Source organism: Vicugna pacos, chromosome 21 (assembly GCF_048564905.1).
Source record: "Vicugna pacos chromosome 21, VicPac4, whole genome shotgun sequence".
In the NCBI taxonomy this organism is placed as follows: domain Eukaryota; kingdom Metazoa; phylum Chordata; class Mammalia; order Artiodactyla; family Camelidae; genus Vicugna; species Vicugna pacos.
Genome location: NC_133007.1, coordinates 14,473,429 through 14,545,517, shown reverse-complemented (window position 1 = coordinate 14,545,517; position 72,089 = coordinate 14,473,429). Strand labels below are relative to the sequence as shown.

Sequence of the window (72,089 nt, the reverse complement as noted above, 5' to 3'; positions counted from 1 at the left end):
CCAACAACTGTAATCTACACAGAATCTGATCATTCTCCCATTTGGTCAGCTAAGAGAAGATAATGATGAAAGCCCCGTATTCTCATTTTGCTGCAGGTTGCATTTTTTTTTTTTTAATGAAAGAAGAAAGAATGACCCCTGCAGTAGACTATTTTCATTTCAGTTTTCCCTTTAGTTCTTTTTCTGCTACTTTTCATTTGATGGTTTCCCTTACACAGAAACCCAATAGCTAACTTTAGGGTGACTGCTTGAGAAGGAATTTGAAAAACATTAATCATATTTTATATTGTATTTATAATATTTATTTATAGCTTAAAATGTTTGGCCCTCAATGGAGTGATAGGTTTTTATCATTTTATTGTTGTTATTATTTATTTATTTATTTTTTTTACTAAACTAGTGTAGGATAGGAAAGGAGGGCTGGAAACTTGGTTTAATCCTCTGAGCATTAAGTCATTTAAACTTAAAAAGACAAAAAGTGTAAGATATGGATTGTCAGTGTGTTTCACTGGGGGAATTGTCCCCATTTCTGGACGTAAGTCTGGGATTAATCTGAACGTGGGCAACAGTCCACTTTCTTTTTCGCTTCCCTTACACGTTAAATCCCTTAAGTGATCAGTGAACATGATTTACTTTGGGGCTCCTCAGGCAAGGATCATACCTTAGTTATCACTGAATCCCCCAGTGCCTGGTTCAATGTGCGCATTCAAAACTGAAATTGACCTGAAGTTACCAAAATAAATTGGGGTCTCCTAACTGCTTCTTACTTGGGGTTCCGGAGATTTAAGTTGTCACCAGCCAAAGGAAGAGCCTGGTTGTCACTGAAAAGTATTTCCTTAAGCTATAGGGCAATTGAATTCTGGAAATCACTAAAAAACAAAATATAAATTAGGAAAGCATTGTCTTAACCTTGAAAGGAAACACCTCCATGCCATTGTACCTCCTATTCTGGGTGAACTTTCTTCAGCAAAAACAAAGTGGCAGGAGGCACTGGTAAAGAGGAGGGGCTACCTGGGAAAGGTGTGGCTGGCGAGGGTTTCATATGATCACAGGCTTTTCAGAAATGACAAGGATTCTCTTTAAAAAGAGGCAGACAAAACGGTAAATGGCTTAAGTTTACAAAAAATAAATAACTAAAGGCATATAGGATTCCCTCCTAGCTTGAGAAAATTAGCTTGTATTTCAGTATTTTGAAGGTTTTTTTCTTTTAATAAAAGATCAAAAAGACAAAATTCTTATTTAGGTATACATCCCTGGTTAAAAGAAAAAAGGTGTTTTAGGAGCCTTTAGATAAATTTAGAGATGATAGATTGAATAATTTATTTTAAAAAGTCTGGAAAATATGGAATATGTGTCACCTTAAATTGTCCTTGATCTGAGACAAATGCAATTAAAGTTGCGTTCTCTGTTAAGTGGTTAATTTTTGCCTGGTGTACCTTTATCTCTTTTATTTTCAGACTTATTTGGTGTTACTTTGTAAAGAGAAATGTGAAGACAAAGGCCATATGCATTTATAATTTTGACAGCAATCACCCTATTGGCCTCCAGAGAGGTTTCACAGGGTACACACTTACTAATTATGCATGAGTGCCCGTTTCACTCATCCTCACCAAACCTCTATTATGCAATTAAACTTGATGATTTTTGCTGATCTGGTAGGTGAAAAGGCACATCTTCATACTGTGATTTGTAAGTTTCTCTTCTATGGGTCAGGCTAGCATCTTTTTATCTTTTAAAAGAGATCTGAAGGTTTTTAAATAAACTATTCATTTCAACTCTTCCAAGACACCTATTTTAGGCACAGCTCTTATGTAAAACACAGAGTTGACTTTTTTGTTATGATCAAACATGATTTTTTTTAATAGTTGAGTTACCCACTTATATTTATGGAGACCAGTCTTGTTTGGTCTTAATTCTGTCATTCCTGCCATGCTTTCTGTTTTTATTGCTTCTGTTAAAAAACACTATACTACATGATCTATTTTCTCCTTTCTGTTCTCTGTTTATGTGTTCTTGATTTTTAAAACTCTTAATAAAATGGAAATGATAGTCATATTTTATAAAGCAAAGAAGTATACATCTCAATCATAATGTGACTTAATGGGATACTTCTACTAAATGTTTAAAAAATTGATCATTCCAATGATATTTAATTGTTCTGAGAAAAAAATTACACTAAAGTCATGGATGAGACATAAATGTTTATCACTACTTTAATTTAACATTGCCCTGGAAGTATTAGCCAACACAATTCAAAAAGAGTAGTAAACTAGGGTATAAAAAGGAAAGAAGATACATTTATCATCATTTGCAGGCGATATGATTGTACACCTGAGGAAAACAGGTGATCAATTTTTTAAAATATTATATCAATAAGAAAACTTGATAAGGTGGTTGAATTAAAGATTAATGTACAATTACAGTTCTTACACTACAAATAATACCCAGTTAGATGATGTGCAGGAGAAAAAGATTTATAAATGCAGTAACAGCAGCAAAACCTAGGAATATACTTAGCTAGAAATAACTAAGATCAACATGGAGAAAATTTTAAAATTTGAGAATCACAAAATATAAACACTTACACATTCACATACATATACACAGACACACACCTGCACACATAGACACTTGAGCATAAAGAAAGGTATAGAATGTGCTTGGAAAAGACTAACCAAAAAATATTTAAGTCAATGTCATCTAAGTTAATTTATAGATCTGATATATTTGTTTTAGAGGGTAGGTGTGGGATGTCAAAGTGACTCTAAAAATCAACCAGAAAAATAAGTAAAAATAGTCAGAAAATTTCCAAAAAGCTAAAGAGTAGAAACTATTTTTACCAGGTTTTATTACATGTTATAAATCTAAAAAAAATTAAAAATTTGCTACTTACACATGACTAGAGAGGCCTATGAAAGAAACAAGAAAATCCAGAAATAGATCCAAATATGTACAGTGATATAATAAAGATAAAGGAAACATTTCAAAATGGCATAGCTGGGTAGCCACCTGAAAAAAATAAATTTGGATTCATACCCCTCTCCAGAATAAATATGAAATTGATCAAAGACTTAAGTTTAAGAAATGAAATCATAAAAGTAACAGAAGAAACCATGAAAAAAAATTACTCTCTCAAGTGAGAAAAAATTTTCAAAGTATGAACAAAATCCAGAAGCCATAAAAATAGATAAACTTTACCATGTAAAAATTTTAAAAATAATATTTATGGTAAGACTCATAATAATCAAAGTCAAAATCAAAAAATTGAGAGAAAATGTTTGCATAAGAAACAAAAAGATAATTTCTTTAAAACATAAAGAATTTCTACTAATCGATAAGGAAAACCCCAATAATCCAGTAGCCTAGTGAGCAGGGACTGTGAACAGATCACAGAAACGGAGATAAAGACAATTCTTAAATACAGAAAAAGATATTCAGGGAAGGCTAATCTGAAGTACATTAAAATACCATTTTTTAAATCTGAAGATTGGCCAAACTCAGAGTATGATAACTCTGTATTGATTAGAGTTCAGGGAAATAGTCTTATACATAGAATATGAGCGTTGAGATCAACAAATCTGTCTGCAGGGCATTTGACCACACGTAGCAAAATTACAACTATACATACCCTTTAACCAGCAACTCCATATTTGGGACTATATCCTACAGATTTACTTACCCATGTGGTAAAGTGATATATATATACAAAATTATTCAGTGCAACCTTGTTTATAGAAGCAAAATATGGTAATCACCTAAATACCTATCACTAGAGTGCTGTTTGTATAAATTGTAGGGTTCACACATAATGGTATATTATAAATAGTAAATAAAGAAAAAGAAGTTTTATGTACAGATGGGATGATTCCAAGATAACGTTTTTAAAAGAAAAAAGAAAGGGATGGAGAATATTGTGTGCAATACGGAAACATCTGAGTAAAAATTAATTTACAGATCGAGAGATAGAAACATAAAATATGCATCTCAACCCTGGCCACTACAATCTACATTTCAGTAGCATCAGATGGCTTTTCATTCTCCACGTGCACCTTCTTGTTAGAGCCACCATAATTTTGATTACATTCTTCCCTGGGTAGAATATATTTCATCCTATTTTAACTTGTCAAAATTCAACCCATCATAAGATTCTCCTGTAAATTAGTCTTTCTCTTCTTTTCTTTCAACATTACCATCTAAATATGGGGTTTTTTTTCCTAATAAAAGATAGTAAAATCAATGAAGTCTACATAACCCTGGAAGAAGCAAAGGCAGGGAAAAGAAACAGCTAAACTCAAGTCTACTAACACTTCAATGCCTCATGTCACTTAATTGTAGAACAGCCATATAACTCAGGCATTATTTCAGTTACAAATACTGAAACTAGCTTGAGGTGATTAGAAAATGTTTCCAGTGTCACACATCTAATCATTGGATGCGCAAAGGTTTGGACTCATGTATCCAGGATCCCAAAGATTTCCTTTTTCCACCATATCGCCTTATACTTAAGGATTTCTGCCACTTCTTTTTCTTCTCTTTAGAACCCAAGCTTTTGAGATCATCTAGTTCAACATTCTTGATTTTTTTTCACAAATGACGACCAAAAAAAGCCAGAGAGGTTAAGTGCTTTGTAAACTACTTTGTTAGTGTTGTCGGGGTTGGATGGAAGGTCTGTTAAAACACATGTATGTAATTAGGACTAGGGATGTAAGGTCAGCCTGGTACTTTACACTTTTATAGTAGAATTTAGAATTAGCAGGATAATTGATAGCTTTCAAAATTAAAATGTTGTCACAAACCACAGTCTAGGGAGATTCACAGGAATGAAAAGCATAAACATCTGAGAATGAATATCCATCTGTGAAAATTAACGTCCAGCCATGACATTTATCAGAATGCTCTAGTGTAATTAATTCTTTGCCAAGCATCTTTCTGTGCGAGAGACAAAATGAGTTCTTGACATTCTGATACAAAGTCCATGTGCCCGACGATAAAGTCCTGAGCTCTCCGGTGCTCACATGCCTCCTCCCTCCCATATCTGGCTCCCATCCCGCAGACTCTACCACTCTGGCTCAGGAAGTAGGCAATTTCCTGCCCTGACTGAGCCGGATATTAAGACCTCTTTGTTCCTTATCTCTGAGAAATAACACCTCTCTGTAAGACTCCAAATGGCTGACCGACTCATGGTCATACCCACCTAAAGGACTGTCTGCTGTTCTTTAACAGTAGTGTTGACCGAGCCGGAGCGATTTGCCCACATTCTGAACATAAAACGTTGTGGGGTGGTATGGATATGGGATTATTAGTTTGTAGAGTGTCTGTTATTAGGATAAAGAAGACTTTTTTTTTAAGAACTACAAAGATAAAAGATCTTCCTTTCTGTGCCTCTCCTGCCCCCACAACATGTCCACAAACAAACTCACCCTTTTATATCAGTCTGCATTTATGCAAGTGTCCTCTCTCCTATGAGACATCTTAAATGGATTCTTTCATTCTGGTGCAGACAAAACTAAAACTTCTAGGCTGCGTTACATGGGCAATTTGACTGTTCTCCTTGGAGGGAGTACGCACAGATAACAACTGCTGACAACTTCTTGGTACATCCCAATTTATGAAGACACATGACATATCGATCTGTACACATAGGCTATGTTCTCTACTTGACTGATGGTTAGTAATAACCATCTGCACATCCACAGCTTGTCCAGCTTCCAGGCTTCTTCCATTTGGTGGAATGTTCTTAATACAAGATTCCTATTCAACACTTCAAAGCCCTTTCAAAACATTTCACTTTTCATGTAATGCATGCCCTTCATTCCAGCTTCTTCTGTCTGGAGCTCTGATACCAGGAAAAGCTAAAAATAGTCCACCATGATAACCAAGAACAGAAAATACAATTCAGAGTTAAAAATGAAGGGGGCACATTCTGCCCACCTCCTTCATTAGCAGGATTAAAGGAATCAAAGTATTCTAGAGCTCAGAAATCTTAAAGATCATTTAGTCTCACCAGCTTATCTTATAGTTGCAGAAACCAGGCAGGATGATTAATAGCATTTAAAGCAGCAGGGTGGAAAATGTTCCAAGTAGCGGGAGCTGCATCTCTGTAGACACAGGGATGTTGACTGGGTTATCAGGAAAAAACCCTGACGAGATGAGCCACTTGGGAAGAAATAGAACACAAGACTAAATAAACAGGGTTGAACACATTTACAAAGGGCCTTTAAATTTCCATCTGTAATTTGTAGATCAATTTTTGACTTTACTGGAAATTTAAACACTGAATCATGTAGTTTACATTTGGAAAGAAACTCAGGATCTCAGCTTTTATGTTTTGCCTTTACTGCACACACTCTACTTAGTTGTAATTTTTTATTTCTTTAATTTTAAAATCTTTGCCATCCACTGGAGTATAACCTTTAAAGTATGTGGCATAGTTGGCAAGCATAGAGTAAGTACTGAAAAACTATCTGTTGAATGAATAAGGTCATCTGAATTAACCTTCTACATAGAGAGACATCTTTTGCATAGCTTTCTGAACAGTTGACTCCCTAACCACGGTCTATGAACATCCTCGGTGATGAAGCCTGGCCACAGCCAAGGTGTCCCATGCCCTTGTCAGGCAGCCATGACTGAGAAGGAACCAACTTCTTCTGGAAGAAGAGGGATGAACTTTGGGTAAACAGGATATTCTAGGTCAAAGGACATGAGAATATTGAATGCACCTTGTGTTTTTGATAGGCAGTAGGCTTTAGGTAAGATCTAAGGAAATAAAATATATGAGGGCCTTTTTGCACTTCTCAAAAAGCCTTATGGAATTAGACATCACTCAGCCCATTTTCCATATAAAGTAACTGAGGCTAAGCTTTGAGTATTTTGCTCATGACGATATTGTAGTAAAATTGATTTGAAACCAGGACTAGCTTGGAAGCTCAGATTCTTCCTAACTTGTTACACTGCTTGTATTAAAAAATGTAACACAAAATTGCTACCCTCAAACAAGTCACAATATATCTAGAGAGACAGATTTGTAAACACTCGCTATGACGTTAATCACAAATGTGTAAAATGCACTAAGCATAAAGAAGATAGCTGTTAGTTTGGCCTGGAGTTTGGAAATGTCAGGAAAGGTTTCACCCAAGCAATGGCTTCTGACCTGGATCATGAAGTCAACCATCAGATGGAGTTAACCTGACTTATCAGAAAGAGTCTCCCAGAAGAAGGAACCCAAGAACTCAGCGCAGCCAGGAGACTTTCTCATTAGGGCATAATACGTTCCAGCCAGGCTGGGAACACACCCAAGTCAATATGTGATAACTTCAATGGGATTCTTATAAGGTTTAGTTGCATCAGGCAAACATGTATCATGTATCAAACATAAGCAGCCCCTTAAATTCTTCCGCCTGTATGTGTACGCATGCACACACGCACACACGCGCACATACACACCACCCACCACCATCACCATCATATACATCCCATTGTTATGCCCAGACAGATTGTCTCAGTGCCCTTTCTACTACACTTACTGCCTCTGAGCGTTAATAAACAAGGCATTCAGTTTATGTGATTATAGGAGTACAACCGAAGGAATTTTAAATGCCAGACATGGCCAATTTAACCGACTTGAATGTTACAAACAATGGTCTAACACCAAAATTTAGCAGAGGGAATAAATACAGACTAGGCAGTGGTAGAGAAATTTCCTGAACTTCTCAAGTTCACAATAGAAACTGGTGAATGCCCTCTGCAATTTGCTTTTAATGTGGATGGAACCAGTCTCTCATGGAAACAGATACCTTCCTGTGTGTTTTCTGCATGTTAAAAGAAAAAGAATGTGTCTGGCTTTAAGGCAGCCACACAGACCACCTCACTCTCTTGCTTAGAAGAAGGTCAACAGGGAATTTACAGTTAAAACTCCAGCTTGCTCATCACACAGTAAACTATCCAATGCAAATGGGCTAACAGCAAATCAGACTTGCTGATAATATGATATTCAAACAGAACATCGGAGGTTATTTGAGATACTCAGTAAGTGGTTGATTTGTGATTATTGCTTAGCTGTGAATAGGTATTGTGAGAATAATGACCTTTCAAAGAAAGCATTGCTGCTCTAGAATACTGTCCCTACTCACTCAATAAACTTTGAGTCTTTGGCAACAAACATTAAATCTTAAGTTTCCTTCACCCCACACAAATCCATACAGCATCCAATGAAGCAAGGAGTAATTGTGTATCCAAGTTGGACTGGATGTAACACCCATTTTAAAACTCATCAGTGATACCGAGGCTGAGGGTGGCATGTGTCAGGGATTTCTGACACGATTCTGCTAGCGGGTTAAGAAAAATATTGAAAAGTGATGGTGGGAAGTGATATGAACAGCGTGTGGAAAGGAGTCTAATTTGAGAGTGGACCTGGTTTCCTTAGTCTTGAACTTGATATGCCTCAAATTCCCAACACTGCATGGTTTGTACAACTGGCTAGTCTTAATGAGGTCATGGAAGACGATGTGGAAGTGACATTAACTCCTTACAATGAGTCCTCAGAGAGCAAGTGCGGCTGCTGTGGACGAGGATTCAGAGAGTCTTCCAGTGCAAAAAGCTTTAACATGTTCAAAGGAGCCAAATATACTTCTGAAAAAGAGGCCCTGGAAATGGAAACCACAGGAGGGAGGTGTTAAAGAAGATGCCAAAAGCACTGGCCTATAATGAAGTGAATTGGGAAGAAAGGAGAAGGAGACATCTTTATCAAAACTCAGGTCTGTCTGGATTCACAGAAAGAAGCAGAGAAATATTAACCCAGGAAGAGAAAGATGAGGAAACTATGCCTCTAAATAGCATGGTCTTTCTTCCACGTTGTCACATTACCTAATTCTGGGAAAATAATCTTGGAACTTTTGAACTAAAGGCACTATTGGGGATCACCTACTTCAACTCCATTATTACACAACTGGGAAAACTGAGGGCCCAGAAGCCATAACTAACCCAAAACTGCACAGTAAGTTGGTCAACAGGACGAGAGGTTATTGTTCAGGCTTATGATGTTCTCTGGTTTAGCGCTCAGAAGACTGGCTCCAGTGCTTGTTCCTGTATCAACAACAACTGTATATTTAAACAATTCTGCAAGCTCTCTGTGCCCAGTTTTCTCCTCTGCCCTGTTTTACACAAGTATTAGAATAAAATGAAGATCTGGCATGTGGCCATTCATGGTAAAAGGCAAATACTATTCAAAAATAAAGGATTCCTACTACACGCTACCTTGTTGGAAGTAGGGGATGAGAATTAACTTTGTATCTTTCATGTGTTATAGTACAGACGTTATGTGAATAACAATGAAATGAACTGAAATACTTTCATTTTAATAAATTCAAAATAACCTGAAATTTTGTACAAGAGGGAAGCCATCTAGCAGGTCTACTTCCAAGAAAGCTATATTATGTTTTCAAAATAATAGAGCTGGTTGCAAAACAAAAAAACAAACCAACGAACAACAACAACAACAAAAACCCCAAAACAATTTATGACACCTCCAAACTTCAGAACTCAACAAATAATTTCTAGTTTCTAGGCAACTTATTTTTCTTATTTCCCTATTTCAGTAGGGAAGACCCTACAGAAAATAACCTTTCTTATATTAGCAAACTAAATAAATTTAACTTTAAAAATATATACAAGACCACTCAGATAGTTGATTAATTAATTCAGTGCAATTGATGCCTACTTAAAAATACTATCGGCATTTATGGACCAACTCATTCATTAAATGTTTCACTCCAGTGATAATTCAGCTTAAGCTTAGCATTTTCTAGAAAGAGAATCACTCTGTTGATACAACCTGACAATATTTCATCTGTTACCCAGTTTTAAGTGGAAGAACATATACCAGATATTTGAATTCGTAATTCAACAAGACACTTACACCCCAATGTTCATAGCAGCACTATTTACAATAGCCAAGACATGGGAACAGCCTCAATGTCCATCGACAGATGACTGGATAAAGAAGAAGTGGTATATTTATACAATGGAATACTATTCAGCCATAAAAACCGACAACATAATGCCATTTGCAGCAACATGGATGTCCCTGGAGAATGTCATTCTAAGTGAAGTAAGCCAGAAAGAGAAGGAAAAATACCATATGAGATTGCTCATATGTGGAATCTAAAAAAAAAAAGAACATAAATACAAAACAGAAATAGACTCATAGACATAGAATACAAACTTGTGGTTGCCAAGGGGGTGAGGGGTGGGATGGGACAGACTGGGAGTTCAAAATTTGTAGATACTGACAGGCATAGATAGAATAGGAAAACAAGATTATACTGTGTAGCACAGGGAAATGTATACAAGACCTTGTGGTAGCTCATGGTGAAAAGGAATGCAACAATGAATATGTGTATGTTCATGTGTGACTGAAAAATTGTGCTCTGCACTGGAAATTGACACAACATTGTAAAATGACTAACTCAAAAAATGTTTAAAACAAATTTATTGTTACTATTGATCCCTGGTATTTTCTTAAATATCTTTGCTGTCAACTCAGATATCAAAAGCTTCACGCCAGTATTTATTCTTTTGCATCTTCTCCAGAGCACATTCATCATTTAGCAATTAAAAATGGCACCCTTTCTCATTTCAGAAGTGGCTGAATTTCAGTAGGTTTATTTTATGAAATTAAACTAGCTTTTCGCCAGTCCTGTGATGGAGGGAAAAATGGTCCAAATTGCCACGCTTGGTTTTACCTCTCAGCTCTAGAGAACAGCAATGTTAGTTCTCTTCCTCATCAGAAAGTTCTAGGACCAAATTGTACCAGGTGAAATAGTATTGTTGCTAAGGAAATAAGATACCAAAGAGAAATGAAGTTGATCCTCCAGGTTTGTTTCTTTCACTGAAGAAATTCTAGACAGTGGATTTTAACATACAGAGCCTTTGTTGCCATCAAGATCCTCTTGGATTCTTGAATTTTTGTCAGCTAATATCTTTCAATTTGCAGAGATGGTCCCAGAGACATGGTCACCATCCTCACATCTTGTAACAGCAATGCTATGGAAAGTTCCCACACATTTTTGGTGCATCAAAATGTAGTCTTGGGTGGACGTTGCTAACTCACAACAGACAGCGTAATATTTCAATGACCATTTTCAGCTTTCTGAATTTTTAAGTTTAGGGAAAACTTACTCCTATTTCACTTGCAGGAGAAGTTCCATAAGGGAAAAAAAAGACTCTATAGCACAAAAGAAGCCATCCCTATAGCTTGGCCTGAGCAAATTATAACAATAGTGACTGACTTAGCAATAGTCTCTGGAACAGGGTGATAGGAGGAAACGAGAAGATTGAGAGCATCACCATGTGACCTGTACATTGCCCGAGGTGGTATGAGATATTTCCTTACCAAAAGTCCAGACAAAACAAATCAAGTAAATTGACTGGCTCCAGAAGTAGTTCAGTGAGGACCCACAGAATCCTGTAAGAAGGGCCAAGCATTACTTCTGAAAGCCATATGGGGGTCCCACTGCAGACCACAAGCTTTGGAATCACACAGATCTGGGTTTGAATTCCACCACTCACTAGCTGACTGACCTTGCAAAACCTGCTAATCTTTTTGTACCTGAGTCTCTTCCTCTGGAAAGCAGAGGTAACACTATGACCGCCTCTCTGGGCTGCTATGGGATTAGTTAGGCACCTGAGTGTGAATGCTTAACACAATGCCTGGCACACAACAAAAGATTTAAAAAAAAAAAAAGGCTACTCCAGGGGATCAGAGATGCAACCAAGAGTTTATGTGGACTAAACAGACGTAGCGTCCTATCACTGAAGTAATAGGGCATGACAAACTCAAAAGCCCCATTTAAATCTTCTGATTGTCGAAGTGAAATGGTTGATTATCAGTAACCATATAAAACAAATTCAGGACTAGAATGAAAAGATGTCATTAATAATAGAAATAATCTGAAGAACTACAGAGGGTACAGGATATCCAGATGTATCATCAGACAGTAGAAAAGTTTACCAACTAAAGAAGATGAAACGGGCTGGATGCCCAGTGGTCTTCAGAGTCTTACTTGCTGGTGATCATTAATAGTTTCAAGACACCCCCCCAAGAATTCTTCAATTTGGCTGCATAAGTGGAAAATGACACAATAGTGTTTTCATTGTCCTCCGAAGTCAGTTGTTGCCCATCTTGACCCACAACAATTTGTTCCATAGTTTAAAAACCAGATTGTAATTTTGAGATATACATAAGTCAAAGCCATATTTTTATCCCTAAAGAGGCTAAAAATATATATGCTGTACTCCAAAAATTCAGTTTATTTTTAACAGTTGAGAAACAAGGTTATTTTCATTTGTCAGAGCAAGCAGCCGTCATTTCCATGTCCAGAATGGGAGATACACAGTTTGAATAAAACATGTCCAATATTATATTTTTAATATCTAAAAACACGTAAACAATAAAAGATTTTTTTTTAAAGTTACAGGGGGGAAAAAGCTTGATATAATCTTCTTGGCTGGTGAAGAAACTCAGAAAACAGAAAACAAACGGAGCACACATTCCCTCCCCCTCGCCTCGCCCGTCTTGGTCTTTCCTTTTTGCAGGCGGGGCATAACGTAATTTGCAGAGAAACACGAGATTTTTCTTTATCAAAGAGGGGCAGAGGTTATAAAAAGGTTGAGAAACACCTTTGGAACCCCACCAGCTGGAGGACTATTTAAACATCGCTAGAGACAACATATTCTCCCCATGAGGCATGCTACAGCAAGGAGCTGAACTGAAGCCTTTAATCTCTTCTGTGGTGAGTGGAGCCCCCCAAAATCAGATTATAAACATTGGAATACTAGCTCAGGCGGTTCCACCAAAGATTTTATTGCAGTGGCTGTGTCAGACCTTTGCTGTTATCAGTTCTCTTAGGAATAGTCAGATGAACAAGATCCCTGAATAAGAATTCGTTTCTTTATACACTGCTAATCCTACAATCATTTAAAAAGGAAAATGGAAAAATAAATATTACTCTCATAAATGTCAATTTTATATGCATTTTATGTAAGTTACTCTTTTTAAAATGACCTTTCATTTAAATGAGACTTGCGCTGATATACACAAATTTTCTAGAGGAGCTAAGTATTTTTTCTTTTTGCTTACACTGACAGTCTGCTCGCCTTCAATTTTTATTTCTTTGCATCGTTGAGATTTCTGCTCAGTGTGTTTTCAACCTCGTATTTTTAAGTGTGGTTTCTTATTAAGATTAGATTTTTTTAGTTAAAACAGTATTTTACACAAAAGAAAAAAAAATCACCCCTCTTTGGGCAATAATGACCCATTCAAGACGATTCGCATAGAACTAAAGGACTATAGACATGGCAACCTCTTGATATCTCATGTGTTGCTCTATTTCTGAATGTTTCAGGAAAGGCTATGTTATTTGTGTTACTTTGTCAAAATTATCAGCCGACTCTTGAGTTGACATTGATGGAAACTCTGCAGCATTTACATTATGAAGGAAATAAACATTCCAGAGACAACTGAATTGCGTCAAGGCTGTGGGTGATTGTTGAGCTGTGACACTTTGAGTCTTGCTCAGCGCTTGGCTGATAATACAGTGAGAATAAGAGTGGGCTCAAGACCAAACTGCTGGTAAGCAAAGAGCTGAGAATCTCAGATAACAGCAGAGGTTGTTTCTAGAGTTGTGCAGGAGAAATGCCTATGCAGTTCAGTAAACATGTTGCATCTCCCTGCATGAGGATACTTAAAGACACCGTTTACTGCCATTGATAAAGCCTCATGTACATGTGCCAAGACTGGGACCAGTTGAAGCTACAGCACAGGGCTGCTACGCAAAGTGCTGGACAAGACAATTGAGCTCATTGAGAGATGGGCTGAAATAAGGTGATAAAATCAGTCATGGAAAACAGAGCTTTGGGATCATATGTAGCAGCTGAGTCAATCTTCCCTTCATTCCCAGGTGGACAACTCCAAATTCTTTTGCTGTAAGCAGATGGTTTATCCTAATGGATAGCTTTGGGACTAGGCAACAATTGCATAAGGTGAATTTAGCTCCTGCGATGCTTCATTGGCAGTGCGTCCTTGACACCAAACTCAGAAGACCTCTTTGAAAATTGTCTACCTGTAGGTAATTTGAATAAGCCATTGTGTTTGCAAGACTGACCACTGGATATTTTTGTCATTTCATTGGCTTGCAAGCCAAGACAGGTTCACATGAGTCAATTTTCCAGTTGATGAAGAAAGGAAACAGACATCAAATGTAAGATGCCACTGGTGATTGGATACATATTAAGGAAGAAGTTGTGACATGGACCTATACCAGTAGGACTGCTCTTAAATGGAGAAGTAACTTCATAGGTCTCACTATAGTTAGCTTGGTGGAGAAAACAAAATAGGAGCAGAATCTCCCAAGGCTTTAGTCCAGACTCAATTATCTGCTTCAGGATAGTAAATTCAGAGAATCAGTCTTGAGCTTAACAATAATTTCTAGATTTTCTTTGGAACCTAATGAATCATTTCGGGCATTTGAGTATCCACATAATAAAAAAGGAACCCAACAATTTGGAGATGAGAAAATAAACATTCTACGTATTGGTTAGCTCTCAGTCAATATGGGCTGGATAAATTTTGAGAGTATTTTCAGGATTTTGACGTCAACTTCTAGATCACTGATATAATGAAGACCAGTATTCCATTTCCTCAATCCTTATGGTGCTTTAATTTCAAGAATGTAAATTTCACTTAATATTTGAGTATCTACTATACCCAAAACACTGATACTCAGATAAATAAGAAATGTTCTTTGTCCAAGAGGCAGTAATTGCATAAAAGGTTAATTTCAAAAGGAAGTGGAGCTGGTCACCTGTGGTACAGTTTCTTACTGACAGACACATAGTTGTGAAAGGATGGAGGCAAAATTTCGTGTTGATACACTTTTTTTTTTCTGGAAATGGGAAACAAAGCTTTCATCTAAACATTGATCAAGATCATTGTCTTGTAGTTTGAGTTGTAGATTCTGTTTCCACGTAGCACCAGATGACTATTATTTCTGAGATGAGGGAGCTGGTAGTTTATTATAATTATACTTTAGAAAGAGAGAGTACCTGATAGGATCTGAAGTAAGCTCTAGTGATTTTAATTTGAAAAACCATTTTTCTTGGTGTAACTGGCCGTAAATCTGCCATTCAGATGGATCTGGTTTATTGCTTTGGAAAGGGGGGAGAAGGAAAGGTGGAAGTCTAGAAACAATTAAAAGTAAAAAAAAAAGTCTTAAAATATTTTTAAAAAGCAATTAGAAATGTGAAAACACAAGCAGCAAAATATAATTCTTAACTAACAATTGGCGGGGGAGGGTATAGCTCAGTGGTAGAGTACGTGCTTAGCATGCATGAGGTCCTGTGTTCAATCCCCAGTACCTCCATCAAAAAAATAAATAAATAAGCCTAATTACCTCCCCACAAAACAAAAACAAACAAATAAAAACAAAAATATATATTAAAAAAAAGCAAACAGTGGAAGTAAACTCAAATTTTAAACAAACTTAGGACTAGCAGTAGGTTTAAAATAATTTTTTTGCCAAAGCCAAATCTCTTATGAAACTAATTGGCCTATTTTAGGCTAAAGAGAGATATACACAGATAAATGGATAATTTGGAGAGGCAGATATTGATCATGCATACCATATCACCTAAAATTAAAAGCCGTGGAGTAGCCTTATTTTACTAGCATTTTTTGAACAGCGGAGCAGACAATCTTAGAAATACTAATTTTGAAATATTGTGAACAGTCTGAGATAGGAAGGGCCAATATAGAATAACAGTCACAGGAACAATAAAGGGAATGAAATAAAGTAAAGGTTGCCCAGCTATTTGCAAGCAAGCCAGAATCCACTATTTGAAATATTAGGTGTAGAGTTTGGGGCTCCCAGATTTGGAAGGAAGGGGCTACCTTGATGCGTATCACAGGCCAGGAGTCCGTTACACAGGAGACACTTGATAAATATGTGTTAAATGAATGGAGTCTGAAGATGCCAGAAACTCCCCTACCATCACAAAACCCGTAGCACTTCTAAGTGTTAATATCTGGGTTCTGAGATGAATCCACTGGGAAGAGAGTGCTTAGTAATATTAAAAATGTCAGACTGGTTTTTCAGAGCTGAGTCAGAAGGTGGCAATGACCCGGGGAACAAAGAAGAGCGGGGAGGGAGGACTCTGTAAATGAAGTATATACATCACATTTGTTGGCACACCTAGACCAGCTTATACTATGGCCAGTATCTGATTGCCAAAGGGGGTAGTAGTTTATTCATTCTTACAAAGACCTATAGTGGTTCCTATCATATATCAGCAAGTCAAGCCTTCTGTGATTTAATAAATGCCTAAACACGGATTTTTCTTACATATATATGCATGCTGGGTAAGGTGCAGCCTGCATAAATCAGAATTCAATACAAAATTCTTCTCATAAGTGACAGATTTTCCACAGTCTGACCTTAACCTTCACTTAATAAAAGCACTTTTGTGTTTGAAATATACCCATTCATGATACGCAACTCATTTTTATCTTATTTCCATATGGATGGGACTGGCAATGGGGGAAACAATGACAAATCTGTCTCGACTGGAAGTGTTCTACCAACCCTCCCTCATCTCCAATCCATCTCTTGTTCCCTGGCCCCCCCAGCTAAGTGGCTCCAAGAAAAGGAGTGAATGCCACCGGTGGTGACTTGCTGTTGGCTGCGTCTTTGAACGTAGGCACATGTCTGTCTAGCGGTGGAGACAAATGTCTTTGCAGCCCCACTGGCCAGTGCTGTGCTGCCTCTGTCTTCAGCATGCGTTACTGGGGAAACATGAAGGCAAAACCATCCACTCCTGTACTCAGTCCTCTCCCCCTGCTGAGCACGGGATAAGCATTAAGTAAGGCCTCCTTCCCAGAGAGCACTTCCCCCCCCCAGCACTCTCTCACAAGCCCCCTTTGTTCCCTGCCCTCCGCCCCATCTATATGCTGCAGCACCCGCCGCCCAGATGTTCTCTATCAAAGCCTGAGCCATGCCAGCAAACTTTGGCACGCATGAGAGTGCACTGAGTACTGGCCCTCCAGAAATACCTTTTCCCCCCTCTGATTTCTGCAAATATTTTTAAATGTTAATGGGTTCCACTCACCCACAACCTAGGGGGAGGTTGCAGAACAGGGCTCTGTGTGTCCAGCAAATTAGCAGCCCGAGGATCCTGCTTGGCGCCTGGGTTCTGTCCCACCCTCGGGCGTTGGCTAGGGTTCTCCAACCTTGAATTGTTGAGGCTAGTTTGCCAGTGCATAGCTTTCTTGTGACAGAGGTTAGATGGGTGGTTGACAGGAAAGTTGCTCCAAGCTACAAAAAAGAAAGGGCCCTGTCTTGCTCTGAACTTTCTGAGAGTGAGAGAGATCCTTTGAGCATCACCAAAATAAGATTTTGAAATGTTTACTTTGCTTTTCACTCATCCTCTTTCTCCTCTTTCTTTCTTTCTTTTTTTTTTTTAATTAAAATTTTTCCTTCCAGTTCAATACATAGGCACAGAACAATGTGATATGTGCTCTGGGACTTTAGGTAACATGTTCATTTTGAAGCACCTTAAATATAGGTAGCGATATATTAATGGAAGCCTTGGTGAAAATGTTAATAAAATTGAGATTTGGATCTTTCCTATGGAGACAGGAGAGTGCCATATATTGGCAGGAGAAGAGTGGATGGCACATATTCATCACAGGAGAGATTTATTCATCCTCCTTGCACTGTAACAGTGTGACAGCTGTTTTAGGACCCAGCTGGAAGCCTCTAAAAAGCCCAGCTCCAAAAGACAATAGAAAGTCACCTTTAAAGATTCTTTGTTTCCAACCCTGTCCTGACAACCTCACCAGTCCCACTGGAAGAAAATTGCCTCAGTGCCATCATCTCTAGGCCCTTGTTCTCCAGGGCTGAGGCTCCCTTGATGCTCACGAAGTTGCAAGGCTTGAGGCAGGTAGCCCACATGCTCTGTCGCTTCCCACGCTGGGGAGTGGAGGACCTGGCTCTCAAGTCTTGGGTCTCCCGATTCCAGCTTCAGATAATCACACCATGCTCCAAAGACTTCAGGATGTGCCAGTTACACCAGCAATATTCCTGCTTCAGGCCAGATTTTATTCTACCATTTTCTGGTGAGTAGTAATAGTGGAGAATTTGGAGGATCTCAGTGAGATCTGACTGCGGAGCAAATGGAAGGCTATGCAAGCTAGATAACTCTGGAGAGTCTTGAGAAGAAAAACCACCTACCCTCCACTCAGCATGGGCACTGAGTAAAGAAATCACATCTTACTGCCTAGATTCATGATTTTGCTATTCCACCATCCTCTTAGCATGTAAAATTATTTGTTTGCTTGTTTTTTTGTTTAGCTCTTCCAGGACTGTCCCACCCAAGCAAATGGTTTGATTGTTCACTACAGGAATTTTCCTAAAGATGCATCAACTCTTCAAGAGAAAGAAAGCATCAACAGACAAAGGCTTAGCTTCTTCAGAATCCCTTGCCTCAAAATCTTTCCCTTGCACTTTCTACCAATCGTAGACTTTTTACCCAGTCCTGACCTAGTCCCCATATTAACTGAGTAGATTCAAACCAAACTTCCAACCCTCAATAAATTCTGACCCTACCTTCCCCGCTCCCTGCTCCCAGACACTGCTGAACTTTGTGGAGATTACTTGTTAACTTAAGCAATAAATTCAGCTCTATCTCACTCACAGACTGTGTTGGCAATATTTAGGGAGCCAACTTTTGATATCCTTTTGTTTAACTATAACCTGAGATGGAACCAAGATTTTTAGATTTTGAATTTTATGCTTAAAACCGGGGGAGGCAGAACAGTTTTTTTTTCCAATTCTCTATCTTCTTTCTCTCAAAATTCTTCTCTATTATTTAAAAGTACTAAAACTAAGAAGAATTTCCATTATGTTAATTCAAAGCTGAAATTTAAATAATTTTAAGGAGCAATACTTTTCAATCAGCAACCAAACAAAGCACAGGAATCAATGTCTGATACAGAATAGACATCTTACCAAAGAATGTGATGATAATTACACAGACCACTAAAATTCTGGAGAGGGGTGCTAGGTCAAAGCAAAGAACTGTCAGGTGATCAGTGCCCTATTTGCAAATGCCTTTGTTTTAAAGAGAAGCAGAAGATAAGAAGTAGAAGAAATCCAATGAAGATTTTAGATACAACAGTGTTTCTCAGGCTAAATCAGCAGACTCTAGGAGCCTGCAAAAATTCTGGCTGTTCTTTCAAGGGGCTCTACAAGTTTAAGGACTGTTATACTCTCTAAATCATTATTTACACCAATATAAAGAAGATAAGACTCCTGGCTTAAGAAGGCAAGCTAAGCATAATTGTTCACCTGTTTCACCTCCTAAAAATCAGAGAAAGCATAAACAAATAAATTCCAAAAGATAAAAGGTATCAATGAAAAAAAATTAACCAAAATAGGATGCTATGAAAAAGAAGCAGAGTTTTCAGAAATTATCATAATTAATGAAACATGAGCTGAATTGCAGAATGAATGAGACAAGATTAAATCAGTGAGCTGGAAGGGTAAACTGAAAGATTCCATCAGAATTCAGGGAAAAGGACAAAGAAATTAAAAAGATGAGAGAAAAGTTGAGATGCGTAGAATATTTCTAAAAGTTCAGCCATCCATTTAGTAGGAGTTCAAGAAAGAGAAAATTAAAAAATGGAAGGGAAAACTCAAATAAATAATAAAAAACAATGAAGAACAGCAACAACAAAATTTTCCATAAAGAAAGTCTCTTCATGGTGAAAGAACCCATTGATAGCAGTGAAAGAATAGCATCTACATTTTATTAGATACATTTAATTAAGATATATGAACTCCAACAATAAGTCATAAACTATGAAAGAGACAGAGTATAACTAAATAGAAAGGAGAATTAAAACAGCATTGGATCTCTTATCTGCAGCAGAGTATGCTAGAAGTTAATTGAACAATACTTTCATAAGCGATAACTGGAATTTACATACAAAACTAACCTATCATTTAAAAACCAGGGAAAAATGATAATATGAAAAGCCTAACAGTAGAACACCAATAATCTTTCTGAAAAAATACAAAATAATGTACTATAACTAAAAACAGAATTTAACAATGAGGCTAACATAAGAAAACACTGTGAGCAATTGAAAGTTAAAGCCTGAGGTTAAGTTCAGATAGCAACTGATGATTGATTTTAACGTTAATTCAATTGCCAAAAGATTATTCATCAGCAATCAGAAACACAATGATAGAAGGGGATGCAAAAATACCCAAAATCAACCAAAGGGATTCCAAAAAAATCATCAAATGTAAATTGATGGTGTGGTGCATTATTAAAGGGAAAGGATGCTAAAGGATTTTTCTGCTCTGGGAGATAAGAGGAGATTCAGATTCTGATAAATTCTTGATGTTGATAGAAAAGTTTGCATCAGTACATTATTATCAATGTATAAATTAAAGTATTTATTTTTTAATTAGCATAATGTGGACACTGCATATTATTTCTCCCCTCTACACTGGTCCTAAAAAGTTTCAAAGCCAAAATTGTGATGTAGCTCTAGAAAGTATATGAGATCTTGAAACATGGTTGTTGTAAACTACCCTTATTCCTGGTGCCATTTTATTTTTTTGTAGCTTCATTTTCCCTTAACTTGGTTGTCCTAATTTCCTTTAAAGTAAAACACATTGGCAAATGTGTGTATATATGTACACGTTCAATGTATACTTGTGTGTGTGTACACAAATGTATCACCTTCAACCCTTTCTGGCCTCGGCAGCGATACAAAGAGTCCAAATTTATCATTTCTTGATATATAATTTCCATGAACTAGAAGCAAGAGTATAGTGTAGCCACATTACTATCTAATCTCCATTTTATTAATGTAATCCAGATTATCTGGCCCAGAAATGTCTTAACCTTAAAATGGCTTATAAACTGTCTATCCTTCTGAATATCAATGACAGTTCCACTGTATCTCTTACCTACATACCACTGAATCTTATGTAAATTAAATTACCCCCCACCAAAGAAAGTTTGTAATATTCAAAGGGACTGGGTAACTACAGTAATCTTAAAACAAAAATAAAAACAAAAACAAACAAAAGCAATACTTGAAGCAAAAGAATGCATTCAGAGCACAAATTCTTGAATCAGCCTGCCTGGGTTAATCCTAATTACCGAGTGTGGCAACTTGGACAAGATACTGAAGCTCTTTGTTCCTCAGTTTCCTCATCTGCAAAATGGGAGTAATAATACAGCTGTTGCGGGGCTTCAAGAAGATAATCATGAAAAACTCTTAGAACAGACAACGCCAAGATAAATGTTAACTACAATTATTTTAATAAAATATTTTCCTGCAAGACGTCTTTCCCAGAAACAGTTCAGCATTCTATCATACAAATGATGGTTGTTTTGAGGGATCCAGCTCAAAGTTCATTCAAAGCAGAACAAAGTAATTAGGAGTAACATAAATAAGAAGTGATCACTTCAGATTTTTCTATTTCCATTCATTTAGTCAAGCCATTTATTCAATAGCTACTGAAGCTTACAACTAGACATTTGCTCAAAATGCTCCATCTCATAAGGTGACTAAACTCTGTCATAACTTTCCCAAGTGATATATGCCCAAAGTAACAGCACGAGTCCATCTCACCCAGTTAAATCAATTTTTCCCAATAGACTGAGTCCTTTGTAACTGACGCAATAAATTGCATATTCAGCAAATACAAAAGAAGCCCTCTTCAGTGGTCTGCTGGAGCAGGCTAGAGCCCACTGGTAAGAAGAGGTGATAGTACGCGTTCCTTCTTAACTCTATGTTTCCTATTTACACCATGGGAATCAACAAGCCAAGGTGGTTGTTGGCTTTTTCTGTTTCTTTCTGAAGAGCCTTTGTTAAACATTACTAGCAAATCACAGCCTCTAGTTCCAAAGAGTCAGCCTTTGTGAAATCCCAGAGTTAAAGTGTCCACGTTATCTTTTACAATGCAGCTTATTTCAAAAGCAGGTGTCAGAAGACATCCTGATTTGAATATGCAAGAGAAATACAGTGCAAAAAAAACCTCTTTCTATCTGTAATATTCCTATTTGTGAATCTAGTTTTCTCTTCTGGTTTAAAATTTCGAGTGTAAATCTTTTTAGATGAAACAGTAACGATTGTGGTAATACAGTTTGATGATTCCACATACTAAATTAACTTGGAAATATTGATACATGATGTAAGTCCTCTTAGAAATTCGGTCTGTTTCATTCAAAGAAGTTTAAATGCAGAATGTTTTATTTTGTTCTGGAAATTTTATAAAAGTGTTTCGCCAAAAGCATTAAATATTTGATTCTACTTGTTAAGATTTGCAGGAACTGCTTTGAATTTATTATAAAAAATAACAGCAACAGCAACACATTTTCCCCTTTCATTAAGGAGGGGAAAAAAGCACTTTAAGAGCTTTTCCATAAAAATGCTCTAAAATATTCCATTAAAATTAAAAGGCAACTGCCATTTCACACGTGGTCAGATTTAACTATTCAAAGTTATTTTAGGTATATCAGTCCCCAAAGACCAAACTACCTAAGAGTCCAGCTGTGTTCAAAGATCTCTAGAACCCAGCCTCCAGAGATGGATAGAGCTGATACAAAGGGTTATTAGACCAGAGAAGGGGAGAATAATTCTGGGTGCAATATTAGTGGCCCAAGCTCTCCAAATGCTCACTTGATTATAGGTTTCATAATGAAACAATCATCCTGCAATGATCAGGGAGAAATCTGCAGTAGTGTTAAGGAGCTTGGACCAAAAGCCAATTCCAATAACGATAGCATTGATAGCACCTCATGTCAGCAATGGTGAACTGAGAGTCTTAATAGCAAGCACTCTTCCAGGGTTGGGGGAAATAATGTTTCAGTTGAAATCTGATGCTCTCATGGTTATAAGAAGTATTTTTAAGTGCTACAATAATATGCACATTTGTCATTAAATATTATACTCCTCTGGTAGAGTTCTCCTTGCCTAGTTTTGTTTTATAGCAATACTTTTGCATTTTAAATACAGTTCAAACATTAGTTGCTACAGAGATATGTAGTTTCATGCATGAATAACTTATTAATATATTTCTTAGGGTGGTCCATTATATGTATGTTTAATTAGCCCTAGAATCAGATTGTTAAATACTTTTTTAAATGTCCCAAGTATCAAGAAATGAGTACCCTATACTTTTCAGGAATTTATTACTGGATTTTTGTACTCGAAACTTAACAATCCTTGTTAGGAGCTCCCAGAACCCCCATGAACTTCAACATAACTTACAGATGCTGATGTCTTTGGAATTTCATTTTTGGTATAAAAGAGAGTTATCTAAAAACAAAAAATGAACTAATGACTAGGATTAAAAAAAAAAAAGAAAGATGGACATAAAAGATACAGTAACTAAATTAAAAGGCCAAAAGGCTTGCCAATAAGTCTTTATTCCCAAACCAGTGTTAGAAATAGAATATGGGAGTCGGAGTGTTTTTGTTTGGAGTTAAGTGGAAAGTACAAGGCTGGAGGCCACACACATTTGGGATATCGTTCTGTCTCTTCCATGTGCTCATTTGCCTGACCCTGAGGAGATCACTTAGCTTCAAGTGACTTGTAGATTTCATTAGATTTCCTTTCAGATACATCAAAAAATGAGAAAGCAAAAATAACAAACAATATTTTAATGATCTTACGTATACAAATAAAGTATAAATACTGAAAAAAGATAAAACAGTGACAACTTTTTGGTTTGGCCACTGCCCTCCCTCAAAAGAGCCCTGTTAAGAACTTCTCAGCCTCTGCTTTAGAATGATTTCTTATTGAAAGTATGGCTAGAACTTTATTTCAGGTGAAGGATTTCTTCAACTTCACATGCACCCCACTAGCTAACAGGCCACTGGCTTTTCTTCCACTCGAATCGAGGCAAGGGCAATTTTCAGTCTGCTCACCTAAGCATTTACTGTGAGCTCAACTCCAGTTGTTGGAAAGCTGCCACACATTTATGGGAGCCTAAGGGATATTGCGTGGCTGTCATCTTTCTCTTGCTTGCCCCTACCACACCAAATGCCCTGGCAAGGTTACTACACCTAGGTGCCGCATTTCCTACAGAGCACCTTGTAACCAAATTATCGAAAACTTGGACCAAGTTCAGAGAGGAGCCACTAAAATGATTAAGTGACTGAGGGGACCAATTTATAAGGAACTCAGAAATGTTTGGTTAAGTGGTAATTGCCCTAAATAAGGTGTGGTGGCTCTGGCATTAAGCTTGAATCCCAAACCATGCTTGGCAAAGAGACCTCCTTTCAGGTCTCCACCCTCAGCATGCTCTGAAGAGGGGGCAGACTCTCCCTCGTGGCTGGCCCTCCAATCACTGCACAGGCTGCTTGGGTGGTATTGCCACTCACGTGTAGTGACCTCTACAGACAAGCACAGAAGGAAACACTACCAAAGCAGAGAGCTCACTGAAGACGGCTGAAAAGATACTTAAAGGAAAAGTCTTGGGAATCATGAAACACAAGCCTGGGCTATGAAGGGCCTGTCCCTCCATCCTCGCCAAGCACCTACTCACAGCCGATCGCCAATCTCTGCTTGATGGGTGGTACCATTTAATAAGAGCTGCTGACTGAGTCCCAGCGTGCAAGTTTGCCTAAAATACACTGCCGGGAATGTTGATTCCTTAAAGAATGACAGTTCCCACATGGCCAAAGAGAAAAACCTAGGAGCACTTGTAACAGTTAAGGCGGCTGAAAGCGATCATTCCTGGGAGCTGCATTTCCCAAAATGTCTTCCAGGTGATGCTACTATGTGTTACGCATACTAAAAAGAAGAGAGCTAAAAAGTGGGATAAATGAAGTTAAACCTTGTGCGTGTGTGTGATATGTTTGTTTGTTAACAGTAACACCTCTCAGAGCCATTCATATGCTGAAGTCTACTGTGTCTCACTCATGGGGATGGTATGTGCACTATTCCCCAAACGCAAATTCCGCATGGAATGCTTTATTCCTTAAGTACAGATTCTCTATATTCATGGCCACTCCCACCCTGCCATTGACAATGCTGCACTCAGTAAACGAACAACGAAATGTATGAATCAGCCTAGGCTAGAATACAAGTCTTACATCCCAATCCACTCCTTTTCCACCACGCTGATCTTCCATTACTCTTCACTTACATGAATCTTTTTATCCTATAGAAATGGAATGAAATTTATGAGAAGCAGACAGGCCTAAGGCTACAAAGCTCAAGTCTGAAGGTTCCACTTGCTTGAGGCTTCCAAGTCCCTGTGAGTTAAGTGTGCATGTACAATGCTATATTCTTTTTTCTTAAGGAGGCCCCACACAGCAGGGAAGGTATAGCTCAGTGGTAAAGCACATGCTTAGCATGCATGAGGTCCTGGGTTCAATCCCCAGTACCTCTACTGACAAAAAATTTTTTAAAAATTTAAAAACTGTTTAACCTCCATGTCCTGCAAAACCTGCTGTTACCATATAAGATGAAAATGGCTCAATAGGTTTTTACACCCAAATTTATAAGCTGTGATAGAGATAGTTGAACTTAAACTATTGATGATACGACAGACTAAAATTCACTTTAGATTACCCTTGGGTCACCTTTGGGAGACAGTATTCATCCTCCTGTGTAGCTAAAATGTAGATCCAAATAAGAACAAAAGGTAGATTCATTATTTCCATATACTTCATAATTATACTAGCTTCAACTATCTCCGTTCTTAGAATTCCTCTTAAGACATTTATCACATCTATTATCCTGTTGGGTTTTTTAAATAAGTACCTTACCCAGTAGTCTCCAACTCTACCCATCTCTCAGTATTTTTAAGACGATAGATAGCCACTTTGAAATCTCACACTGTAAAAATGACCACAGTTGGAATTCCTTCTGAGGACCATCTGAAGTTCCTGCATCACTTTTTTTTCCATGAGTAGGGACTGACATCTTTAAACTTGAATCTATGCAATTTGGCACTCCACTTCAATTCTTTAAAAGCTCCATTTATATTGATCTTGTCTTTTGGAATTTCCTGTAGGCTGTCTCAGATAAAACAATTTCCAGTCTAATCTTCCTCTTGTCTGCTCTCTAGTTTGACATTATACCTTCAAAATCAAATCTTATTATTTAAACCAAAATAAACACATTTTATTACAGAATATTAAATCAGTAACATTAACAGACTGACTTTGGTAATTAATCTTCACCATGACTGATAAGCCAATGTTTAAACTTTGACTACTAGTACTCAAAGCTTTGCAAATTTCTTCCAGATCATTCATAATTTAACAAGAGATTCTAACAACCACACACACACCCAAAAATCACATCAACCACACTGAGTCTTACACCAAATCAGTGTTTTGCTCTCCCATTTTTCAAGTAAACTTACAGCCAAAATTCCAAAACTAGGACTGAGCATAAAGGCCAAACATTCTACCTCCCTCCATTTCCTTCGCATCATCTTCATGAGTTGGTTGGAACTATGGAAATATGCTAAGCCCAAACTAACAGCTGTGCACTGCCAGGTCAGCCTCTGGTCATTTCCAAGCCAAAAGCGACTTGACAGACACCCCTTTACAAGTCTAGTGTTTATAAATATCCAATGAAATTACTTCATTCAGTCAATTATTTCTTGAGAAAGTTGGCAGAATAACATAGTAATTAAACTGAGCGCTAAACAAGAGAGCAATTTTGCCCAAAAGTTCTAGTTAATGCTTTTAATGCATTTTCATTTCTTAAAAATACCTGAAATGCTAGTATAATTAAAGGGAATTGCCTCTCCATTGAGAAACATATTTAAGATACTGCAGTGAAGATAGCATATGGAAAAGGAAAGAGAAATTCAGTTCTCCAGTATCTTCTTTGTCAGTATGATTTCTTACTTTATGAGGAATTCTGAAATCAAAGCAGTACTGTTTTCAAATGTAAATAGAAAAGACATCCCGAAGCCAGAACATCATGTAGTCAAGACTCAATTGCCTCTGTGATAAGTATTCACTTCATAGAGAATATGCTGTAGCATATTTTTCTGTTTCCAGTCCCTTTGGATCCTCCAATTGGCCACCAGCATACGCTGATTCACCCACCCATCCATTCATTCAACAATCTTAAGCCACCATATCAAGCACTGTTGTAGTTACTTGTAATGTAGCCATAAACAAAAATACTTTCCAACATACCTCTCCTAGCTGCTTAATGGTTATACACTTGGAGACGGAAAAAGTTCTAATATATAAAGTAATACATTAGAATCTGAAAGCAGATGGAAAGAGCTCTAATGCTTCCCAAAGGAAAATGCAAGCTGTTAAATCCCTTATAGCATACAAGCCTCTTGCACACAGACAACCACCATCTTTCCTAGTTCCTGATGCCATGGATACAAAGGGGAGAAAAGGGGGAAAGTTTTAGGCCATCTGTAACAGTCCAAGGAATGGAGTAAGAGCAGCTGGCAAAACTCAAGACCAACTAAGGGAAACTGAATCAGAAAATTCCACAGTAGAGTGAAATTGGGAGAGTTAATAACTAAAATAAGCTTCTGCTACATTTCACAAACATTTCTCATTGTCAGAATACATGCTATTTCACATACTAAAGATCTTTCTGGGTGAATAAGCGTATTCTTGAAAATGCAAATAACATGGGGTTAAGGACTCTAGTTATTCACATTCTGCTCATATGAGCTATATCAGAATTAAATGAAATGTTTGCCACACAATTCTTTGTAAACGGAGGAACTGAATTAAAAAAAAACACAACATATCAAAATTTGTGGAGTTCTGCTAAAGCAGTTCTTAAGGGAAAATTTACAGCACCAAACAGTTATTTAGAAAAGCAAAAGTTTTAATCAATTACCTCAATTTCTACCTTAAGAAATTAGGAAAAGAACAGCAAAGGAAACTCAAAGTAAGCAAAAGAAATAAATGATAAATTATAAAGATTAGAACAGAAATCAACCAAGTAGAAAACTAATAAACAACAGAGAAATTCAATAAAACCAAAAGCTCATTGTTTGAGAAAAACAGAATGATAAATCTCCAAGGAGAATGAGCAGAATGAAAGAGAAAAGATACAAATAACCAATATCATTAATTAGAGAAGGATATCCCTACAAAATCTACAGATATTAAAAGGATAATAAGTGTTGCAGGTCCCCACATTACCCTCCGTTTTGACGATTAGCATTAGAAAGACTCAAAGAACTCAGAAAAGCTCCTACAGTCACAACCACAGTTTACTACAGTGAATAGATATTAAAATCAGCAAAGGCAGAGTACACGTAGAAAGGAGTCCAGAAAGAATCAGATATCAGGGTAATTGTATGGAACAGCTCTTAATTCTTCCAGCAATAATGCATGACAACACATATGATGTATTGCCAACCAGGGACGCTCATCTAAACCTTGTTATCTAGGGTTCTTATTGGAAATCAGACCTAGAGGCATAGAACACCAACATCACCAACTTTATCTATCCAGTCTCCAGCCCCTCCAGAGTTCAAACTGATAAAGCATGGCCCGGAAATCCAGGTAAATAAAAATAAATCACATTGTTAGCATAAACTATCTGATAAGCAAAAAAGGCCCTAGGTATATAAAGACAATCTTATCATGAAGGATATTCCAAGAGCTTAGAGGTTTTTTTCCCCCCCAGAGGCCAGTTAAGGGCCAGTTCTTTCTTTGGAATGTGCAGGGTTTGAGCATCACAAACCCTCTGAGTTAACCCTTTACTGAACAATAAGAATATTATGAACCACTTAATGCCAATATATTCAACAACTCACAAGAAACAAATATCTTGGAAGAAAAGCTAGCAAAATCACTAAAGAATAGTCTAAATAGCACTATATCTATCAAAGAAATTAAATTTGTGGTTAAAAAGTTCCCTACAGTGGAAACCCCAGAAGGCTTTACTGGTAAATTCTGCCAAGTATATAAGGAAGAATTAATACCAATGCTACCCAAGTCTTCTAGAAAACTGAAGAGAAGAAAATATCTCTCACTTGGTGAAACCAGTATCACCCTGATCCCCAAATGAAACATTACACAAAACAAAACTATAGACCAGTATCTCTCAGGAACATACGTAAAAATTTTAACACAATACTAGCCAATCAAATCCAACAATATATGAAAGCATAATAGATCATGTCTAAGTAGAGCTTATCCCAGGATGCAAGACAAATGTAACACTGGCCAACTGATCAATACAATTCACCATATCAACAATCTAAAAAAAAAAAAGGCATATTATGACATAAATAGACCCAGAAAAAACATGCAAGAAAATCTGTTATCCGTTTCCGATAAAAGCTCTCAGAAAACTACGACTGGAAAGTAACTTCACCAACCTGATAAATGGCATCTACAAAAAAAAACAAAAAACAAAAAACCTAAAGCTAATAATGCAGGAAAATGGATGTGGGGCATGAGGAGGGCCGAGTCCCAGGCTTCGGTTGAGCCCCTGGGATGCGCCCTGCCAAGTGTGGGTCCTTGGCTTCGCGCAGGGAAGAATTCAAGTGCGAGCCACCGTTGAGTTAAGGTAGATTTATTTAGAGAGATACATACTGCATAGAGTGTAAGGCAAGAGAAAGGCGAGGAAAGAGATGTGGGAATTGGGTGCTCAGGTTAAAGTAAAAGTAGGTTCACACTCCATGGACAGAGTACCATCTCCAAAGGGGAGAGAGAGCGCGCAAAGGGCCACTAGGCTTGTTGTTGTCACTTGTTATGGTCTCAGTGGCTTCACACGCCTACAGGTGGGATCAGTCCAACTGCCCTGGGGAAGGGGCTGGGATTCCCAGGAATTGGGCCACCGCCCATTCTTTGGTCTTTTGCAGTTAGCCTTGGGGCTGTCATGGTGCCTGTGGGCATGTTATTTGATCACGCTGTTACAATGAGCGAGCACATAATGAAGCTCAAGTTCCAGTAGAAGTTAAACCTCCTAATCGTCAAGGCCAACTAGGGGGTGACTCTTTCACCACTTCGGTTGCTTTCATTCCTTGAGTGGCTGTGGCCTGCCCTCTTCCCTCCTGTCTCACTAACATTTTTAATGGTGAAAGACTTTATGCTTTTCCTTGAAATCAGAAACAAGACAGGGTACCCAATCTCATTCTTCTATTCAGCATGATACTGGTGGGTCTAGCCAGTGTGATAAGGCATGAAAAGAAATAAAATGTATGCAGATTAGAAAGAAAGAAGTAAAACTATCTTTCGCAGACAACATGACCATCCATGCAGAACATCCAATGGAATCGACATTTAAAATGCTGCTATAACTATTAAGTGTATCTATCATGGTTGATCAACAAAGATAAATCAACTTTATTTCTATATACTGGACACAAAAAATTGAAAATGAATAAAAATGCTATTTACGATAGCACCATGTTATTAACTACTTAGGGATAAATCTGACAAAATGTGCAAGACCTATATATTGAAAATTATGGCATATTGCTGAGATGCTATTTTAAGGCCTTATAAAATATAAAATGGCATCTTGATTCCTGTCAACCTATTGTTAACATTTTAAAATTTACTAACCCAAGAGTCCATGGCTGCAACTAGCAAAAAGTTAACAAATGGAGTTCATAGAAATTCATACAAGAAAGGAATCTGAGTATATAAAATGTGGAAATGTTTCAACTCAATATTTAACTTTGAAAGCTTTCTTCTCTTAATATTCATACAAGTGCTCAGTAGGCATCAAACACTGTTTTACACTCAGTAAATAAAGAATCCTCTGATCCTGTGGACCTATTACCTAACAGAGGGAAATAGGAAATAAACAAACGTAAATAATTTAGGACTTATAATTAGTGCCATGAAAGTAATAAAGAACACAGAAATGGGGGAAAATCAGGGATGCTATTTTGATAGGGTAGGGTGGTCACTGAAAGTCTTAGTAGACATTCAGGTCAAAACCTGAAGCAGAAAGAGTCAGCCAGATTCGAGAAAGATCATTATAGCCAAATGGAACAGCATTTGGAGAGCCTTGGCTAGGGCAGTGGGGAACAGGGGAGAGACTGGCATGTTCTAAAACCCTAAAGAAAGCCATTCTGGCTGGAGTGTAGGAAATGTGAAGTAAAGGGAAAGACCGCTTAATTGTCACATAAGAGGTAGGCAGGAGTCAGATGGTGCAGACTCGTATAAGAACTGGGATTTTATTCAGTGCAACAGGAAGCTGTTTTACAGTTTTAATCAGGCTACAGATATTAGATTTGTCTTTTTGAAAAGATTCCTCTGGCTGCTCTGGTGGAGAATCAACTGGAGGCAATCTAATAGTCTAAGCTGTCACAGATGGTCCCCTTTTGCCACAAACACATAAAAATGCTGAACAATACATAGCATGTTTTTATTTAAAAGAAAAAAATACATCACATAACTTAAAAGAAAGCAAAAAGAGATGCAGAGAGCAAATCCAAGAAGGACTCTACCTTAAATAAGTGCTGGGGGTTAGGATTCCTTCCTATACACATTTGAAGATAAGATCACCAAAATGAAGTTCAGAGGGTGGAAAACATGGTCCACATAACAGAGGATTATAAAAAAACTCAGCCTACAGCTCTGGAAAGGCAGCAAGAAAGCCTGCTATCCGTGAGTTTTATACACATACACACATTTACACAAATCTATTATTTATTTATTCGTTCATTCATTCTTCTAAAGGACCCCTACAGATACCTGAGGCCTAAAACATATATTGGGGATGAGATCCAAATGTATATTACAAGTTGGAAAAAATTACCTATATCTGGTTTAAAGTAAATGAAATTTCTAGGGACCAGCAAAACCAATCTGTAGAGACAGTCTCTCAATCTAAGGTAGAGAGGACTCTCTCAGAACAAAGAACTTTGAAGAAGATCAAATATGCATCATCTGAAGAAATCAGTCACTATGAGGGGGAGCCAATGCAAACAACAAAGAGCAGATTTAGAAGCTCACAACTTGGAAATTATAATTTTACTTAGATGTTCTCTTTTACCATAATCTCGCTCACGCTTTGGTTCTCATTCAGGGTTAATGCAAAACCTTTTAAAATACGTAATTTCCATGTCTATTATGATTATTGATAATTCTTGAAATTCACCCGGTGTGAGCTAAAAAAAAAGTTTATGTATGAAACTTAACATGGAGCATACAAGGTGGTTCATTTATTTTAGATAGAACTAGATGGCTGGTGTCTGTAACTAAGAAACTGAATTAACTACCAGACTGGTACAAATCCCCATTTACTATTTCGGAGGCAGATAATCTGTATCTTCAATGTATTTAGCCTGTGTTCAAAAACTGGATTAATCTGTCTCCTCCGATCCTTTTCAATAGCATTTTAATTTTTAAACGTTAGGAAAAATGAGTCCACATTTAAAACGAAGCATTTGTGCGCACCTATATTTCAGAAATCGCTTTTAAGTTTATAAGCTTAAAAATTACAAGAATTCCAAACATCCTTCACCTTCTAATCACCTATTGAAGCTTGAAATACTCATTCCAACCCTTTTCTTGGCGTAGTGTTTTATTTTCAGTCTACTCCTTTATTTCAACTTGTTTAAAAACACTGATATACTACAGCCAAAAGCCACACCTGGGATTTTTACATGTAAGCCGAAATAATTTGTTTTTAAAACGCAACCTAGTCAGACAAGAAACAAGAAAAATTAAATAACTGTTCTTTTTTAAATCACCCTGATTTATATGTACTTTGACAATGTTTGCATCTTTTAACCTCCGAAATTTTGCTTAAATTGAGAAAACGGAAGCCCAAAAAAGTGTTCTAAGTAGTACCAGGACATGGACATCAGTTCTACAGGCAGAAGCCTAGGAAAAGTTTTCCCATTTCCCCAGTGCCCACGTTTCAGATGGTCCTCTTTGAACATAAAAGCAGATGAGAGATCATTTTCAAAGAGGGACTGAGACATCCCTTAGGTTACAGATCAGCGAAAATCAGGCACAAAACATCAAGGAGACACCCCACAACCTACAGAAGTCTGGGAGGCATTGAGGCCTTTGGAAACTTAGCTACACTGTTAAACGTGTCTGTTCCCTTTCCACTAGCATTCTCCAGTCCTCTGATTTTTTTTTTTAATAACTAAAAGCCTAAATCTGAATATTCATGAGTCAATCTGCAGGTTGATTTCAGTGCAGTTTTGGAAGAAACCCCTACTAGCCACGCAGCAAACCCCTCCAGGGCCGCCCCAGTAAATCAACAGTCTCAAGAGGCAGGTACATCCTCCCTTCTCCACCACCTACTCGTAGCCACTTCCTCACTGCCTGTTTATCCCCACCCTTTATTCCCACGGCTGTTTCTCCCTTTATCCCGTGAAGCGATAACCCAACGAGCATAGGAGACAGGGAGAGAGAGTAGAGCCAGGGGAGGGGAGATGAGTGTCTGCGCGGCCGAGCCTTCCCCAGGAAGCTTGTCCGGCACTGCTGGAGACAGCCGCGAGGGCAGCCGGGGCCTGCGGCAGGGCAGAAGGGGCCTGGTGGCCAGGGCTCGGCGCGCTGATTGGCTGCTCAGCCGCGGCCGGGGAGAACCCGGATGTGCCTGGGCCGCCGTGTTGGCAGTCGGGGCTCCGAGGGTTTGGGTGTTCTCGGCGTGCAGGCAGCCGGGACTGATGGCGCGCGGTTGGGCCGGCTTCTCTGAGGAGGAGCTGAGGCGACTGAAGCAGACGAAAGGTAAAGGGACGTGTGTGCTGAGGACACGGCTGTTCATTCTCGGGTCTGTTAAGGGAAAGGGGCGGGACTGCAGTTTTTAAGGGGGAAGGGGGCGTGTTAGAGGAAGGAGCGCTAAGTAAGTGGGAGGACTGGATTGAGGGGGCTCCAGCGGTGGATGTTCTGCAGCCACGATGGGGGTGGGGGCTGGGGGAACGATTCCAGAGTTCGGGAATCTATTTCAGGGATTTGACTTTTTCCTGTGAAAGAAATGGGACTTGGGAGAGGAGGAGAACCTGTAGGAGAATTGCTGCACAGATCAGTGTTGGAGGGTTGAGGCCGGGATAGGAAGGAGGAGGGTCCCGCACCGTGTTAGAATTGTGATGAATTTATAGAAGCAGACTGTGATTGGGAGAAAGCGAGCACAGGGGTCTGAATAAACGCAAAAAGTCGGTCATCTGGAGCCTTGCATTCACTTCTGGTTGCCAGATGATGTTTATGGTTCTTTGTAGCTCTTGAGAGGCAGCAAAACCAAAAGGGCCTTTGAGAGGTTAGATGTGAAATAGCTAGCTGTCTACTGACTTAGGTGTAAGCTAAAATTTTGTGCTTCCTTCTCCAGCTTTGTAGCATCATCATTGAGTGGACTTGCACTCTTTTGTTATCTTTTAGTGAAGGAATTAAGTTTGCTGATATTTAATGAGAAACTCGGGGTAATGTAAGCTGGGCTTTTTTTGTGGTTGAAATTTCATAAAGTTCTGTATGGTGATCTTGGTAGTGCACACCACTTCTGTAAGCTTACACCACTCTGGGTACCTACCATAACTTAAACACTCCGGAAGAAAATTAACTAAGCCTTGTCATGCCTTTTTATTAGAGTTTGTGAGAAAATTGGGGTGTTGCTCAGGTAAGCTTGTGCGTTTTTAGCTTGGTTCTGAAAATAACCCAGGGCTGACAAGTGCAAAAGGAAGTAAATTTGTAACATAAGGTCAGTGTAGCTTATATAGATTGAGGAAATTTTGACTAGTCCAAAGGCCTTTAAAAACTGTATCATTAAAGTTATACTACAGTGCGTAATTAACTGACAGTTATATATTCAGATATATAGAGTGTTAGTACCCTTGTTTCTTGTCTGACCGGAACTTACAGGTATCAACTTCTGCATTAGGGATGCTAATATCAACAGGGCATCATCCCTGTCCTCAAAGAGCTTATAGTCTAATGAGGAGACAAACTATAATATAACATAATAGTAGATGTTGTACGAGAGTTTGCTACACAGTTAGCAGGAGCCTTGCTGTGCTGGGGGTTGGATGGAGCTTGGCAAGATTTCATGCAGATAATGTATTAGCAGAGATGAGTTTACCGGGGGGGGGGGGGGGACACGACTGGTGGGGGGTACTTAATGTTGAAGTTATCTCTGCAATTTTGGGTAGAGAGGGAGTGGAAGGACTTTAACTTCCAGACCTATCATTTCAATGAGGTGTTGAGAGCACCGACACCGACTGACTAGTCGTTGACCACCTTGAGGACAGAGAGAACTTCTCAGCATCTTTGTATTCTCAGAACCAAACACAGTGATCGGTATATTGTAGATCTCCCAGTTCTGCCTCTAAATCTTTTTGCCTTGGGTTTCTCATTTGTAAAACTAAAAGAGCTGGGTCTTTCATTTTTAAGACTCCTTCCAGCTGTTCTCCAACCTTAAAAAATATAGTTAAATAATTTATGAAGATGGAGTTAGTTGCCAGCAAAAATAAGGACAACATTACTCTGGAGAAATCCGTGTAAGTGTTAGGGAAGGTCAGAAATGTTCTTAATACTCTTTTTATATTGTTTATACTATTAAAAAGCTGGAAACAACCCAAGTGTTCATTAACAAGGGAGTAGATAAATAAATTGTGGTATAATCATCCAGTGGGCTACTATACAACTAGTGGGAATATATGAACTGTAGTCACATGTATTAGCATGTATATATTTCATAAACTTAATATATAAAAAGAGCAAATTGTAGAATAATATATACAGTCTGATACCATTATAGAAGGCCAAAATCATACAAAGCTGATATATTCTTTCAGTATTATAGGAAATATATGAAGAAAATCAGAAAAATGAAATACAAAATTCAAGGTGGTGGGAAGGCAAGGGAATATGATCAGGAAGGGGCAAATATATAGGGACTTCCAGAGGTATTGGTAATTATGAGTTCAGGTTAAGTCAAGTTAAGCTGCAGTAACACATAACCCTAAAATATCACTTGTTTAAAATGATGAAGATTGGTTTTTCACTCTAGTTTCATGTCTAACCTGGGTTGATAGGACATTCTGCTCCACATAGTCACTACTATAATCATGTTTTATTTGTTAAACAGTGTTATTTTTTATAATTCATACAGGTTGGACATGTATATATGACAGATACATCTTATTTAATGTGTGATTTATTTCATAGTGAAAAAATTGGAAATAAGAAAATTAGTGCAGCTACAATGCTGTCAATTTCTAATTAATGAAAAAATGAGTTCTTCATTCTTGATACTAGTTCTTTGCTAGTTATATTATGAATATCTTCTTACAGTGTGTAACTTATCTTTTAACATTTATCTTTTGATGAAAGTATTTAATTTTAATATGGGCGAATTTGTCAGTCCTTCTTGTGTAGTCAACATTCTCTTTGTCTTAAGAAATTAGTGCCCTACCATGAGCTCTAAAAGATATTAATCCCTATTTTCAATTGAGTTTTTAAAAATCATTTTTATTATAAGCTATAACAGATTCAAAACAGGGCATAAAGAAATATGTTTCTAATGAATTTTAAAGTGGTAATATGACATTTAAGTCCTTAATCCATTTGGAGAGTATTTTGTTTGTTTTTGGTGCGAGGAATAGATCTATATTCATATAAAGTTAAATCAACTAAATATAAAATTTTAAACAAATGTCTGTAGATGCACAGTATGACATAAAAAGCAAAGGAAGGAAATGATCAACGCATGATCCAATTGCTGGCTGTCTTGGGTGGAGAAATCAGGGCTTAACTAAAGGATAATAGAGCAAAGATCACACTTAGAGCCTGTTTGCTTAATTTAACCCAAAAGAGTATTGTCTTGTCTTTTTTTTTTTTTTGATTATCTGTTCTTTAAAGTTCTTTTTAAATTAATAGCGGTGATAATCATTAATGCTGTTTACCAGATACTTCTAGTTCACTTCTCTTACCCATATGTTCCTGTAGCCCTTGTTTCTGGGTCAGACCAAGTGCTAGTTCAGCTTGAATTGTGAACAGAAGTGTTATGTCACTGCTGAGTCAGAGCAATTAATTCGTGAACCAAGACCCTCCTGAGCCCTCTTCTCCCCTGCCGTGGGGGCTAGCAGCACGGAACGGCTGTATAGTCAGCCTGAAGCCCAGAGACTGATCAGCAGAAACTCCCTGCTGGCCTTCAGTTGGCACATGGCATTAATGAGAAATAAACCTTTGTTGTTTTAAACTGCAAAGATTCCAGCTTTCTTTGCCCCTACAGCATAACCTAGATTTACTTGATTGATATAGTTCCCTATATTTTATATAAAAATCTGAATTTTTGTGGTGAAATATCAAAATGTCTGATAACACTGACCTAAATTTTTTAATGACAGCTGCCGTTTTTTAATCGCTGGAGGTGGCTACGGACTGCCTCCTTTAAACTAGACTTGTGCTCCAGGTTTACCATAGTCTTCGTTGATACTTGCAACCACCAGTGTAAGTGTGTAAAACAGTATGTTCCATTTTTTCCCCCAGTGCTTTTAGAGCAGTTTTAGGTTCATGACAAAATTGAGAGGAAGATACAGAGATTTCCCATATACTCCCTGACCCCACACATACATAGCCACCCCCATTATCAACATCTCCCACCAGAGTGGCACATTTGTTGTAACTGAAGAACCTGCATTGACCCGTCTTGATCACCCAACCCCATAGTTTACATTAGGGTTCAATCTTGGTGTCCTACATTCTGTGGGTTTGGACAAATGCTTAATGTCATGTATCCATCATCATAGTATACAGAGTATTTTCACTGCCCTAAACATGCTCTTTTCTCTGACCATTCATCCCTCCTCTCTCCCCAACCTTTAGTAACCACGGATTTTTTTTTTCACTATCTCCATAGTTTTGCCTTTTCCAGAATGTCATATAGTTTGAATCATACAGTATGTAGCCTTACCAGATATCTTTCCCCACTTAGTAATATGCAGTTAAGGTTCGTCTATCCTCTACATGACTTGAAAGCTCATTTATTTTTAGCACTGAATAATATTTCATTGTCGGTATGTACTACAGTTTATCAGTTTACCTACTGAAGGACATCTTGGTTGCTTCCAGGTTTTGACAGTTATGAATAAAGCTTCTATAAACATCCATGTTCAGGTTTTTGTGTGGACATTAGTTTTCATCTCCTTTGACTTGATACTAAGGATCATGACTGCTGGATTGTATGGTAAGAATATGTTTAGTTTTGTGAGAAACCACCAAACTGTCTTCCAAAGTAGCTGTACCATTTTGCACTTCCAGAAATGAATGGGAATTCTGTTGCTTCACATCCTAACCATCATTTTGTGTTTCCAGCATTACAGATGTTTGGCCATTTTAATAGTTGTGTAGTGGTATCTTGTTCTAATTTGGACTTCCCTGATAGCATATTATTGAGAATCTTTTCATATGAATATTTGCTATCTGTACATAGTCTTTGGTGGCTAGAAAACTGTCAAGGTCTTTGACCCAGTTTTTAATCGGGTTGTTTTCTTACTGTTGAGTTTTAAGAGTTCTTTGTGTATTTTAGATAATAGTCCTTTATTAGCCGAGTCTGTTGCAGATGTTTCTCCCAGTCTGTGTCTTCTCCCCTAGATGTTGTCTTCTACAGAACAGAAGTTTTTAATTTTAATGAAGTTCAGTTTACCAGTTATCTCTTTATTATGGATAGTCCCTTTTGGTGTTGTATGGAGAAAGTCATTGCTATGCCAGAGGTCATCTGGGAGTTTTGTTATCTTTTAGGAGTGATCTTCTAGGAGTTTTGTAATTTGGGGTTTTGCATTTAGGGCTGTGATCCATTTTGAGTTAATTTTTGTGAAAGGTGTAAGGTCTGTGTCAGCATTCATTTTTTTTTGCATGAGGATGTCCAGTTTCAGCACCATTTGTTGAAAAGAATATTACATTTTTGTTCCATTGCTCCCTTGTCAAAGATCAGTTAACTGTATTAATGTGGGTCTATTTCTGGGCTCTCTGCTCTGTTCCATTGACCAGTCTGTCCATTCTTTTGCTTATACCCACTGTCTTGATTACTGTAGTTTCATAGTAAGTATTGAAGTCAAGTAGTGCCAGTCCACCTTTGTTCTTGAATATTGTGTTGGCTATTTTCGGTCTTTTGCCTCTTTGTATAAACTTGAGAATCAGTTTGTCAGTATCTGCAAAATAACCTGCTGGGATTTTGATTGGGATTGCAGTAAATCTGTAGATCAGGTTAGAATGAACAGACATCTGGACAATACTGAGTCTTCTTATCCATGAACATGGAATATCTCTCCATTCATTTAGTTCCTTGATTTCATTCATCAGTTAGTTTCCCTCATAGATCTTGTACATATTTGCTTAGGTTTATACCTAAGTATGTATTTCTTTTTTTTTTTTTTGAATACTAATATAAATGTAATAATGTTATTGTGTTTTTATATCAAATTCCACTTGTTCATTGCTGGTACATTGGAAAGTGATTGACTTTTCTATATTAATCTTGTATTCTGCAACTTTGCTATAATGATTTATTAGTTCCAGAAGTTTTTTGTCATATGTTCAATTTTTAAGTGGCCTGATTTGTTGTTTGGGAGTAAAAATTAGCATTTTAGTTTCTATGAAAATGCAAAATAAAATGGAAGCTGTATTACTGACTTTCAGAGGTATATTAGTAATTTAGTTAATGAGTAACTGGGAGGTAGGAGGCTCAATGACATTTTTCTATGGTGTAAATAAAGATCAGCCAAGAATAAGTTCCTGATGCAAGATAAAGAACACTACTTTGTGTTTCTGGCTGATGTCAACAGTAATAATATTTTACTTTTCACTATATGTCTGTCTTTTAAAAATATTTTATTTACATATCTCTTTTAATTCTTACACCAAATCTGTAAGTTAAATAGAGTAGGTAAATTTTCAACCAGTCTGACAGATGAAGAAACTGAGGTATAAAATAATTAATTGACTTGCCTAAGGTTACTGAGCGGAACAAAAGCAACACCAGAACTGTGGCTTGAGAGCTTTTAACTCTCCTTTGGGAAATTTAAATAGTAAGCTTGTGTTATTTCAAAGGTCAATATGCAGGATTTATAGGCCCTGTTTGAGTTCATTTACAAGGACTTATCAGTTTCCTTCCGCGGTATTGCGAATAATACCACTTACAGATCGTATTAAATGTAGCGTGAATGTCAATCAAATTCTCCAGTTATCTATCCTACAAGATTGACACTGGTATGGACAATCCAAAAAGTACAATTGAAGTATCATCATTTAGTTCATAATGCTTTTAAAAAAAATTTCTCCCAGTTGTTTTATCTTCCTCTGTTGCTTTGCTCAGGCTGCTGTTAAAATGAGCTCACATACATTGATTAAAGGCTAACTAGACTTTGGGGACACAACCTTAGACTATCTGGAAGATGAAAGAAAACAACTTAGGGTTAACTAGCATTCCTAAAATTAACAGGCTTCATTCAGTTATACTTTGTGTGTAATGTCTACCTATGTATCAGATGACCCTAAGATCTGTTAAAATTTGAGAAATTGAAGCCCATTTGAAAACTCAATTACTGTTTTATTTCAGAAGAGCAAACAGAGCCATAAATGAAATTTAAGACATATCAGAGAGTTCATTTCTCTACCTCCTTCGGTCATGTTAGTTGATTCTTTTGACAGCACATCAGGTTGAAACCTTGCATTATATTCTGAGGCCTTACAAACAGATGGACTTCCTTGAAGATAAATTGAGAGCTGGGATAGTTTTTGTTAAATATTAACAGTACGATTGGAGAACTGTCAAACTCTGCAGGAAGCTGGCAGTTTTTTCCCTGGGCTTTTAAGATATGGAAGGGGAGACGGGGACCCTGTGGAATAATTATCAAAGTTTAATGTTAATGCTTTATTTTCTTAGGGAAATTATAATTATTTGCTGCGCACACAAAGGAATTTTCCTCCATTTTGTTTTATATATAGATCCTTTTGAACCACAGCGGCGTCTGCCTGTGAAGAAAAGTCGACAACAACTTCAGCGAGAAAAAGCCCTTCAAGAGCAAAGTCAAAAACTTGGACTTCAAGATGGGTCAACCTCATTACCTCCAGGGCAGCTGCTTTCTGCACCAAAACAAAGATTTAACACTCAAAAACCACATTCTTTGCCCCCTGCTCCCCTTACACTCTCCTCTCCTGTTGGTGATGGAAAACCACAGGGTACTGAAAGTCAACCAAGGGAACTGGGACTTGAGAATTCCCATGATGGTCACAAAAATGCTGAGGTTCTGCCTCCAAAATCAGATTGCAAGTTGGAAAAAAAGAAAGTGGAATTGTTAGTAAGTCTATATATCCATGAGACTTTTTTCCATTTACCTTTTTCCCCCCATTGGGCTTTGAAGAAATACAGTTTCAACATTTTGTCTGTTTTGTATTTTAACTTAGAAATGTAGTGAATAAACTATTGAGAAACGGCTACCATCTAAATATAAGTTGTCAGTGTTAGCACTTTTATGTTTTATGTTATTTAGTCTTCATAAGTTGTACAATGCATGTTCATTATTTTTACTTCACAGGTGAGATATTTTGGACCCAGAAAAGATGCTGCATTCCCCAAAGTGAATACACAGCTAATAATTAGCAGAGTTGTGTCCACATACAAGTCTCTCTGGATCCAAAGTGTATGCCCTTTACACTCACCAGAACCAGTTCTTATATGTGTAGTGCTTCTCCCCAAGTTGAACCCAGTCTTCAGCTTCCAGAGATTGCATCTCCATTGGCCCAGAAAAGGATACTTGTAAAGAAACATGAAGGGGTGGTCAAAGGAAAAGTATAGGAGATTGAGGGGACTAATTAAATAATTCAGCTGCATCATTAGATTCCTTTTTATTCTTTATGTAATGTATTTGTATTAGAAACTATCTCCAGAATTTAATTTAGCCACATTCTTGTGGAAATTGCTATTTTATAACCCGTGAATTCTTATAATCAGAATTTTTTTTTATTATATAGTTTATGTTTGAATAACTACTCTTTATTCGTTTCCTCCTGATTTATCACTCGTGGGAAAGAAAGAATGGTATTTGTTTCTGTTTTCCATTTTCTGAGTCTTTCTATTTCAAAATGTCCTACATTTTCTAATCTCAGATATTTTTCCAATCTCTGCTGATCCAGATTCTGTACTGAGTTTAAAGTGTTTCCAGCCCACCAGGGATTTACAGCCAAGAAATCATTTTGACAAGAGATATAAAGCCACATGACTTATGAGACCAAAATTAGACAAGTGCATACATTTAGTGTCTTTTAAGTGTAGTTTACCAGCAAAGTCCCAAGACAATTGAGAGTGGGTGTACAGGTGGAAGGGTTAAATTGAGCTGGAAAATTTAGATTGAATGTCATTAGGAAAATTATTATTTTTTTGGTACTTGGGAAAATTTTCAAAGAGGACGTAAAATCTCTAGAACTGTTGTTGAAAAAGAGGCTGTAAGAGGGGGAAAGGAAAGCTATATCTGACATCTCACTTCTCTGACAGAGGGAAAGGACAGGCCAGAGAATAGTAGAGAATGAAGGAGGGGAAGAAGGACTAGAAAGCAGAAGATCCCTGCCTAGTGAGTTCCTTGATAGTGTACACCACAAAGACCCCCGAAGGAGAGGTGCCCCGATGAAAGTAATGGTCAGAGAAGATCCAGGTGTCAGTGTTGCAGACCGTTTGGATTAGGGTGCTGGGTGAGCTGAAACTAAGCTATCTGGTGAGGGGATGCCCACAGTAGTAAAAATGAGAAATGCTAGCACCGAGGTGGAGGCTGTAGGAATGGAGAGAAAATGATAATTTTACAGTTTCTCTAGGTCTGAGAATAGAGATTTTTGATACAATAGCTGTGAGAAATGACATTAATAGGAATCAATAGCTTCATCATTACCTTGTTTAATTTGAGTTGACATTACGTTTATGAATTTACAGGAAATTTTAACATACTTCGTTCAGAGTTGGGTAAATTGGAAGACAATTCTTGTTTTCAGATCTTTGGAGTTTTTCTTTAGCCCAGCTTTCCAGTCTTAACTCATAGTGTTTCACTCCATTTAAAAATGTTTAAGATCTAGAAAAGAGTGAGTAAATTGAAAGAAAATGTATGAAATAAATATTGGTTGTTGTGCTAAGAGTGTTACATGGTTATAGAGAACTAAGATATAACATGACGTTACTTATAGGCCAATTTATTTTGCTTTCCATTTTACCTATAACACATAATTAATTTAAACAAGTTTCTTTGTACTCCTAAAAAATACCAGAGTACTCTGGCTTCCAGTTCGTGGGTTCCTAGATTATATACATATAATGGATTTCAAAGGGCCAATTTATGTAGGCCTTCTTTGCTTCAAATCATAGTCTTTGTTCCTATTAGAACAAAATAATGAGCTGCAGATGGGTTCCCTTTAAGAGGGCTTTTGAAAGAAAATATACATAATCCGGTTGATTAAATTTTATACTTAGGAACTGAGACTGGTAAGGTGTGGAATGGAGCTTCAGAAACTCATTTTTATACTTTTGCTCCCTAGGCAAGAAAAATCTCGTTGGGAAGTCCTCCAGCAAGAACAGCGGCTGATGGAAGAGAAAAATAAACGTAAGAAAGCTCTTTTGGCTAAAGCTATTGCGGAAAGGTGAGGCACCTGCACCAGGAGAGGCTGTTTGTAACCTGTAATCAGTTCTGTCGTGTTTTGTATTTCTTTTCCCATGTCTGTTCTAATAAATGACATTTTCTTTACAACTATCACTTTTAAGGCCAACTAAACAAATTATGCTTTGCAAATTAGACTGAAATTCCAGTCCTAATTTATTAAGGAGCTCATAATAAACTTTCGAATACAAGTGCGATTAAAACTTAAGGATCATCATCAGTGTTTTCAGTTTTAACCGTCTACACATTCATAAGGGAGCGGTAAACAGCTCTCAGTGTAAGTAAATTAGCAATGAATGCAGGTTTTAATTTTGACATAGACCTTAATCATCCAACGTGTAGAGGAACAAAACTATTCCACATAAGTGATTTAAGTCTTTATTGTATTTCCTGTGGACATTTTTCTTAATGTGTTCTGCCCCCCACGGATAGAAGATACATGATGTAGTCCAACTTTTTATCGGTGACTCTGGATCGTCATTATGAGCATTGTCCCATGTTATGTACGGTTTTTCTCTCACCCTCCTTTTCCTTTACTCTCTCATATTGGCCTTGAACAGCAACATTCCTGTTTGAGCCACTTTTCCCATCCCTCACCCACTCTTCTCTTTTAGTTTGTAGTTTCCAAGCCTATTCAGTAAAGCAATGATTGAGAATAGTGAGAACTAAATGCAGGCAAATATTCAGTGTCATTTTCTTTTTAGATCTCAAGAAAAGTCTCGCAAAGCTATTACTGATTGAAGCTGGTGTATGTGTTGGGGGAGGGGAAGGAACAGGGATAGAGAGAAAGGCAGGTGAGGATAGTAACTCAGTCATTTAAAAGTCTACAAGTAGTGAATGCTGGAGAGGGTGTGGAGGAAAGGAACCCTCCTACATTGTTGATGGGAATGTAAATTGGTGCGGCCACTATGGAGAACAACAGTATGGAGGTACCTTAAAAAACTAAGAATAGAATTACCGTATGATCTTACAATTGCACTCTTGGGTATGTATCTGGAGAAAACTCTTAATTCTGAAACATACATGCATGTTGTGGTGTATTTATATAATGGACTACTACTCAGCCATAAAAAAGAATGAAATAATGCCATTTGCAACATAATGGATGGATCTAGAGATTATCATATTAAGTGAAGTAAGTCAGAGAAAGACAAATATCATATGATATATCAATTATATGTGGAGACTACAAAATAATACAAATGAGTCTATATTCAAAACAGAAAACTCACAGACATAGAAAACAAACTTATGGTTCCCAAAGGGTTGAGGGGGGCAGGGAGGAGAAGGATAAATTAGGAGTTTGGAATTAACATATACACACTACTATATATGAAATAGATAACCAGCAAGGTCCTACTGTATAGCACAGAGAACTATATTAATATCTTGTAATAACCTATAATGGAAAAGAATCTGAAAAAGTATATATAAATACATATATAACTGAATCACTTTGCTATACAGCTGAAACTAACACAGCATTATAAATTAACTATATACTTCAATGAAAAAAAAAGGTTAAAATAAAAAAAAATTTTTAAACCGTGATTCAGGATTTTGAAAGTAATGATTTTTTTCCTCTTACTGGTACACCTTGATCTTCCAGGAAATAGTCAACTTACTGAACTTATGTTTCAAAAAGAGAAACTATGATTATTTAAAAATGATGATTGAAAAGCATCCTCACTTTGGAAGAGGTTGGGAAGGCTGTTTACTGGGGATTTTACAAAAAGATTTACAGGCTCAGCACTTCTTCTGTACGTGCTTTTGATTTAAGACAGAAAGCACTGATATGGATAGAAATGTAAGGAAATATAACATGATTAGATTATTAATAAATGGACAGAGAGGTACTTGAAGTAAAAAACCGTACAGTTAGCTTTTGTAGGCAGAAAACAAGGGGAAACGCATAATGGAGTAGAAATCAGGAGAATGTAAGTTGCCGTATAGTGGTTTTGTTGGGAGTTCTTTTTTCCTGTGAGGATGTGAAATGAAATTTCAAAGTGAGTGAAATCATGACTAAAGGTTGGCTTTTGTATTTGTTTATTGTTTCTTACGTCGATGATTTAGTTGGGCTTGGTGAATAGACTGAGAGATGATGAGGTGGGGAAACAAGGGGGAAAAAAGAGTGGTTTTGAGCCCCCTCAAGAGAATTTTGAGGACCTGTACTTTTACCTAAAGAAGGACTCAAAGCAATAAAAGTTTGGGGAAATGAGTCCTAAGAAAATTAAAATCAAATAGATGTTTTCAGATGTATAAAGAAATGGTGTTCAATGGAGGCATCTGTTCTTGGTGTCCAGTAAGTATCAGACAAATGAAAATGAGCTTAAGAAGAAGAATTTAAGGCTAGAAGTTTGGAAAGCTGTGTTTGATGTTCCAACGTAAAGAGAATACAGACAGGTCCTTTTAGTGCTTATGCTCATCCTTACGGAATGTAGACGATCAGTGAACTCTTTATTGCTGTTTCTTTTAGTGTTACTTTCTCCCTTGTATATGAAAACAATATGTACTGATAGAAACTTTGGAATAATAAGGAGAAAAGTGCAAATGCAGGCATAGAGATACACCAGGGTGTTCCTAGCATTTATTTCCATTTTTCTGGGGTTTTTTTCTAATTTTTAAAAAATTATGCATTATAATCATTACTGTATACACAGTAGCTTGCTTTTTTTTTTTACTTATATTGTGTATGGATATATGATTTTAAAATGTTTTTGTTTTTTCACTCATGTTCCTTATTTTCTAGATCTAAACGAACTCAGGCAGAGACCATGAAACTAAAGAGGATCCAGAAGGAGTTACAGGCTTTAGATGACATGGTGTCAGCAGACATTGGAATCCTCAGGAACCGGATTGATCAGGCCAGCCTTGACTATTCATATGCTCAGTAAGTTGGGGAACTTGAACTCTGAATAGAGTTTGATTTGATTAACATTTATTATTAGCTGGGCCGGGGCATTTATGTATGTCACTGTTAACCCTTTTAACAACCCTATTAGGCACTATACTTATTCCTGTTTTATACTTGGCCCTGTTACCTCCTCCAGGTCTTCCTTAACCCTGCCCTACCTGTTAACCTTCTTCATGTCCCTGTTAGAGCACTTCTTGCATTATTTATTTATATTTCAAGTCTTCCCTGCTAAGCCATCAGCTATTTAATGTGAATGACTTGTCCCCAGATTCTGTGTATTATTCTAACACCAATTCTGTGCTCTTTCTTTGAGAAATGTTGATTGTCTTAAGTTGTCTAGGGATTCGCCTCATTCTCATTTCAGTTTTCATCAAAGAAAGGTCTACTTAATTTTTTTAGAAACCTTTGAGTACTTTAAATACCACTCTGTCTTAAAAGCTCAAAGTGTTTTCTCTTGTTTTTCCTCTTTCAGTTATACTCTGTATAAAATGGTTTGCTGTCTCGTGTTTCCTTGATTTCAATGATTGGCATTTTTTTAAAGAGAAAAAATGATCATGGAGTGTTCCCAAAACAAACTAACACATGTAAAGAATTACACGAACTTTGCAAACAGATAAAAGAGCAAAAAATTAAGTCCAATTTCAGGGTTTTCTGTCCTTTCAGCATTGCTTTAATCATCCTGGTTTGTCCTTTTTCACAAGGAAATGCTGTGTCAATGATTCAGTTTTGCATCTTTCTCTGTAACACTAGAAATCCATCAGAATGCCTCATTAGTCCAGGGTAAACCACAGCATCAGAATGTTTATATAACAATTTAAAAGCGGAAATGCTTGATTGTGGTTTTTAATTCACTGTTTATTGTTTAAGAAGGAGGTTTGTGGTGTCCTTGTGATTTTTGTCATTGTTGTTTGACCATATGCTATTAGACTTAATGGGTTGCTTTTATTAATTAACTGCATAAATTAATGCCGACAGTAGCTGATAACCAGCAGTTCCATTTCTCTTAATGAGGTCATTAAGGAGGTAACCAAGATTTTATTAAGATTAAATTAAGCCTAGATTTTTACCACATTTTATCCTCTGTAACTTAAGTTTGCTAGAGGAACATTTTTATACCTTTGTAGCCCTTTATATGAATAATTCAGATTATTCTGGATATCCCAACAGAAAAATCATTTGAGTATGTTTTAATTCTATCCTGGAGGTGGCTGGAGAAGGAAGCCATTCTACATTGAACAGCAGATAAGAAATGTCATAGTTTTAGCCTTCAGAGAACCACATGGAAGGGAGGACTAGTGCTTAAAGAAGACATCCCATCATATATGAATATTTCCAGTGAAATTTTAGTACATTTTTACATAGTAAAAAGATTTTACCTGGTAAATTTTTACATCTCTTAAGCTAAAGATGACAGTTTCTCATGTTACTGATATTGACCTAGTTGTACGTGAGTATATCCTTGTTGTACATGTAAGGTTAATTTTTAAAACATAAGCTCTTGAATGAAGTCAAAGAGAAGCCGTAGACAATTATGGCTAGAACCAGGGTTGTGTCTTGTTCATGCATAAGATTAAAACAACATTTTCTAAATTTACATCTGTAGTTACTAAGCAGTGATAGATTGGTGATACAATATTATGGTCTAGCTTTCTACTGGAAGGCAATCCCTAGGGCCTTCAGTTTCTGTGGTTCTGTGGGAGATTTCCTAGTTTTGTTTTGTCTTTTTTAATAAAAATAATATGGTAGTTCTGTAGTGCCTGGTACAGTGCTATGTCCACAGAAGGTTCTTGGATATCGAATAGGCCAGAATTCACCTTAAAATTGGTTTCTGTAGAACAGTGTCAAGGTGGACACCTGAGGAGACAGCACTTTGGGCGAGGCGGCCTGAGAGAGTTGTCGCTGCTGCTGCCATTCACAGCTGTGATTGTAACGCTGCCATGTGCTGCGCAGACCAGCTTGTAAAACTGAGTGGCTGCATGTGGAGCATTTCTTTAACCCTCCGTATGCCAGGAAAACAGTCATCACTGTTCACCATCTATGTGTAATAGACACTCCCATACACCATGCACATACCTGCGCACATACATGTAAAGAAGTGAGAAAAAGGATTGTGGGAAACAACTTTAAAGATTTAATAAGACTGTAAGCATAGCACGCCTCTTTGCATCAAGTAATGTTTGACTCCAAACATTGTAAAAAGCTAAAAGAATGTGGTTATGTCCTTTCAGCATCACAGGACAGTCAATTTTACTTGTAAAATATTGTATGATAAAGTTCTTCTTGTTGAAATTATTAACTCTATGAGAATAACATATTTCCTTTTTATCCTCAGAAATATATTTTTCACTCATTGATTCTTGAGTTTGAGAAAATTCATCTAGGACTGTTTTTCTGACGACTCATACTCAGATTTTCCTTGTATGGTCAGTTTCACTGTCTAATGTCTAGCCTGTCCCTGCATTGAATTGGTTTCCTGGGGCTGCCATCGCAAATTACTGAAAACAACAGAAATGTATCGTCTTACATTTTTGGAAGCCACAAGTCTGAAGTCAAGGTGTCGGCAGGGTTGCTCTTCCTTCAGGGACTCTAGGGAAGAATGCATTCCTTGCCTCTTCCAGCTTCTGGTGGCTGTAGACGTTCCTTGGCTTGTGGCCACATGGTCCCATTGCTTCCTCCTATTTTCTCTCAAAACTTCCTCTGCCTCTTTCTTAAGAGGATACATGTGATTGCATTTAGGACTCAGCTGGATAATCCAGAATAAACTCCCCGCAGAAATCTTTAATTTGGTCACATCTTTTGTCATTTAGGGTAGTATTCCCAAGAACCTGTGAATGGTGTCGCCATTCTTCTTTTATACCTTTTTATTAAACGGTGGTATAATACTTTGGACAATATAGTAAGGAAGCTAAGTGGTGGTGATTTATTTCATTGTACTACCATCCTTTCAGGTCATTCTGTCATTTTTTGTTTTCAGATTATTTTAATTTTTTAGCATAAATGGGAATAATTAATGAATAATGAGGAAATAATTCCTAGGGTGATGAAATGGCAGAATGTTTCAAGATAAAGGAAAAATTGTATTTTAACAATCCCATAATGTATCTTAGATTTATAGAAGGGCCCAGTGGACCCAGAGAGTAATTGCAGAATATAATTAATTTTAGACTATTTTTTCAAAAATGTAAGTAAATTTTCTCTTCTCTGGGAAACTCCTAAGAAAGGATAAATATCAAGATATGTTGATCCTTATAAATAGTTCGAACTGCTCGGAAAAGAGACTAAAAAATTAAAAGTGTTTCAGTGGAACCTGATGGTGTGCCAAGGGTTAATGGTTGAGTTTTTTACTTATTTTTTTAATTTCATGGGTACCGAAACCAAGAGACAGTTTCTAGAATTCTTTAAATAACATTCATTAAATCATTCAGTATTCCTTTAAAATAACAAGACAATTCTGTAATTACATTTCCAGTTCAATATGTCTTACTGTGTTAAGTATAATGCTCTTATTATTCTGTTCCACAGTATGTCTTCATACTCTCGTTTGGTATTATCCATCTGACCCTCAGACTCATAGTGCAGTTTGTGAAACGAATCAATATTTTGAACATAAATCACTCTGTACAAGAGTATATATGCATGTTTCTGGCCAGAAGGACTTTAAATAAATAAACAAAATGCAAAATCTTCAGTGATTTATCCAGGGTGAAAGATCAATGGAAACCTAGGGACCTATTTGCAAATTTTAATTTCAATTCAGCATTCATGAGCCCAGTCAGTAAATCTTTACTAACTGCCTTCATCTGGCTGAGAGAGACCACAGACTTTCAGAGAAGGGAGGGGCAGGATATATATATACCTGTAGAGAATGTTGTCAGAGCTCTTAAGCTTGATGAAAGAACATTCATGGACAGGATATGTTATACCTGGTCACCATACTGGAATTTTCAGTCTCCGCATGCCTTTTCTCCAGCCTCTTCCACAGGAACCTGGCTGCGTTTTGTATCCACGAGGGTGATCCTGTGGCACTTCTATTAGAACAGAGATGGGAACTCCAGAACATTTAACCCACAGGCTAAAGGGGGTACGTGGCACGGCCTGGCACTAAGAGTTCTTTTTAAACTTATACGAGTCGAATGAAGCCAACCCAGGCCCTCCCTCTGGAATTTTGGGATCGGAGCACTGAGAGATTGAGTGGAATGAATGTGATGAGCCACAGCTGGTGGCCATATTGGGCTGTGAATATGATAAGAAAGTCTAAATGAGAAAAACTGTGGTTTCTGAGCATTGAAGAGAATCGCCTTTGATTCTGATGACATGCCTGTGAGATTGCCTCTTGTATCCTACAATAAAACGCACTTTTCACCTGAGCTAGTATGACTGAATATCTGTTCATTACATCCAGAAAAAGCCTTCCCCAAAACAGGTACGCACATCATAAATGGCAAAGGCAGGTTTTGAATGCTGGGTTCTCTAAAAGCAAAGCCTTTTATTTTTTCACTATATTTCCTTCCAAGTCAGAGAATCTCACATAAGGAGACATACCTGTGTCCTTTTTGCTATAATTCTAGTACTAGAAATTATGTGTTGCATTGAGTTGATAAAGGCAGTCATAACAGGTGAGACAGCATGGCCTTCACAAATGTTTTGGTAACTAAATAGAATGGTTGGTAAGTGGGTTCAACTTCTTTTGTGGGCAGAAAGAAAAACAATACATTATATGGAAAAGGCAAAAAAGAAAAGAAAGAAGATCACAGGGTGACTTCCCCAATAGAATTACCCTGCTTCAAATAAGACTGTCATTACCTATCTATCTATGCAGTTTCTATATATGTAAATATAATAGACTTCTCTTAATAAAGTCTAACAGTGGTCCATTGTTGCAGAGTGGAGAAGTTGAGAAGAACTTAACCCTTTAGGAGACATTTAGTAATGTCTGGAGACATTTTTCGTTATCACAACCAGCAGGTGCTACTGACAACTAATGAGAGAAGGCCAGCTTGCTGCTACACACGCGCCCCACAACAAGAATCATAGCCCAAGTTGTCAGTAGGGACAAGGTGGAGAAATCCTCCTTAAACTTACCCTGAAGTTTTCTATTTTCATTAATGTTTACTCCTTGCTTCCCCCTAGTATCATTCCCCTGGGTGTGCTCTGTCCCATTTATATTCACCTCCCAATCACTGTCCATGTCCTTCACCCAAATTTCTCTCCCTTTTCTAGTACATTCATCGAAAGAAACAGATTTTCTACTTTCTCCATCTCTTACTGTTTTACCTCTCATGAGTGTAACCAGTTGTGCGCTGGAGCCGGCTTGCACTGGATCATGAGAGAGAGATTGTGTACATCTCCCCAGTTCTGCATTCAGTGCCACACAGATAGTTTGAAATTGGCCATGGTGATAATATTTTTACTGCAGAAATTAACAAACAGCTACAAATTAGGACTCTCCCCCAGTGGAGCTAGCACGCTTGAATTAACCCTCTCAGCCTGCTTTCATTCACACACACAGCCTGGGGAAGAAGAAATGAGTGCAGAAGAATTGTTAGATTAGGAGAGCCTAAATGCGCATGCTGTGCAAGTTTCAGCAGCAGGAGCCTGTTTTGTCTGATAAGTAGACAAATGTTTGTAAAGCCGTATTTTCATCATATATATTTTTTTTCTGGTTTTGGAGTTTAATTATTGTTTCCAGGCCCTCCTTTGAATCTCTTTTTGAATGGAAAACTAACGGACCGGTCTTTGTGCCTGTCCCTGCAGGAAGCGGTTTGACAGGGCTGAGGCAGAGTACGTTACGGCAAAGCTGGATCTGCAGCGCAAGACTGAGCTCAAAGAGCAGCTCACTGAGCACCTCTGTACCATCATACAGCAGAACGAGCTCCGCAAGGCCAGGAAGCTGGAGGAGCTGATGCAGCAGCTGGACGTGCAGGCTGATGACGAGTCTCCGGAGCTCGAGGTGGAGGTGGAGAGATTGCTGCGTGAACAGGAAGCAGAAGCAGGGAAACAGGTGGTTCGCTCGGAGAGACCATCTCAGCCTTGCGGGGAGCGTGGGACATTAGGGTTTGCTGAAGAGAACAAAAAACATCAAGAGCAAGCTGCTTCCCAAAAGGGTGATGAACAGTGCGAAAACACGAATAGCATTCCCCTTCAAAATCCAGCGCAGCCAGATCAAGACGTTGAAACGACTGTAACAGACATTTCAGCTTCTCTGACCACGTGATGTGCCAGTGTTTGTTCTTCATGACTGCCGTGGCACTCGGTAACCTTTCTGTTAACTATTCTATGACCTCTGATAGATAAATGCCTCTTTAAAAGTATATTAATTTTTGAAGCCATGATTAGTTAGGATAACGTGTTTGACTATTCTAAAATCTCAGATTATGGTAATTTTTTAATATAGGGGCATAGTTCACCTTGATTTGGGTCCAGTTCCTTCATTGTACTCTTATTACTGGGTGAAAACAAGTGATTTAAAGGGATGGAAGGAAGACTACATGGTTAAGAGTGTTTTTAGGCCAGGTAAATACAGAAAAGTAAAGTGAAAAGTGATTCTCAATACCTAATTGAACTCTTAACTTCTGAAAGAAATGTTGAGCATGAAAGTCCTGTTTTATGTAATCAGTAAAGAGATACAAAAACTAACATGTGAAACAGAGAGAGTGAGACACAACTAACAAAGGTGATGGGTTACATTATCCATCCAGATTTTACTACAGTTGTAAAATAACTGGGAAATTGTAATTTACAGGAAGAACCAGACCACTTAAGCCAGCATCATTTTTGTTTTCAGTTTTCCTTTGGAATAGCTTTAGTTCACAACCTGAGTTTTGGCTGGTTGATACACATGTGCACACAGACACAAACACACATACATATGTCATTTCAGTGTTAATATATATTGTCTTTAATCAGCATGTTGATTCAGTTTAGACAATGAAAACATTTCTAGTGAGACTGAAAAGAATATAGAGAATCTTATTGCTACTTTTGGTTATTTTAAAAAAATGACATATTTTCTTTCTAAAGTCACCTGTAAATGTGTTTTATGTTGAATATAAATTATCCTGTCATAAAACATTTAAATTGTTAAAATGGTGGTTTTCTTATTCGGTAGTTCGTTCATTTCCATCACTAATGCTTGACCACACTACATTGTGCTATAAGTGACTGTGTAAATAGATACTGTAGTTTCATCACAAAATCTATGAATATCACATTAAATTATGATCTGCTTATCAGAAATTCCAAAAGTACAAACACTACATTTTAAGTCTTAAAGAACTATTATAAAAGAAGAGAAGGACAAATGTAACATTGTATCCATAATAATTCTGAAAAAGTTGGGGACATCGTATTCTTAAGTGAATTTGTTTGAGGGTGTTATCTTCTAGTAATGCGGATGAGCTTCGTATTTTTCTATTACGAACTTTGAGTTGAAATTTCATTGTCCAATATGCTCTTATTTTTCTAAGGAATAAACGAGTCTAATGCATTTATTATGTGGTCTTTCCTTTACCTTTTAAAAGATGTTTCAAACAGCTTAGTGTATATTCTTAATATCTCCTTTGTATGAGCGTCTGTTAGGGAAAATCCATCAATAAATATGAGGTTCTATAATATTGGCTAAATGCAGGTAGATACACTCTAATTCTTGGTCTGTTCTTTTAAGTGCTTATCAGGTACATGGAGAAATGAGAACCATGAAATAAATGAATTAGATGGGACCTCAGAGATGATTTGATTTAATGGTCTTACTTTACAGCTGAGGAATTTGAAAGCCAGATACTTCACCGTGGCATGTTGGCCAACTGGCTCATTTTAAACTTAAAAGTGCTAGTCAAGTTGCAGTTCTAAACTCTTAATATATCTCTTACATGTATCAGGCCATGACATTCACTGTGTCCCTCCAGTTGAAAATTTTGCTTTATAACCCATTCCGAGATTGTGTTTGTATGTGTGAAATGCTTTCAAATATGTCTATAAAATCTCCCCTGAAACCATTATTTTGAAAAGCTTACCTTGCTTGGCTTTCTTTCCCAGGGTAGTACCTGAGTGCTCAGGTGATGATATAAGTGACAAAGTTATACTGCATCGGTTCTGTACAAGGCAGCTGCCTCCCATGTGTGAGGGGAACAGAACAAATGAATGGGAATGGGGGCTCATTGGTATGAGGACCATATGCACGGGCTTTTCCAGGATAGCCCTGATATCTTTTAAAATCGTAAAATACATTCAAAAGACTTGATATATGGGTTCACAAATCCACGATAATTGTTAGTTTCTGTGAAAGAAATTATTGGTTCAACATTACTGCCGTGAGTTTATTGGGGCGCTTTATAGAACCTCTCTGGTGGACGACGACTTCTGCTTCCACTTCTTAAAGTTACAGCATAAGGTTATCAGAGCTCTTGATGATGTGATATGTGGGAAGGAGTTAACTACTCTCTCTTATCTCACTTGTGCTACTTAAAACGTGGTGTTGACCAAATTGTAGTAATTTTCACTAATTATCTTTAAAAAAGCATGCTTTGAAGGGTAAACTTGAATTCCTGGACTTAAGAGTTCTCATACCTTGAATCCCAACTACCTTCTTTAAATTAGAGCCATTTTTATAGGTTTCAGAGAAGCAAAATTTCCTAAAGCATGGTTCTCATTGCATTTAAAATAGTTCTTCTCAAGTTTTTCACCTCTGCGTAATTCTACTGAATTATAGCAACTGCAGGTGGTAAATCTTTGCACTCGCTGAGAGCACAGCTGGTTTCCAAGTCAGATGATAAAAATCTCTGATTGGAATTCCTAGAACGTATTTCATTGCTGGATTGGCATTTGAATTATAGAGTAAAAACTTAGCTATAAACTTCTCTGGTTCTTTGTTTGGATTTAGCAACATAGTACTCTCAGTGAGCTTTATCTAACTATTCAGCAACTTCCTCTTCCGAGGCATTGGCAAAAAACAAACTCAAGTTATTCTGACCCAGGCCATTCCCAGTGACCTTTACAAATGCTGTTTGGGGTTTTGTATTTCTAAAGAGCTAAGTCAGCATTTTAAAAGGCCCTGATAGATATAACTCAGTCTGCCAGACAAGAGCTGGGACCACTCTGGACCAGGGTAATTACACTGCTTCTCAACAGAGATTTACCCCAGGCCTGGGCTTGAACTGCTCTGGAGGGAGGAAGCAGGACACTGTTCTGCAGTCTGCCTTTACCTTAATGTCAGGCTACTTTTGCAAGCTCTTGATTCCTAACAGTTGTCTTGAAAATGCAGCATCATCTCTTCATGCAACTGATCAAACAACTAAGTAACTACATATATGCAGAACTGTGTAAGAGATCATATATATGTATGTATATGTATATGCATAGGTGTGTATGTATATATATGCAGATTATATATAATCTGTGTCTTTTGTCCTTAAAAAGCTTATATTTTACTTGAAGGACCAAGATTTACATTCGTAAAACAAAGACTGATAACAGAACATAATGTCTTATTAAATGGAAAGCAAAATTAGTGGTTGGAACACTAGCCAGGGGTGCATCCTCCAGAAGTCCAAATTTTTAGAACACTCCTAATTTTAAATATTCTATGTAGTTGTTCTGCAAGCTCTGTGTATTTAAGACCTGCCATATCTCAGTCTGTCTTTAGCACTGAGAAGCAACACATACACAACTAAAAAAAAAAAAACAAAAAAACCAACCAAACAAAAAAGTAACAACAAAAAACTTCTGTTAGACAACATGTCCAGATTTTGAGTTAAAAAACTGTAGTCACTAGAGCAAGAGTGAATTGGAACAAGGGGAGGTTTTTTGCATGTCACTGATTTAAAACAGGAGGCCCACTGGGATTTATCATCGCAAAAAAGAAAAAAAAATCTAGTATTGGAAAAATGAATTCTAAGCACATGCCTTTCTGACAAAGGGTTGATAGTATCTTATGTAGAGAAGAGCATAACTATAAGAGCTTACTACAATAATTCAAGGTGCTGCTGAACCAAGGGGCAATAATTATTGCCCAAGCCAGAACAAGATGGAAATGGAACGGACTGGTGTGCACTCAGGGATAACAGCATGGATGCAGACTCGCAGATCACACATAAGAGAGGTGTTTTCAAGCCAAATGGCTCTAGGCGCCTAAAATACAGCCGTAATTAAGCAATAAGACGTGACAGGGAGCACATTTCTCAGTGATTATAGCATGCCTCAAGGGATAAGTCACTAGGCCAAAGGTTCATATGAGGAGTGAAATAATAACCTTGTAATGTATAGTACCGCACTCTTAGACGGAGAGGGAGAAGCAAGTGAATAATGGGAGTTGGACGAGTCATTTCATGAGCTGTTATTACAGTTGTCGGGTGATACTGCCGTGTGCACAGTCCACGTGGCCATTCGCTGTCCCCAGCATCCTGAAGCTCTGTATGTACACCAAAGCCTTCACTTGATTTAAAACCTTGCAGAGTTGTCAATTTAGCCAAGCAAAAACCAAGCTCTTAAGACACAAAGAGACTTGAAAGTCCATAGCTGTATCTATGGGACTACAGTCTGGTAGAGCCGTAATTACAGTTGTTTAGACCTGATTTCCATCACTGAAAAATAGCTGAAGCAACCACACTGAGTTATTTCTAATATTTTGGCTCATTTTTCTCATTGTGCATTTCCCACAGAAACTACCAGCAGGCGTGGTCCCAAGTGTCACATAGACCCAGAAACATGGCTAGCTTTCTAGCCTCAGCTTTCCCCTCCCCACTGCTGTGCTGCTGGTGGAAGAGAGAGAATTCTAGAGCTAGTGCCCAAATGAACCCCCAACCCCGTACAGTGGAGGCCAGCCTTCTACAGCATGAGAAGTGCCATACTCAGTAGCCATAAGGTGGGGAAAGCAATCTCCATACTGGGACAGATGCCCTGATAAGCCTTGCAGACCGAGGTAGGTATCTCATTACCAGATTCTCTCCATGTTTCTGTGATTCTTAATCACTTCAGAAGATAGTTTAAAATCTTCTGAACCAGACTCAGAGAACAAGATTTTTTTATAGCCCTTAATGTCTACCTGCACCAGTGAATTTTGTCCCAGACTGTACCCTGGACAAGATTCTGGGCAAGCAATGATTTATCTTAGACAGCACAGTCCTTCTTCCTGGTGATCAGTGCTCTCTCTCTCTCTCAAAATCTGTTCTTATGAAAAGATCTAAAGACAGTTGCTATAAACCGAATACTTGAATCTCTCCAAAATTCATATGTTGAAACCTAACCCCCAGTGAGGTGATATTGGGAGATGGGGCCTTTGGGACATAATTATGTCATGAGGGTGGAGCCCCCATGAATGGCATTTGTTACCTTATAAGAGACCCCAGAAAGTTTCCCCCTCCTTCCACCATGGGTGGACACAGCAAGAAGACAGTTGTCTATGAACCAAGAAGCCAGTTCTCACCAGACACTGAATCTGCCAACACCATGATTTGATCTTTGCCTCCAGAATTGTGAGAAATAAATCTCTATTGTTCATAAGTCCCACCTAGTTTAGACTGTTCTGTTCGGTTGGCAGACCTGTGGTCCTGTCCGAAACTTCTATGACCATATTTGGTCCATGTCAAACGGTTTTGGATGGGACCAAATATCAAGGACTTTTTGGCATGGACCAAATGTCTTATGGGCATGTTGGATGAGACCAAATGTCCTGCAAGTTCTGTTATAGCAGCCCAAACAGACTAAGACAACAGTTATTTACATCTTGGGGAAACTTTAAGTCAGTCGGTTACTTTTCCCAAGGGTGTCTGTATTTAAATGGAACGGAATATTTTAAAGTAATGTATCTTAATTCGTGTAGTGGAAATCTTAACCGCTAGCTAAAGGAATTTCAAGCATCAGAGAGCAGGTGTGAGAATTGGAAGGACAGGGCTGCTGCCTGGAGAGGGCTTGAGGAAACCCTGAAATCACACCCTACTGTGTGAGCTGAGAAGCGAGTCCCTGAAGTTTTTATTGCCCATGCTGTGATCATCCTCATCTGAGGAAAATCACCCCAACCTGCCCTCCCCCCAGCTTCCTCTTGCTAGTGCAACATGCTGCTCAAGAAGTGGAAACCAAGTCTGCCGTTCAGGTCACATACCTCAGTTTTTTATGGCTGTGTAGTAAACCATCCCCAAATTTAGTGTCTTAAAACAATAACCACTTTTATTTTCTCATGATTCTGTGGGTCAATAATTTGGGCGAGGCTGTGTAGAGAAGTTCACTGCTATTGCTTGGGAACACTCAAATGTGGCTGCAGTAATTTGGTGGCTTTCCTGGGGCTCGGTGACCTAAGAAAGCCCCACTCACATTCTGACACCTGGTGATGCAAAATGCACTCATCTCCTCCCCCAAAATCTCTTCCCATTCTGATCTCAGGCGTGGAGTCCAGAATCTCATCATCTGATCAAGTGCAGATAAGCCTGAGATTTTGAACGATATCCTCCAAACTGAGAAGAAACTGAGATGAAGAAAGGAAGCAAGCAACTTCATAAAGTGCAATTATGACGTTTATTTGGGTAATTTACATACAGTCAGGGTCAGGCAGGTGACAATGCAGAAGCATTCACAGCTGCCCTGAGCACCACCGAAAAGGGTACAGGGGAATTTAAAGGGGCCAAAGCTAAAAATAGAATCTGACTACCAGGGAGAAGCATGTCTGCGCTGATGCGAGCAGAGGGTATTCTTCTCTCCCTACCCTGGGGTGGGGGTCCTCGCAGTGGTCTGAATACCATCCGTGTCAGCAAAAGGCATCCTTCCAGTTTTCATAGCAGAGGAAGGCAAGGGTACAAGTTGATAGGGAACCGATCTGGCTTGGGTGCTTTCCTTGTGAGTAGGCTAGGGCTCAGTCACGCAGAAAGGGGACGGGGTCGGACCGCAGGCCTAAGGTGGAGCTGACAAAATGGACTCAGTGTGGTTCAGCCACACAGTGAGGCTCCTCAGGTGTAGCCCCGCCAGTGTGGCTCCTCTCAATCTAAAGACCTATGAACTGAAATGAAAAGTTACCTGTCCTGACCACATGTCAGTGTACAGTGGTGAGACAAGACAGCATAGCTTCAGTAATCGTTCCCTTTTAAAGAGAAGGGGAACCTGCAGCAAAGAGAAGGCCTCCGGAAATCTAGCCCGGGTCTCGCTCCTCTGGAGCCAGGAAGTGTAACGAGGGCTCTGTTCTGCTCTCTGGGAGTGGCTTCCTTCTTCATGTTCTCCATAATTCTCGGCTCCACGCCCCAAGATAGCTTCCCTTTTCCATAAGAAATGACTCATGTTTGCAAATGAGTAGCTTTCTCAGTCTGATTCCTGACACATAGAAACTTGAAGGCCCAGAGGCCTCCTTTCATTTTGGAAAGTCTCAGTCTCTTTTAGTTCAAACGGGTGGTGATTTTGTCAGTTCAATTCTCTTAGAAATTTGTAGGTTTTCTCCGAGTGGTGTTCACTCACAACTTCAAAGTCATATTTACAATTTATAAAAAACGAAAACCTCTTTTGACTTTGTATATGTCTGGGAGCTGTGACCCAATGCGTCTGTTGTGGATTGAATTGTGTCCTCCCAAAATACGTATATTGAAACCCTAACCTCCAAGACTTGGAGATAGGGCTTATAAGGAGGTAACTAAGGATAAATGAGGTCATAAGGGTGGGACCTTGATCTGATAGGGTTAGTGCCTTCAGAAGAGACAACAAAAGACTCTCATATTCTCTCTCCCTCCCTCTCTCTGTCTCTATTGCTTTCTCTCTATTTCCTCCACATGAGGACACAGCAAGAAGATGGCCATCTGCAAGCCAGAAAGAGAGCGCACTCACCAGAAACCAAGTCAGCTGGAAACTTGATCTTGGTTTTCCAGCCTCCAGAACTGTGAGAAAGGCATTTCTATTGTCTGAGCCATCTATCCCGTGGTATTTTTATGGCAGCCCAAGCCAACTAATACACATTTTGGTAGCAAGAAGTGGGATGCTGCTCTAATAAATTCCATCCCAACAGTTTCAAAACTCTTTAACTCATTCCAGCATCTGAAGTCTGAAGTCCAGTCTCATCTAGATATCATCTAAATCAGGTATGGCTTACATAAAACTATACCCCTAAAAAGGCTGAATTTCACTCTATATAAACATGTCTCAACAAACAAGACTTTGAGGAGAAATAGTGACTTAAAAAAACGGTTTTGTTTTCTCACCGTTCTGTCCATCAGCAGTTTGAACTAGGATCAGAGGGGGCACTTCTTCTGCTCTAATCATAGAATCAGAAGCAAATAGAATGAATGTTGTTTTAAAGGGATTAAGTTCAGGGGATGGTTTTTTATGCAGCAATACATAATTGATATGGTACAGGAGACTGAATCAGGAGCTCTTGCTTGTTCTACGAGGCGACGAAATACAAGTTGGCCATAAGGGAGGTCAGCCTCCCTCAGGGTGATTAGCAGAAACTCTGCCCCATCTAAGGAAGTGTATGCCATATCTAAGTGATGCCTAAGCCACCTGATCGGAGCCTTCACCTGGGGAAGTATTCAGTGCAGAGCACAGAGAATTGTGGGTCAGTTGAAGGGAGGCTGAGGTACTTTCTCAGAATTGCCCTTACGTGTCTCAGGGTCTGGTTCTTGATTGTTATCTGCCCAGGCTGGCACCCTCTCAGTTGTATATGGTACCACTTGTCCCTCATATTCAATTCATGTGGACTACATTTTCAGCATTCCTTGGATCAGGCTGTGGGTTTTCTTCCACATCTGGCTCTCTTTTGACCACTTCCATACCTCTCTCAGGACCAAAGCAAATACGAGGCTCTCCTCCTTTGCTAGGATGCTAGGACTCATGGAAAACTCTCTGAGTCACCCTATATTCTTGCTCTAGAGGTGCCAGGCGGTTTCTTTGGCACAACACGAGGTAGAGGGGACCTTTTGAAAGTCTGCCATCTTTTAGCTTCCAACCTGGAAATAAGGCACAGCTCTCCTTATTCTTAGAACCTGAAAAATCCACGTTTGAGCCAGGGGTCAGCCTGTAGAGGGGGCGAGAGCAGAGTGCCAGAGACCCCTTCTGGGACTCACCAGCATCAAACCCTCTTGCTTTGCTTTGAGAATAGTTTCTTGTCTCCCAGCCAGGGGAATTTTTATTTTACGTGGGCAGGAAAAAAAAAAAATTGGCTCAAGTTGATCAAATATTCTTCCAAATCTTTTTTGTCTGAAGCCTGAAGCTCAGCTTTTTAAACTCAAAAGCCAAGAATTTGTCTCTTTTGTTCTCTGGTTCTGCTGTGACAGCCCTCCCTTGAGGCAAGGAATGACTCATGGTCTAGCTGCCTGGATGGGGGAGGGTCAAGGGTAACAGGAAATCACGGGGAAAAACACATTTGTTCATACATAAAAATATTATCCTGCTACACCAGGATCTCTCTTCTCTTTCTCATTCTTTATTACATGATGAACCCGCCTTCCTCCTTTTCTTACAAGGCCTTCTGCATTAGAGAGGGTTGTTTGGGATGTAAGTATTAGAAATCAACTTATTCTTGTCCACTTGCTCCCTGAAAATGAAATGCAGGTGCTGGGAGAAGGAGTGGGAAGGACTGGAGACTGAGATAGAAATGTAATCACGCTTCATGAAGGCATCAAAGACCTGAATTTCAGTCAGAAGCAAGCGTTCTCTGTTTTCACACTGGCTCCATTTACTCCATGCTTTCTCTGGAAATAGGGTCTCTGTAGATAGGGTCCGAATTCGAACTCCTCCTGCTGAGACAGGAAGGGGGCAGGGCACAGCCATTCAAGGAACAACACAACAATTACCATCAGAATGGGAAAGATTCAACCCCCAATAGGCCTTGAGGCTCAAGATGGTGGGAGATTCGGCTCCTAGCAGAACTTGAGCTTCATTAGATGCTTATTGTAATATATTAACATGGTGAGTAACATGCCCACAGGCACCATGACAGTCCCAAGGCTAGCCACAAAAGGGCAAGGGGTGGGAAATGGCCAACTTCCTGGGAATCCCAGCTCCTTCCCCAGGCTAGTTAGACTGATCCTTCCACTTACTAGCTTACGAAGCCACTGAGCCCATAAAAACTGGCAACACGGTGCCTTGGTGCCTCGTGGCAGCCCTCTCTCTCTCTCTCCCCTCCTTCAGAGATGCCCACGCTGTCTATGGAGTGTGTACCTACTTTTACTCTAATCTGACCACCCAACCTCCACACACTGTGGCCTTTCTCTTGCCTTTTGATGTATCTCTAAATAAATCTACCTTTACTCAACTATATCTTGCTCTTGAATTCTTTCCTACGTGCAGCCAAGGACCCACACTTGGTGGGGCACGTCCCACGGGCTCAACCGAAGCCTGGGACACGGCCCTTCTCATGCCCCACATCTGTTTTCCCAGCACCACTGCTACCATGCTGGGACTGAAATCTTGCTCTGATATCTGAATTCTAAGGGAACTGATCCATCAGCACGGTTAATGATCAAGCAAATATAGTTGGAGTGCTTGTGGGGAAGGACAGAACCCTATTTTACAAGAAGACTGCCAGCTCACCACCAACAGAAGAAAGGAAAGTTCTTGAAAAAGAAGCAGTTGGACGGATAAGCCCTTGGATGGCTAGTTTCCTGTTCCCTGGGTGGAAATGATTCCACCTTCATGAAACTGTCTTGACAGCTCATCTGTTCCTATCATGTAGTACTTACCAGACTGCTTATTTCATAGCTCTTTATGGACATGACTCTTCTAATGGGACCAGCAACTGTGGGGAAGAATTTACTTTCTCCTCCCGACAAAGGCAAAAACAGTGCCCTCCTGCATGGTACTGGCATCCAAAGTATCCACTGAAGGATCAAATTAATCGATGAATGGGAATGAAGAAGGGTTAAGTGAACCGATAAACCACCTCCAAATCAATGGATACTGTAAGGGGAGAAATACAAGGCATTTACATAATAGGTATCATTTTGAAAAAAAAATCTAGATACCTTCTCTCATATGCTACAATTTTCTTTAGGCAGGGAAAGAGTTAAGCAATTTTGCACCGTGTTCATGGACTCCTGACATGATATAAAACACTACAATTTTGGCTTTTCCATTTTAGCTGACATAGTTTAAGTTGATGAATATTTTGATTTGTGCCAGTCTCAGGCAGTTTTAAACGCTATCCCTGCAGGAGTCAAGGAGTCCAGTCATAATCATAACAATATGCTTGTCAGTCAAAAGCACCGGAAGATTGTTTAGGTGCAAAGAAAGCATTTTCCCCTGAAAGGAAACAGGGCAATTGAAATCACCTACTTTTCAAGGCATTGAAGTCAAAACTGTTACCAGCTTCATGGTGTGAAAATCCAGGTCTCGGCACCCCCTTGGTCAGACTCCAGTATGTCCTGGGGCTATCCAGCCAAAAAAGAAGTTACAGTCTAAAGTTCAGAAGAAATTAGACTAAAGGAAAAGCACAGCGATCAAGGTTGATTTCCCCATCATTATTTGCAGGTCACCATTTCAGCAGGGAATGTGTAATGAATTCCCTTCCATTTCTGCAGTCAGTGCACCTTGGGATAGATTTGCAGAGCCAACTAAATCAGAGAACTCATGCAATTACACAAGATCTGGGCAGAAGAAAGTGATTTTTTTTTTCCTGAACAGACTGAGCAAATAATACTTGATAGAATTGACCTAAAGGTTATACCATAGGAACTGTTTGCATTAGAGCAGGCAAAAATTAAAACATCCACATACTACTGGGTTCATTAGACAAAGGGAAGAAGCCAGAAACCAGTGTGGGAGAAAGAAAGGAAGAAACGAACAGCCTGAAGAAATGGATTTCGGAATTGGAGGCAGCCCAGAATTATTCAGATCTTTGGGTATGTTGATGTCAGGACCTTCTTTTTTCAAAGTTAGTGTGACCTTAGCCATTCCAGCTGCTGCTCAACAAATTTGCTCAGCAACTCTGTCCCACCAGAGGAAAATTAAAAAACAAATCTGGCATGCCCCTTCTAATTTTATTGCATCCATAGCAGCTTTCACATGGAAGTGAACTGGTTAAAAAAAAAGTTACTATAATAGAAAGAACACCTTTCACCCCCGAAGAATTCCATATACCCCATGCTGATATCAAAAGAGTCTCCTCATGGGAAAGAGCAATGTGGAAAGCAGAGGGGAACGAAAATCTGGTGTTCAGAGTCCGCTGGGAGCTTCAGACAAATATGAAACAATGACTTCATGTAGTAGATAAATTTCTCACATTCTTCAACCAGTTTTATTGGCTAAATACTCATGTATCCAGTTATATGAACACCAAGCTTGCCCAAAGAAGAATCTGAGTGGATATCAAAAAATACAGCCAGGGTGGAAATCTAATCATGGGCTAGCCCTTTGTCCAGGAATTAACCAGTGTTCCTATTAGCTGGTCATTCTTGAAGGCATCTAAAATCATGTCTGTGATTATTCTCTACCTCCCTGACAAGGAAATGATAACTTTGAAAAGGTAAAACATGTTTTAGCAATAAGAGAGCCGGAGGACAGACACTGTGGTTCTGCGCCTTTGGCTCTGTCTCCAAATTCTTTCCTGTGAGACTCTTTCTTTTCATTTAAGCTGTTTTTACTTGTCTCTAGCTGGGCCATTCACACACGTGCCTCAGTACACTCGTGTGCTCTGTTTGCCCTCTTTTCTCTCGTCTAATCTTTCCATCCTTCAGACGAGATGCCTCCATGAAACTCTCCCGAGCTGCTCCAGCCTTTGCTGGGTCTCTCTTGTCTGGAGCCCTCTCAGTTAGCACTTCGCTTACCTTGCCCTGGGATATCTCGTATGATTCCATTAGACTCTGAAGGCCACGTGGACTACGAGAACGTGTATAGGCTTCGGAATCAAACAGACTTAGTTGGAGATCCAGGCTCTCTCCCTAATAAACTGTGGTGACTGAAACTCTCTGAAGTTTCATTTTCTCATTCATAAACTGGAAATAGTAATATCTAGCTTACAAAGTTCTTAGGAACATCAAAGAAAGTCATACATACAGAGTACCTCGTCTCATACTATCAAGTAAGTCAAAACTTTGTTTCTTCTGTTCCCTGTTTTACCTTGGCATCTAGAAGAGTCCCTAGCACAGAGTAGGTGCTCGATTAATGTGTATTATGTAAATTAATCAATATTCAGTGTGCAGTAAACATTGGTTCTTGTCTAGTTTTTCTTCTCCACTAGCCTGTAATTTTAGGAGGACAAGGCTTAAGCACATACCTCTTGGTATACTTGCTGTAAGGAGCTTTGGAGAGTGCTTTCTTATGCATCCTTGGTCTCCCTATTTACTAGATGACTCTCAGTGGCCCATCCATTCACCATGGCAGTCAACCCATTTGTCTACGGACTTCGATGCTACTCCCCACTGATGGAAGCAGTAAGAGAGTAAAAATAATCATCACCTTAGAAAAACCAAGGGAGCCAGAAGAAGGCTTCTGACAAATAAGTAACACTTATTAGCCTTTTCTACCTGCCCAGCATTCTGAGAAATATACCATAAAACTCAACAATAAAACTCAAACAATCAATAATTAAAGTATTGAAGGAGGAACGAAGGAAGAGAGGGAGGGAAGGAGGGAGAAAGGGAGGGAGGAGGGAAGACACAGAAAGAGGGAAAAAGAGGAAATAAAGAAGGGAAAAAATGCTGCGAACATATATCGCTATTGCCTCAAGGCTGCATGTCTTATGTTTGTTCCCAGGCCTCTTGTGATCATTCTGGCTCAGGCTGGGAACAGCCTCAGAGGAGTTCTAAAGTCCCAAAAGGATAGTGGTATTTAGAGCCCAGAAATCTCATAGCACAGTCTTCTTCAGAGACCATGCCAAGCCGCCATACATACATCAGAGACATTCTCTCTGCGTCTCTCAGGATAAGAAACTAGATCTGAGATCCTCGAAGACCCCTTCTTGATTTTAACTCAAGGACTGCTCCACAATTTTAAAAATCAACTTGGGCTGTGATGTCACACCCTGGAGAGACAGTGTAGAGCAGATAGACCAGGCTTTCCCTTGGCATAATGGAAACCACATGCACCATTACGGATTTCTAATGTGCCATTGAGGTGGGTACATGTTGCTTTGAAGAAAAGGAAGCCATTTTCAACCACATTTCTCCTGATTTATGCCCGAGCCCCAGAAGGTCCAGACAGGTTGGAAAAGATCTGGTAACTGGAGAAGTGGCAGGGGGTGAGAAAGTATACTTTGTAAAAGACTGCAAACTTGCCTCGTACTTTAAATCCTTGCCTTGGGCAACGTGTGCATTTCAGAGTTTAAATCATGTTAGTCGTTTAAGTCAGATTGAGGGTGAAAGACTACATAGCTCTATGAATTAGAACGAGATTGTTTTGGTGAAAACGTTTTCTAAGTTGGACAAACATAAATCAGCCCTAACAAGTCACGTGTGATTACAAGCAGGTCTAAACGCCCTTCCCTATTATCCACTCATTCTTCTTTCTCTTCTATTTTTTCCAGTTTTTTTTTCTATTTTTTTTTTCCAGGCAGAAAAGCAGAAAGAAATGAGGATTAAAAAAAAAAAATGCTGCACTCAGCCCCAAAAGAGTTTAGAATGACTAAGTCCAGAGCACAGGACCCAGGCAACTGCACGTGAGGTCAGGAACAGGTAGAATCTGATAGTGGATCCAGGAGAGCTTTTCATCAGACAGCAGGGAATGGGAGTCCTAGATGTCAGCACAATGTCCAAGAGCTGGGTCAGCTGTCACCTGGGAGCTGACGGTCCACAGGTCTGTTGCTGGGGGACCTCGATGGCTGCATACGTGTGCTTCACCTTTCTCCTTCTACTACTCTTTGTCCTATAATCTTCTGGTCCAGGAGATTCTAGCTGCCCATCTTTTCAGGGTATTCCGGTTTAACCATAGAAAATCTTCATAGTTGTCTTCCTACTGTGAAGCATAGCGTATTTTCTCATGATTGTTTTATTCTTTATTGCTATAGCATCAGAAATGGTCTCACTTTTGAATCATGGCCTTATTTCCATTAGCAAATGACTTTCTTCTTCAGGTCCCATCAGAAACAGAATGATAACACTGAAACAAGACACCAGGGTTATTTTTGCCCTTTTTCAAACATGGTGAACTGGTCAAGTAGGTGTGAAACTTTTGCTCACCAAATCCAGTGGTCTTGGGGAAAAGCTGTATGTGCCACTATTTCCAGTCTTTATCTATTTTTAAAATTTGGTTTAAATTATCTCCTCTTACACGTTGTCTGCTATTCGTAAACGTTTTTATGAGTAAAACCTTCTTACTTTTCTTTGTTATTGCTCATCACAGGTAGCTCACCTTTCCAGTTGGCTGGCACTGTTTTCATATTCCATATCCACTACTGCTCTGGTTACTGAGTTCTGAGATCCGATGGAAAACAAGTATTCTGTTTGTGAGCAGCATTCGACCAAGGTTCTGTTAATTGACTGAAATTTCTTGGGTTTTCCTGAGTCTCAGCATTAGTAAAAAAACAAGACAAAACAAAATAAAAACAGGTCATGACTTCATCTTCAGGAAATTAATTGTCTGCATTACACGTTTTATATAGTGCATCAAAGTTTCCATTCATTTACTAAATAAATGACAAGGTCCAATTTGTCTAACTCTTGAGCCATAATCCTCCACAAATGTCTGTTCGTTCAAAATGATCATATTTTCGAATCAAGTTTACATGAACAAGGCACTCAAGTACTGTGTCAGCAACATGGCAGACATTCATTGTTATGTCCACACTAACAGGTGCGATTAGTCACATATAAAAATGAAATGAGGTTCAGAAAAATTAAGTGACCCATCCAAGATCCAATGGCTCTAGTGTAAAGGACCCAGATTTAAACTCGTGTCTGTCTGATCCTAATGCCCTGCTATCTCCTAAATAGATTGTTACATGAATAATTATAGCACCTTCTAGCCAAACTGAACCTCAGAGCTCTTAGGTACTGATTTCCTTGGATATTCCTGACAATCAGTTAAGACTGACAAAGCTTTTTTTGTGACTTCTATTTTATAGCTGAGGAAATGGAGGCTCAAGAGGTCACGTGATTTATCGAAGACCCCAGGCTCCTGATTCCTACTCCAGGGCTTTTTTTTTTTTTGTACATCTTACTGCATCCTGAGGCTTCCTTCGGGGTATCACCTTTGCCTCCTCCCCTCCTTCTCCCTGTAGTGCTTGTGAGCCCACAGTGGATGATGGAGATGGAGATAATCACATTCATGCCCTATTATACACACAATGAAGCTGTGCATGGTTTTTCTATGAAAAGATATCATTGCTCCCACCTTATGATTATACATATGGCCTCTTTTTTTTTTTTCCTCCCCCACCTGATTAACAGATATACTCTTCAGGGTAAATGAACAGAAATGAATAAATATTAGGTCTTGAAATTATGCACTTCACCTACCTTAGTGTGAGCCTAAGAGTAAAGTTGTTTGGATTTCTCAGAATAGGAGATGGTTTCAAGAGATTTAATCCACCAGAGTGATCTCCTTTGATAAATTTCATTGAACATACATTTCTTGAATACCTACCATATGTCAAGTGCTTTGATGCTGGAGATACATCAATGAAAATCAACAAAAATCGATCCTTGGGTTGATTGAAAAAAGGTATATTGATAGGTGGGAAGGAGGGTGGGTGAGAGAAGGGGAAATAAATGAACAGCAGTGTATAATGTCCATTTTTTACTTTTGTGTATCCATAAGAAAATATGTTCAAATTTGTGTCTATGAACTAGAATAAAGCAGTAGTAATAGACATACTGACAATAAGATACATGTTGAACCTCGAATCTTGTGTCCTGTGTGAATTCTGAGATTTTATTGCTATTATTCATTATTTTTATCTTAAAATAATCATCATTCTTCTAACTACTCAAAGCAAGGATTAGGAAGAAAAGAAAATCATAAGATTATGATAGGAATTTTTATGATAAAACAAAGTTGACAAGCAGAGCTGGGTGGACTTTTGCACTCTTGTGGCTAAGTTGTGAGGACCATGTGTATGACTGCAGTTGGATTGTATCAGTCTCTTTGGTGTACAGACACTCACACCGATCACCTGGGCAGGCCCTTCAGGTGTTCCAGGACCTAGAAATTATGATGCAGGTAATTCAAGCTTCAAGGAAGAAGTCACTGGTTCTGCCCTCAGTCTTACTTAGCTGTTACATTGTTTGCTCTTTCCTGTAGTCACTTTCTTCTCAAGCTTAATAATCACGAATAATTTCTCAAGCATAATTTGAAGAGTATCTGGAAGCTGCCTTTCACTAAGTAGAGGGCTTAAAATAAGGAGCTTTACCCTTAGAATATATCTTTTCGTGTGTCAAGTTCTCAATCTCATTTTACCCAGAGCTGTCATCTGAGAAACATTTAGCTTTGAGCTTCAGAGACCTAGTTAAGAAAGCTTGATGTCATGCTGTTTTATGGTCATTTCCTTTCCTTTTGGGGGGGGGGATTTCTTACATAGTTTTTCAACATTTATCATGTTTTATTTATTTTTTAGTATTTATTTATTTTACATTGTCTTTTTGGGGGGTGGGAAGGTAACCAGGGATGTATGTATGTATGTAATGTATTTATGTATTTATTTATTTATTTACAGAGGCACTGGGGATTGAACCCAGGACTTCGTGCATGCTAAGCACACACCCTACCACTGAGCTATACCTTCCGCCCCGTATGATCATTTCTAAGGGAAATGGAATATCTCATGGATTGATTACCGGGCTTAGGATATAGGAAAATATATGATAAAGTAGAGTAGAGCTGACAGTACCTCCCATTAGCAAATGGGCCTCACAGCTGTCACACTGTGCCCTCCAGTGCACGGCATGCACACGGCCAGCGTGCACAGCAAACAGTAAGCACACTGTGGCGAGCTCGTGTATAATGCAATTAGTCGTTCTAACTCAACGACTGCGTTATAAAAGTTGGCTTCGGTCCAACCTGTATTCCAGAACATTGATCCCTTCCCTCAGTCCTCCCCTTTCCCAGATTTCCAAATAGCTCTCAAGGTTTGAAGAGGAGCTTCACAAAGCCTTCTGAACAAGGTCTCTCCAGCCCCCGTGTTCCACCCACCATACACGCTCCTCCTCTATTTATCTTTAGTGACTTCCCTGCAAAGGTGCTTCCTCACAACCACTCAGGCTGGCTGCTTCCTGCTGCTGAGGGACCACCCCGTGCCCACACTGTCCAGCAGGACTGCCCATCTGAGTATGTGGAGACCTCTCCTCCCCCTGCCCTCATAGATGGATATTTGTGCCTCCGTCTGCTACCAGGATCTGAAAGAGGAGCTGCTTAGCATTCCCAACTGCTCAGAGGGATTTCTTACTCATATACCTTTTTATTCCCCTAAGATTCAGACAGAAGTCCATGGCGGTTGTTGAAAAGACTAGTGGTCTCAGAAGACTTCCTCCTGCCCTCCACTCTGCACTCAGGACTCCTAGAAAACAGATCCTGAGGCAAGGGTGCACTGATGATGCTTTGCTTGGGAAGTCAGATCGAGTGAGGAAGAAGGGAGGGAGGGAGGAAGGGGGTAGGAAGCAATAACGCGCTGGCCAGTGCTTTGCCGCAGTGGTGAAGAGACACAGCCGATCGCACTGCAGGTGTTCCGGCAGGCACGTCCGCAGACAGACCATACTAAGCAATAAAGCTCCGGAGCAGTCCAAGGGTGTGAGGAAGAGGAGGAAGCTGATCTGGCCAGCTTCCACTGAGTGCCCTTTCTCGCTGGGTGAAGTCTGCCCTGTGGGGTGGAGCTCCCCACCTTCCTGGCTTACTTCACCTCCGGAGGCTGCTGGCATGTCACGTGCCGCCGGGGGCTGTGCAGTCTGCCTGCGGGGTGGTGTCCTGTTTTATCCAAGTCTGAAAGTGGTGGGACGAGGCAGAAACATGTGGACACATGACTGGCAGCTGAGGGGGAGAACTTGGCATCACAAGGCAACTGACGGCTCACTGCAGCAGGTGAGCCACGGGGGGCGGGGTGAGGATCCAGAAGCTGGGAGGCGCCGAGGTAACCTAGAGATTTGCTTAGAATGAGTCAGGTTACCCGCTCTTTCTCCACAGTCCTGTGCGCATTCACCCCACCCCCACCTCGGATTCCATAATTTAGCACAAGACTTGTTTTGCTTTGAGGTTTGTGCCATATAAACACGATCCATTAACTTTTGACAAGGTGTCAGGTATGAAGCAATTATGAGGCCGCTGATCATCTCTTTTCAGCAGAACTGAAGGGCTAATATGAAGAGTTTTAACTGAATAATATCTCTCAGGGACTTGTTACATACTGTATTGAAATATGAAAAAAAAATGTACCTGATGTCTTCTATAATCAAGATGGCACGACGAAAACTGAGGATACTAATAACCTAGAAAAACGAATTTTTATCCTGAAGACACTGCAGCCGCCTCTAAAGAGAAGCAAAATGGATGCCCAAATGTAAATAAACTAAAATAAAAACCAATTCGCCCTGAGAGACGGGATTGCTTAGCTCATCCGGTGGAATGAAAAGTGGTTTCGTCTTTTTAGTTTGTTGTATTGTTATGGTTTTAACTTCTCCATGGTTGGGGCTCAAGTAATTTTCTTCTTTTCTATTATA

At 38.7% G+C, this 72,089-nt stretch overlaps 1 protein-coding gene and 1 long non-coding RNA gene across 3 annotated transcripts; both read left to right on the top strand.

The window, feature by feature from the left end:
- The first annotated feature begins 33,576 nt into the window (after nucleotides 1-33,576).
- GORAB (golgin, RAB6 interacting) lies at nucleotides 33,577-54,035 on the top strand. 2 transcript variants are annotated; one of them, XM_031688750.2, is made up of 5 exons: nucleotides 33,577-33,735; nucleotides 40,942-41,294; nucleotides 43,513-43,614; nucleotides 46,381-46,521; nucleotides 52,300-54,035. In XM_031688750.2, exons 3-5 carry the CDS (start codon nucleotides 43,559-43,561, stop codon nucleotides 52,757-52,759), a joined length of 657 nt encoding a protein of 218 aa, XP_031544610.1. In that variant the 5' UTR covers nucleotides 33,577-33,735; nucleotides 40,942-41,294; nucleotides 43,513-43,558; the 3' UTR covers nucleotides 52,760-54,035. The 2 variants fall into 2 exon arrangements, with proteins under 2 accessions (XP_031544610.1, XP_006211211.2); XM_006211149.4 differs by having other exon boundaries at nucleotides 33,593-33,735; nucleotides 40,942-41,290.
- A 3,888-nt stretch (nucleotides 54,036-57,923) lies between these two features.
- LOC140687947 (uncharacterized) lies at nucleotides 57,924-67,953 on the top strand. The gene is made up of 4 exons (XR_012062577.1): nucleotides 57,924-58,013; nucleotides 58,918-59,057; nucleotides 60,297-60,590; nucleotides 67,786-67,953. It is a non-coding gene; the product is annotated as an uncharacterized lncRNA (long non-coding RNA).
- Nucleotides 67,954-72,089: the final 4,136 nt, after the last annotated feature.

Coding starts and splice junctions, on each gene's coding strand:
- GORAB (XM_006211149.4), top strand. CDS start 33,675: ATGGCGCGCGGTTGGGCCGGCTTCTCTGAGGAGGAGCTGAGGCGACTG. Junction 33,736..40,941: donor GCGACTGAAGCAGACGAAAG/GTAAAGGGACGT, acceptor TTTTATATATAG/ATCCTTTTGAACCACAGCGG. Junction 43,615..46,380: donor GCTAAAGCTATTGCGGAAAG/GTGAGGCACCTG, acceptor CTTATTTTCTAG/ATCTAAACGAACTCAGGCAG.